At 31.9% G+C, this 72,089-nt stretch overlaps 2 protein-coding genes and 1 long non-coding RNA gene across 8 annotated transcripts; 1 reads left to right on the top strand and 2 right to left on the bottom strand.

Annotated features, from left to right (window-relative positions):
- Positions 1-687: 687 nt before the first annotated feature.
- On the bottom strand, positions 688-9,371 carry LOC143244410 (uncharacterized). Of its 3 annotated transcripts, none has more exons than XR_013025067.1 (5): positions 8,946-9,371; positions 6,182-6,318; positions 4,010-4,684; positions 2,643-2,791; positions 688-2,128 (listed from the first exon to the last, which is right to left on the bottom strand). XR_013025067.1 is itself a non-coding variant. In XM_076489006.1 (5 exons), the coding sequence occupies exons 4-5, from the start codon at positions 2,716-2,718 to the stop codon at positions 1,818-1,820; spliced, it is 387 nt and encodes a 128-aa protein (XP_076345121.1). In that variant the 5' UTR covers positions 2,719-2,791; positions 4,010-4,107; positions 6,182-6,318; positions 8,946-9,289; the 3' UTR covers positions 688-1,817. The 3 variants fall into 3 exon arrangements, 2 of the variants coding, with proteins under 2 accessions (XP_076345121.1, XP_076345120.1); XM_076489006.1 differs by having other exon boundaries at positions 4,010-4,107; positions 8,946-9,289; XM_076489005.1 differs by lacking the exons at positions 6,182-6,318; positions 8,946-9,371 and having other exon boundaries at positions 4,010-4,347.
- Positions 9,372-16,961: 7,590 nt separating this feature from the next.
- Positions 16,962-31,386, bottom strand: LOC143236126 (uncharacterized). The gene is made up of 3 exons (XR_013019498.1): positions 31,301-31,386; positions 19,222-19,290; positions 16,962-17,040 (listed from the first exon to the last, which is right to left on the bottom strand). It is a non-coding gene; the product is annotated as an uncharacterized LOC143236126 (long non-coding RNA).
- Positions 31,387-33,027: 1,641 nt separating this feature from the next.
- LOC143244409 (uncharacterized) lies at positions 33,028-58,501 on the top strand. 4 transcript variants are annotated; one of them, XR_013025065.1, is made up of 5 exons: positions 33,084-34,190; positions 36,526-36,623; positions 37,842-37,990; positions 38,506-39,180; positions 58,204-58,501. XR_013025065.1 is itself a non-coding variant. In XM_076489003.1 (4 exons), the coding sequence occupies exons 3-4, from the start codon at positions 37,915-37,917 to the stop codon at positions 38,814-38,816; spliced, it is 387 nt and encodes a 128-aa protein (XP_076345118.1). In that variant the 5' UTR covers positions 33,084-34,190; positions 36,526-36,623; positions 37,842-37,914; the 3' UTR covers positions 38,817-40,280. The 4 variants fall into 4 exon arrangements, 2 of the variants coding, with proteins under 2 accessions (XP_076345119.1, XP_076345118.1); XR_013025064.1 differs by lacking the exon at positions 58,204-58,501 and adding an exon at positions 54,316-54,627; XM_076489003.1 differs by lacking the exon at positions 58,204-58,501 and having other exon boundaries at positions 38,506-40,280.
- Positions 58,502-72,089: the final 13,588 nt, after the last annotated feature.

The raw sequence follows: 72,089 nt of genomic DNA, 5'->3' as shown, positions 1-72,089 counted from the left end.
TTCTTATTAACTTATATGTATTTGTTCAAGTTTTTTACACCTTTGCTGCTAAGTTAAAACTTCTTAAACGCTACCTGTCATATCATCTTTGCCGTCAACATCTTGTAGAGTCGTTTTCACTTATAATTTATTTTAGGCGCCTAATTGTTGTATTCCTTATTCAAGTAGACAAATTTGTTAACATATGTTTTATGTGACCCTGAAATAACTATAATTCGTTATCTATTCCACCATATAAATATTCAAACTCGTTTAATAATCATTTTTCAAACCTCAACTACTGTATTTCTCTATACACAATTCCAACCATTTTCATTCGAAGTAACATTATTGTTGGTATGATAATAACTTCTGAATGAAAGTAGAGAAGAATATATGAACTACATTACACCTGCTATATCCAGTGTTTGCGATGCCTTTCGTATAATACAAAAACTCCAGAGTTTCACTGGTATATGACATATTTAGTAGTTGTTGAAACATTATCTACAATGTCATACCGTCTGAACAATAACTGTGTGAATCGTAATATTTACAAATTTTGTCTACGTTGTTAACCATTAACACTATAGTACTGATTTATCAATATAATACTTTTCATTTAAGTAAATATTGATCTTCTCTCACACAATTCAATTTTGTGTAAATATGCTATGACATATTCATTACATATAAGTATTGCTTCTATTCAAGTGATTTTGCCGTGCTCAATAAGCCACTTAAGAAGCGTATTCAGAAAAAATTCAAAAATTTATTTACTCGTAAGTCTGAATTAAAGCCATTCAAACAGCAGAGTATGAGAGGAATAAAAAAAACATTTTCTTGATGAGACTGTGCCCGGGTGTTCTAACTCGTAAGTTCAAGGTTTTTTATGATTTGAATAGGATACCGTATTTTCATAGTAAACGTTACGTATCGCTTCAGAGATACAGTAGCACATGTGCGTAATAAGTTCAATATGGTTACATTTTATACGAAAAAGAAAAGTTTTGGAATGCTTTGAACAAGCTATACCATTGCGAGCTATTATGCAACTCTTGCAAAATATTCAAACTACGCTAAAAATAAAAATAATTCACCAACTATAAAGTTCAAAGTTTTAGAAATATCATCAGAAACATATGTAAATAACAGATATATTACAACTTCTAATACGCAGTTGGAAACACTGTACACCGTATAAAATACGTATAGCTCTTGAACTCTTAGGAGAAGAAAAAAAATCAACAAGCAGTGAAAAGTTTTTCTTAGCTATATATTTTATTACTACTTCTACCATAAGCCTATTTCGTCTTTTCTAATCCTATTTACCATGTTACTGCAATAGGTTTACTAATTATTTAAATAAATGTAAGTATTACTATTCTTAGACTTAACTAGTCTCTTCTATAAACTTTAAATTTTATATAATTTGTGTTAGTCAAAATAGATAAGAGATGGCCTTAAAACTGACCAGAATTAAAGAGCTGAAGTCTTTAGAGTTCCAATATCCATTCATGGTGTACTTTTTCTCTTCTGTCTTGAGCTTCGTTGTCTGTGAACTCCAGAAGTCTGGAACCTTCATCTAAACAAACGTTCAGTGAAGGTGTCGTACTCTTTGGGCAAAAGGCATCCTATCTTACGGAATAATGGTGATGACCTGTCACTGGATGTGATTCTTTATCTTCACGTTCATCAGTGTTTAGGTGAGGCACGTTCAAATTGAGATTATTCTGTTGTTTTGATGTCTAATCTTCATTCTCTGTGTCCTTTTCTTGTACCCTGATCATCAAGAGCTTCGGTGACACTAGAATTATCGTTTTTGTCCCTTTCTTGTATTAATGACTTGTTTGAATGGGATCGTTTCGAAGTACCATTAACAGAATCAGGTTGCTGAGGATATTGAATCTTTTTGTAGTAGGTGTAAAATGTGCGGATTCAGTAGATGTTCTACCAGAATAGTTACAGTTTTTACGAGTTGACACCCTGTTTGGAGGACTTCCCCAAGCAGTGACCTGTCTGTGACTGCCAGAACCTCTTCCTCCCTGTGTTTGACTAGTATCAAGTTCATCCAGAAACACAGACATTCGAACTGGACATTTTAACAGTGACTCATCATGTGAAAGTTTATCCAGGATTTCCGATGATGCTAGATAAAGATTTCAAAGTGCTCATAAAAATCAAATATTTATTATGTTCTATATACTAAAAAATCATATATGAATCTTAAATGGTTTTTTAATGTTCTAAATGTTCATTCAAATTTTCTCTCAATAACCACCCTTTCTCTACAAACAGTGAAAGAATGTAAAGATGCAGGATGTTTTAAACTAGACCACATGTAACTGTTCCTTTTCTCTTTTATACTAAGCATATGAGGTTAAACTTGGTAGCAGATATTCCCTCCCTGTCAAAGACAATTTGTTTTACTTCTGCTAGTATTTAAAAACAAAAAAATGCCCTAGCATTCTACATAATGACCCACCACATTCGTGTCCTGGAATTGGGTATTTGTTTTGGAGCTACAATTTTTTTCATTTATGTACTTATCTTATTAACAAAATGTACAATCAGACATTGTTCACAACAAAGCAATTATCCCCACATACAATCAGTCATTGTTGATAACAAAGTAATTGTAAGTACAATAAAACAATACATACAATCAGACATTGTTGACAGCAAAGCATTTACTTCCTTTGCTTGCTTCAGTCTCCACTGAAGTTCTTCTTTCTCCATAGATAATCGAGACTTTGATTTAACCTCTTTCTCAAACTCTTACTTCAGGTGTAGACTTTCACTTTTTAACTGTCTGCAAGTTCAAATATGAAAGTCAAACTTAGTCAGACAACAGTTACTATCTAACGTTTTTTTTTAACAAAGTGAAACAGATCTAGTTTGTTCTTTGTACAAGTTAATCTTATTTTATTCTTATTTTCATGACATAAATTGTCAGAAACAATATCTGACAACTGATGGATTATAAACCAGATACAAATTATTTTAGTATAGAACTATTTGTGGTATGTTAGACAGCTGAAAATACCCAGTTTTGAGCCAATGCTTAAACTAAGAGATTTTCAGTGATGGAACAAATATCATATCTTAATGTATAATATACAGTTTCAGAGAAAAACCTGTTTTATATTGGTGGTTGTGTTAAAATCGTTTCATATTTCTGTAGATATAGTTTTATTAAAACAAGTAACCTCCACATGCATGCATTACATTATTTGATCCTTAAAAATGTGATGTTTACATAGTCTGTAACAACATAACAAGTCTAGGTAGTTGTTTGATTCTAATAATGAGCTGTCATGTTTACATAGTTCATAGTAACAAGTTTATAATCAAAGTCATTGGTGGAATAAGTTTCCTATTTCTATACACACTTTTACAAAACACGTTTTGAACTGTGTTATGCTCGATTAAATTATGATTAGTTCTTTTATCAGATTAGACAGTCTTTGACTAGATTAGATAAAATATAGTAATTTGAGGATAAAATAAATCATATTAAAGAAGTTAACACTACTGTTTCCCCTGATTATGTTAAACAATTAGATTCAAAAAAGTAACTTAATCAAAGTTGGATATATTCTTGATGGATTATAATTGAAACAAATACACATAGTTATGGTTTGTAAAGTAATTCACTTGGTGAAGGAAAATGTAGTTCACTACACAGTTACACTAAATGAATAGCAACAACTGGCACCAGGTTTTTGTGTCAAGAAGAAAGCAATAAAACATAATATCAAATTAAAATCTTAGAAGGTTCTTACAAATAATTGTTGTTTTAATTTAATTTTTAACAATAACTGTACAAACAATAACGATATCAATGCAAATAAACTTGGAATTAAATCAGGAGAATAAGAAGACACTCCTTAATCATGATTGTGTTGTTTGCTGTTTGGCCATACTTTTACTGTTAAACTGTTAACTGGTAATCGTATTTGATCACAACTTTAAATGATTTAGTTCATTTTGGACTTAGCAGTCGTCTATTTGCTGGAACTCCTACTACCTCTCAATTTGAACTTTCTCATCCATCATAGCTTGTAAATCTTCATTTCTTGCCTTCAGCTTCTGAATCTCTTGTCTTGCGGATGGTTACTTCTCCAACTAGTGATTTAATAAAAAAAAAAAAACTTTAATTTGAAATATAAACAAATAAATTTGTTTACATATTCTATAATAATGTAACAATTCTAAAAGATGGCTCTTTGAACCAAACAATGTGATAGTGTGTTTAACAACATATATATAGTCTCGAATAATGTAACAAGCCTATACGGCTCACTGATCCTAACAATATGTTGTTTCTATTTGACTATACTTACATAGGTAATAAATCTACATAGCCATTTGATTGTAATAACTATCTTGCTTAGCTATGTTTACAAAGTTTATAATATTATTATAATAACTCTAGATCACTATTTGATCCTAACAATGTGAAACTGTGTTACTTAACACAATACAATAGTGTAGCATAGCTGTCTATATTTCTTTTTTTTTGAGATACTTAAACCCTAAATAAATATTGCAACAAAAAACAATAAAAAAAAGTAAAAATAATCTCTTCCTGCATTTCCAGGTTTTCTTTACGAAGGCGAAGTATGTCTGCAACCTTGAACTCGAGAACAGTATTAAGGCTTTCTACTTCTTTCTCAAGATAACATTTCTGATCAAGAATCCTCTGCAAAGAAAGTGCATTCCTTTTATTTCAACAGGTATAACCAATAGTATAGTTGATGATGTAGTTTTTCTCTCACAGATGTGTTTTTATTTTGGACAAGTTAGTAGAGAGTGGCAAAATGGTTCATTATTGTGAATTCAAAAGTCTATAGTTTGCAGCCAGTTGCTGCAAGATCTCGTTTTTAGTGCCATTGGTGTATTATAAGTTTGATAATGATATGCTTATATTTTATTAGAGTAGCCGAGTAGTTGACTGTAGATTGTTGTTGAGTGTCTTCTATACTTCTAGTTTATCAGTTCAAAGTTAGGGACCACTAGAGCAATTAGCCCTTTTGTAGCTTAGTGCAAATATTCATAAAAAACAGACAAACAAACAAACATTGTAGCCTCTTTTCTTATACCTTTACATGTAAGTAATAATATGATCATCCATGATTTAGTATGTTATTTATGTTACCCTTCATATTAGTGTGTTTTTAATTTTTGTTTAAAACACAATAAAACTCACTAATGATATTAACATGTCACACCATATTTAAGTGTTTTCTGTAAATAAATCCACTTACTTTCTTTGAGTGTGTGTTGTTTGTTTGTTTGTTGTTGTTTTGCTGGTTTTCTTGGGTTTTGTTGGTTATAAAATCATTAATATACATGGGTATTAAAAATATTCCATTATTTAGTGTAGAAATAAAATGAATATTTTAGCAAACATTAGCTTGTCACATCAGCAAATGTCTGGAAATGTATCTCTTTCATAAAATTACTCCACTAGAGGACATTAAAATGATGAAATAAAAAAATAATATCATTACTGGGTTGGTGCTTGACCAAGTTAAGCGACAATGAGTCTCATCTAACAGGCTCTGTTGTTAAAACTCAATAGTGATGAAGTTTACCTATTTCTAAAGTCCTGGTTTTGGGTATAAACAATTTCAGTTTATAAAGACAAATACTACATACTGGAGAATGAAATGGAAGTCATTCTTAAATAACAAAATAAAAAACACTTACCAGTAATATACAAGTTGATTTTCGAAAATTATATATTTTATTTATTCCATGTTGCTTATAAGACACTTTTAAGAAAACAAGTTTAAAATAGAAAAATTAATAATATGGAATATCTTTTATTTCAAGAAAACAGAAAATTAAGCCATAGAAATATTTTTTGACATACTTACTTCAAAGTAGGAAAGCTGAAATAATTTTAATATTGTTTCCACAAAATTGGTAATCAGTTGCAAAAAACAAATCCAGACAAAATGTTGTAAATGAATTTTCTAATTTTATGAAATAAAGTTGTATATTATCATTATGATTACCGAATTAAAACTGTAGTTATTTAAAGATGTTATTCTAAGTGCTTATCTCATTTCTCAACCTATATGAGCTAGTTGCGATCTGCCCACCACAATTTTTAGTGTTATAAGCCTGCAACATTATCACTGAACCACTGAGGGCCCTATTCTAGTAGTCAGATACCAGTAAGAGATCATACCTGTAGTTTGGTGTCGGTGTCTCCCTGCAGAGTGCTTTCCATCTGCTTCTGTAGGTCTTGTAGCTGCTGCTTTAAGATCTCTACAGCTTTCTCATGGCTCTCTGAAGCCTGTTGCATCTGCTTTGCAAAGCCTTTCTCTAATTTTATTAAAAAGGAAAACAAAGATACTGCAGAACCACTCAACAAACACAGCCATGACAAAAGCCATCTTGATATCAATTTTTGTCTTTTTGCATTTGCCTTTAAACCTCATACCTGAGCATTAACATTGTTTGATGATAGCTAATTTTTAATTGATGTTTCATAAATCTAACAAAGCTGTAACAGACAAACAAAACCATTTCCTCTCCGGTGATATAATAAGGATTCTATGCTATACAAATGTAAAACTCAGTGCTACTAAGACTTTCATACAAAAGTATGTATTTCAGCTGACACACCTAAGATAAATTAATCATTATTCAGGCCTAACTTCAGATTTTCTGTGGATCTGGAAAGAATGAGTTACGATGTGACTGGTGCTAACTAAACGAACAGTTACTGACAATAAATATGACTAACATTAACTGAAGGAATGGTTACTGACAACAAGTATGACTGATGTTAACTGAAGGAATGGTTACTGACAACACATATGACTGATATTCACTGAAGGAATGGTTACTGACAACAAGCATAACTGATTTCAACTGAAGAAATGGTTACTGACAACAAATATGACCGATGTTAACTGAAAATAAGGTTACTGACAACAAATATGACTGATGTTAACTGAAAGAACGGCTACTTACAACAAATATGACTGTTTTCAACTGAAGGAATGGTTATTGACAACATATATGACTGATATTCACTGAAGGAATGGTTACTGACAACAAGCATAACTGATTTCAATTAAAGGAATGGTTACTGACAACAAAAATATGGCTACTGACAGCACATATGACTGATGTTAACTGAAGGAACATTTACTGACAACAAATGTGATTGATATCAGCTGAAGGAATGGTTACTAACAACTGGTAGCTCATTTTTTTTAAATACTCCTCATAATTTTGAAATTTAAAAATAGACTTTCAACATTTATACCAACAGTCAAAAGTGTCATTAACAATACAAATAATTAATCCTAATATTCAAATTGCCATTATGAGTCATAAATAAAAATTTCTGTGAGCTGTGACTGAAACATTAGGAAAAGAAAGCAAGAAGAAAATGAAAACCCTTAAAAGTCCACTGAGAAAAATTTGTAATTATATCTACAAGTGTTAATGAGGTACAATTAATGTACAAATGAAGACAAAAAATACAAAACTTTTAAACAGATGCTGAAGTAAATAATAATAAGTTATGTAAATAATATAAATAATATTAAATAATAGCAAATAACGTAAATAATGATCCTTTGAAAAGCCATTAGAAAAATTTGCACACACCACGAAAATTAACCAAGAAAAACAAGAAATAAAAACTAAAACTTAATCAGCCTAAGTGGATATTTGGAAATAAAGGATAATTATTTAGTTTTGGATACAAATGTTATATTTCATAGTGTAACTAATTTTTGTACATATGTTTGTCTTATTTTGAAGAGATTATTATTTTAAAAAAGCTGGTAGTTGTTCAGAAACAGGAGTCTACCAAAGGTTACAATGAGAAAGTTTCCCTTAAGAAAATAAAGTTAAATGCACTATATTATGGGGGAGACCTAGAGACAACAAGTATAAAACACCTATATTTGACCAAATTATTTGAAACATACCAGCTAGTAGAATCTCAGATACCAGACCGAAAGAAGATTGATGAACCATTGGTGGTCACCACTAGTGGTCAAGAAAAGAAGAACAAGCAAGAGATCAAGACTTTACAAATGTCAAAAAGAAACATCCCGAATGTAGGTTTGTAGGAACTGAAGGAAACATAAAAGAAAGACCCTCCACTGCAGAAACTTTGGGACAATGCCTGGGAGAAAATTTAACAGAAGACAAAGAAAACGGTACCAACAGAATAGAGAAACAAAAGGGAGTGCTATATCAGACCTATCAAAGACTATATGTATGAAAAACATATGTATATAAACGAAGAAGCATTGGCAGTCACCAATAGAACTGAAGAAAATAAGAGCAAACATAACACGAAGATCTTACAAAGGTCAAAAGGTGATATCACGAATGTTGGTTTGCAGGAATTGAAGGAAGCGTAAAAGAAACACTCTTCACTGCACAATCTTTGTGACAATATATGGGAGAAAATCGAGCAGCAGACAAAGGGGTAAAGCACTTATAGAGCAGAGTATTAGAAGGAATTGCTGTACCAAATCAAACAGAGAAATTATACTGGGGAAGTGTAGCAAATCATAACAACAGAATACAGGACTCAACTGATGAAACAAATTCACGAGTTGACTCTACAAGGACACCTAAGAGCAAAGAAAAAGACAGATCCACCAGTAATCTCCATTGGCCAGGAATCATAAGAGATGTGAGCAGATTTTGCTGGCCACGTACTATCTGCCAAAGGACAATACCAGGAGGGAGGGTGTTTGAGGTGTTACTGGGGGAGATTTATTAATTAAAGATTAATTAATAATGTGATTAATATATGGTAAAGTGCAAATTCTTAATCAATACCTAAGTAATACTTTATTTAATTAAATATTAATAAATTAATTAGGTGATGAACATATACGTGATATACAAAATAAATTAATTAATATGTAAATTTAAATAATAACTAAATTTAATATGAAAATTTTCTCAAATACTTAATATGAAAACCCATGTTTTTCCAAAAACGAGGATGTTATCAGGCAGCATAATATGATCATGTCACTAATGTCAGAGGGCGTGCTGCTAGAAGTGATGCCATCACTACAAGACGAGGTGTCAACATTGGTATTTTCATATTATAACACTAGATTTATAGTTTTCGCTTTTAGAGTCACTTTAAAAATATCTTCTGATTGAAAACAACAACACACTGTGATTTTAGTAAATGTAGTTTTACTCTATTGTAAAATAAGACTTCAGATATATGGCATATTTTACATTTTTAAACACGTTATTTTTTTACTTATATAAAACTCCACTATGTTTTATGCAGGAATGTGTTAATATGTGTTACTTAAACAATGACTCAATGGTTTTCACTTCTATATATCTGTAGACTTATAATGCTAGAAAATAAGTTTATGTAAGCGTGAGGGACAGCCACAGATAGCCCATTGTGTATTTGTGTAGCTAACTTTAAACAAAAATAAACAAACAGTTCTACATTTAATTTGCATGGCATAGTTTTGCATTTATAACGTTTCATAGGTATAACACTTATCGATAACAAAATGGCTGACTAGTATGCCACGTAGATTTTGTGCTCAATGTAAAGTTTATATTAAAGTTGGTGATAAAGCCCTTCATTGCTCTGGTGAGTGTCAAAAATGGTATCATTTAAGATGTAAGAACTTAACTGAACAGGATTTGGAATATTTAAATGAAATTGGGAAAAGTTATGAATGTGATTTTTGTATGAGAAAAAGAAAGTTAAGCCTAAATAGTGAAACTCCATTAAGAAGGACTGTGTCCATTTCGTTAGAGGGGAGACAGTTAATCTTGTTGAGAATAGTGAGCTTGATTTAAATATGGGGAGGCAGATATGAGTGGCTTAAGACAAAAGTTACTGAAATTTTGTCAAGACTTGATGACTTTCACTTAATTAAAGTAAAGGTCGAGAAGAATTAGTGACTTCCTTTCAATATTATTCAGAGAAGGTAGAAACTATGAGTGAGGATATCACAACTTTGAGAGCTGAAGTTAAGGAGTGTAAACAGGATAATAAAACATTAAAGCATGAAAATGAAGAATTGTGGAAGGAGATGGCAAGTTTTGAGGAGGAAGATGTGTGAAGCGGAACAATATTCTTATAACTATAATGTTTTGATTGGAGGTATTCCAGAGAAGCCTGATGAGAATTTGCAAGAAGTTGTTGAGAAGATTACAACTACTTTTGGGGTTGACTGTGCTCCTACAGATATTGACACTGTTCATCATTATAGGAAAGAAAACAACTGAAAATAAGAGTCGAGACAGATTGTTGTTAAGTTTTGTCGTAAGCAAATTAAATTTGATCTGCTTAAACTTAAGAAAACTAAATTTCGCTCTCTTAATACTAATGATATTAAGGTCTGTAATGAATCTTATCCAGTTTATGTTAACGAACATCTCTCCCATATTATCATTGATATTTTCATGCAAGCAAAACGAAAACAGAAAGATCTTGGCTATAAATTTCTTTGGGTATCGAATGGTAATATTCTTATTAGAAATCAGAAACTACTCAGCCCATTGTTTTACGTTGCTTGATTGATCTTAATAATTTATAAATACTGCAATGGCTGATGATTTTGATGATATTGTTGGTGTTACACCAACTTTGTCTTCTCTTTCTGATTTACCAAATGTTTTTCTGTTGGTCATTTAAATTTAATACATGTTAATATTCGAAGTCTTACTCAAAATTTTGACCAATTTCTTTTTTTACAATCAAGCATTGTTAAATTTCATATAATAGCTTTTTTCTGAAACTTGGTTTGTTGAGGATGGATTTGTTTCCTTTTCGATTCAGGTTACTCCTTTTATTCTTCATCTTCTGGTCTAAATAAGGCTAGTGGAGTGGCAGTTTTTGTTAAATTTGAGATACTGACTATGATAAAAGAAGTGCAGTACATTAAGTCTGATGCTTTAATTTTATTTTGTATGATTCAAAATAAGAAATTTAATCTCTTTGTTGTTTATCGATCTCCTAGATTGCCTGTATTGAAATTTATTGATGAGCTTTCATTAGAATTGAATTTATACAAATATGATATTAATATACTTGTTGGTGATTTTAATATAGATGTTTTGGCATTTGATGATGTTTGTTATAAAATGCATATTTTAAGTTTTTTGTCTGAGAACAATCTTCGTATTATTATTTCTTCTCCTACACGGATAACCAATGTTACTAATTCTTGTATTGATCATTTTTAATTAGTGGAAATACTATTAAAATTGTTATTCTTATATTGTTGAGAGTTTTTTGACCGATCATTTTCCAATTGTTTTATGTATAGACATTTTATCGGATCTAGAACATGTCTCAAATGTTCAAAAGATTGTTTAATGAATTGAGTTCTTGTTTGAATTTTTCAGATTGGTCCTGTGTTATGAATTGTTCTGATGTTAATGTTGCTTATGATAATTTTGCTGAAGTGTTAACTGATTGTATTCAAAGTTGTACTACTACTGTTTCTGTGTCACGAAAGTTTAGAAAAATTAAGCCATGGATTACCAGTGAATTGGTTTTGTTAATGATTAAAAGAGATAAGTTAAAAAGAAAGTACATCAATTTCCTGATGATATTTATCTAAAGATTAGATTTAAGTGTTTAAGGAATTATGTTGTTAGCTTGACCCGTAAGACTAAATGGACTTATTATCATAACCTGTTTAAGAATGCTAAAACTATTAAACAGAATTGGAATATTGTTAACTCTATTATTGATGTTAAAAAAAAAAATAAGAAATTTTGTAATTTTGGTACTACTGATTTATCTGGTTTGAATTATTTTTTGTTAATGTTGCTAAATCTACTTGCTCAATCCTAAATTTTGTTCTCAGGGCATGCCTCCTGCTCCTTCTTCTTCTTGTTACCTATATCCTGTTACTGTATCTGAAACTATGAATAATATTTTCTCCTTATCAAATTCAGCTTCTAATGGTGTAGATGGTGTTTCGGTTAAGATTTTGAAAGCTAATGCTAATCTTTTGCACCAATTTTGACTTTTTTTAATTAATTTATCTTTTACTCAAGGAAGTTTCCTAATGCTTTAAAGTTATCATTGGTCATTCCTATTTATAAATCTGGTAATATTTCTGATTTTACTAATTATAGACCTATTTCCTTATTAATACATTTCTCTAAACTATTTGAAAAATCTATGAAGATTAGAATTTTATCATTTCTTGATAGACATTCAGTTTTGTCTCCTTCTCAATTTGGCTTTCGCCTGGGCTTGGAACGGAGGTTGTTGCTAAACTTGTGGAAGTATTACAGAAGCTTTAGATTCTGATCTTCATCCAATTGCTGTTTTTCTTGACTTAGCCAAAGCTTTTGATTCTGTTAATCATAAAATATTGTTAAATAAATTATCTTATTATGGTTTTAGAGGCATTGTTTTGATTGGTTTTTCTTACTTTCACAATAGAAAGCAATCAGTTTGTATCCATAATAATTATAGTGATTGGCTTACAATTAATGTTGGAGTACCACAAGGTTCTGTTCTGGGTCCTTATTATTTCTCATTTATATAAATGTTTTTAACAGTTGTCATTTTTAGTTAAACAATTTATTTATCTTCATTATTTAAACAAAATAAACATACTAGAACATTAGTTAATAAATATTTGCAACATCACAATATTTTGCAATTTTCTACCATATTCACTAAATAATAACCTTGTACAATTTGATGAGTTTTTTATTTGGTGAACATATTAAAAAATATGTTTACAAACACTGCAACTTAATAAAATCATAATGTGTTTATTAAAAAGTAAAAATAGTAATTATAAACAGAGCATTAACAAAATAACTTTATTATGCTTTAAGCAATCTCAAGTTATGCAACCTCTTTGCTTCATACAACATACATTTCAGTGTATAGGTATATTATTAAACCTGATGATGATAAAACCTTTTCCAAACACTATACATTCATTATCATGTTAAACTTTTAATAAGATTTGTTATCCATTCAACCCATCTTTAAACTGTATAAGCTTACTTACCTTATGTAAAGTTATCATATATTTTCTCTTTGAAGAAAATTTATATAGCTTTAAAATATATATAATTTTATACACAAATACATTCAGAATTCACAACAAAGGGAACAGAAAAGAAACTTTACAAAGCTATAAAAAACAACCTGTATTTTAACTTTATCAACACATGATAGTCTAACTATGTGCTATATCCAAGCATATTTAAACTTTCTTAACAATTGTTCTCATAGCAAGAATAGTTTCTCTTTCTTTCTTTTATGAAGACGGGGTCTAATTAGACTTCTAGTAGTTTAATTAATAAGTGTACATAACATTCAATGTTTTTTTATTTATAAAACCTATGTGTTACAAGTAATTAGTGATAAAATTAATTAGAAAGTCTATTATTAGTTCATATAGGTTGTAATGAACAATTTAAAATCTATATCTTTATTTCTACTAATGTGATCAGTTAGGAAATAAAAACAGTTAGACAAACATTTGAAACCTTTAACTGAAATAAATTATTATATTTTGAAAGGAAAACCATGTCTACACCTCTATTCACATTTTAGTGTTTCCAAACATCTGTTTTCAATTCTTTTTTGTCACTTGCATTTTTACTTATTTTGGATATCAACAGCACTAAAACATTTTTGTCAAAAGCATTATAATTTTCAAACAAAAACAGATTTTAAAGTAGGCACATGTTACAAGAGCTACAGGTGTCATAAATATAAGGGCTACAAATGGTGTAAGAAATAACAAGCATAAATAGTTATTTCAAAATTTGGGTTAAAATAAAGTTTTTTATTATCATTTAGAGAAAAAAGGTAATTTTTTTTATAACTTCATTACCAAAATGTCTGGTGCATATAGCTTAGTTGCTTTGCACCATAAAATGCCAAGCTCACCAACCAACAATGAAAATGTCTAAACCCCTCCATTGTGCATTATAAATTCCCAAAAATAACACTTACTTTAAGGAAAACAATTCTCCATATTGTCTAGAATGCATGCATACTGTTAATTTCTGGAAAAAAGCCAAAGCCTGATAATTTACCAGGGAAACATTCAGTTGATGTTCATATTATTGTATTCATAAGTTAATGGCTGAAGCTACACCTAACTGCTATAGATTCAAAATAAACTAAATACAAATAAATAATAATAAAGGTAATTAATAGATCAATCAAATAGATATTGAAACCTAATATTTATTTTCAATACTATTGACTGTTTTCCTTATCAAATTAAGGGGGGAAATGGAGGGAGGAGTTGAGACCTCACAGAAAAAAAAACATTAAATGATACAGGTATTACTTTTCAAAAAAGAAAAAAAGAATAGCTAGAAGGGATGGGATTTCAACTCCCTTATCTCTACCTTACATTAATGCCTATTCAAATATAATATTAAACAACATAATTATTAATCTCTGAAAAATGTGTATGAAGTAAAGCCCTATGGATCTCTTCACTTCACCAGCATTCTCTCATACAGAACTGAAGAATACAGTTATTACCACTAAAAATATGAATGACTGGACCACTTGGGCTCCTGTCCTAGATCTGCTCATGCTTACACAACTTTAAATAATAGTGATACAATTGTAAAGCAAAAATATCACACAGTGTGAAAAAAAAAATCAAAATACAAGAAATTTACACCTAATTATTTAAATAGCCAGAGTTGACAGTCAATGGTTCAAAATCGGTGCAGTGGTAGATAGCTTCTGTAGCTTTGCAATAACAATGACAGGAATAGTAAATTTAATGGCGATGGAAGTCATAAAGCATCCCCACACCTGCCTCTTATATAGGTTTGTACCTAACAAATATTTTGATCATCTGGACATTTGAAATAGCGAGAAACATTAATTTCAATTAGGTTATTATTTTCATGACAACTGATTTAATCATAATTTTGATTGATTGCTAAAATAATTATCACAAACACTTATTTTGATTGGTTAAATGACTCAGTTCTTCTGTAAGCAGATGCACGTTAACATCACATAAGCAAAGAAATCACAAGTTTTACTAATGAAGAAAATTCAACTTAAAATGAAAAACATTTTATAACATACAATACGCAAGGCAAGACATGAGGTAGTAAATGTTGTTACTATTATATGGATGCAGGCAGTGTGTATGGGTGAGAAGTTTTACTGATCTCACAGTTCCTACTAATGTGAATGCATACAAGTTTGATCCATAGTTCACATCCCCACAAAGATAGAATACATTTAACTGCAAGAAATGTGAGGTGAAGAACATGTGAACTGCTTGCTCCAAACCTGAAAAGGAGAAGGCTAGGCCTAAATGAGGTTGAAAAGAAGAAAACTACCCCAAATGAATGGGTTATTGAGAAAGAAAGAATGAATTTCCCATACTGTCATTAGGAATCCTCCCTCTGTTGTATCTTGTAGAATCAGTGAAGTGTGATCTATGGACTGTGAATGAGTAGAAGCAAACATTATCTAGTTATTCATAGAGAGAAGAGCACAAATTCTCATAGAGTAAAAAAAAACAAAACTGAGGTTTGTCCAAACAAACAGAAAAGTCCTGAAATGGAAAACATGATTTAGAGCAAAAAGTATCAATGAAGTGGACACTGTGAGGAAGAATTTTAAATTGTGGATTATGAAGAGAAAATGGTTAAGCACATAATTAACAATTTTGAAAAATAAAAGAATTATATGTTACTAGTAGTAATAATATGTAACTTACAAACAATCTAGGTCTAAACATACCTAGTTAAATTACTAATAATGAACTAACAAAGCCATGAAATTTTTCGAGACCACAAAGCATGTAACATTAATGTACTTGCAAAATGATTAAATTTATCTAGTAATAACACAAGTAATAATCAACATCTCATTTATAATTCATTTAAAATAACTTAGATGATAAAGGACATATAAACATCTAATTTACCAAAATCCATACATTAATGACATGAAATACTCAATTCTCCCATGTGTAAATAAGAGTTAAGCCACACAAATGAAATCTGAGTCACAACTACCACAGGTATATCAACCATATTTGAAGTATGGTAAAGTTTATCAACATGTACCGGTCCCCTGGTAGAACTGGTATCAACAGAAACAAAAGTATGAGAAGAACAATTCTCTCCCAAAGCAAACAACTTGGAAGCACGAAAAGTAGTGGAAAACTAAAACTCCTAAAATGGTGTGGAATATGACAGACTAAAATAAAAAGTGTTAAAAAAAAAAGAAAAACAGAGAGTCCAAATGTCTTCTCATTGATTACATTCTTACTTGGAAACATTGTTTTACTGAAAAGAAGAAGAAATCAGTGGCCAAATCCATGAATCTAATTTCCTGAGAATTAAAGTCTGTATATAACGTTGAACTAAATTCCTGGGAAATCTTACCAGTAGCATGTTCAGCTATAATGTGAATTTCTATAGTCAATACACTGATCATATATTACTGCAGCAGTAATTTGGTTTGTCAACATATTAGATACCCAGAGCTCTCATGATTGTGAACAAATGATCTTAATGTAAGTCTCAGGGAAAAGAGGAAAAATACTGAAGACAGGAATTTTTATTCTTTCTTTTGTTTTGGTTTTATTTCTGAAAATATTTCTGACTATTTGAAAGCTGCAGAAATATTCTTCTATGACATCATATGTTTATTCTGGTTTATCAGGTGCAGTATGTAATAATTAACTGATTGAAATCCAAATTATTTATTAAATAAAAATTTATCTTGACCAAAAAATACAGAATTTAAACTTTGTATATTTGAAAAGAAAGATATAAACCCTTAACAGAATTAGATTTATCTACATTAATTTTCTAAAAGGTACAACTGAAGATTGCCATTTAAACTCTTAAAACACTTCAGTAGTTTATCACTAATAATGCAAACACAGAAAACCATACAGTTGATTTAAAAGACCTTTATACTTTACGTTTTTAGTAGATAACAAGATAAACTACATTACCTTCATCTCTCAAGACTACATAAATACTCTTCTTTTCACTTATAAAAAACACACAGTGCAGATTTAGGATCAGTTCCTGAAATTAAAATAGTTATATCACCTTTTTGCAAGAGATGAATGTAACTGAACTGTAGCCATGTTGAGAGTAACAAAAAAACTTCAATGCCGTAGTGTGTGATTTACATTAAGCAGACTTTTATCACTTGTTTTTATTCACCCTAAGAATATCAGTGACCTAACTATTGAAAAACACACAAAAATTATGAAAACTAATTTAATATTAAAGATAGCTATGTTCAGTATAAGAATTCATGCTTTCAGTTAATATGTACACAATACTTGCACCACACACTTGTTACATAAGTTGTTTTAATTTTTTTAAAGTTATAAGAACAGATAAAATGTACCAACATACATTTTTAAAATCTATAAAAATAACATTCAATAAAGTTACAGTAATATAATAGCTTATGCTTTTTGTTTTGAATGAGTTTTAGCTATGTAAATAATTTCATTGTACTTATTAAGCCAATTATTGTTGGTTAGTCACAATTCTCTACCTGATTTAGTTCTCTGCTAAGTGTTATAACTGCAAAACTCATATGCAATAAAACTATTTCTTTCCAACCACTCAAAAAGAAAATATTTAACTCTCACTGATAAAGAATAAATATTTATAATTACAAGTTGTACATTAGTACAATTTTAGTGCCAGACCTTAAAACAAATACTGAAAAATAAATATTTAGAACCTTAAATGGGTGAAATTGTGAACCAGATGTTCCAAACTTTAGAAATTCTTTTATATATGACTAATGCTAAAAAATTCCTTACTTATGTCAGGATTTCAATGTCAGGGAAATGTATCTCTAAAAGTAGAAAGCAAAGAGGTTCCATATTTGAACACATTTAAGACTACGTATCAAGAGCAATATTAATATGGTATAATACATCATGATGTATTTCAGTTTCTATAGAATACATAAGGTATAAAAACCATAATAATTCTGGAAAGTATTTTAACTTTTTGAATAACTCAGTTTGAAAGACTCAACTTATGTTATTTGCTATTTCTAAGAAATAAAATCTTAAAAACCTTTATGACCTACTTAGACAGCCAGATCATTGACATATCCAAAGATAATCTGTATTAATAACACTTATGTAGTAATTCTTAAAAGTCTTCAGTTAACTATAAAATCCTATGTTTTTTAGTACTATGAAACCTCACATTGACATATTCTCATGCTCACATTACACCACTTCAAAACAAGCAAAAGCAATAATGGGAAAAAAAAAAAAAAATCAATATTTTTATATTTATATGTTTACAAAAACATGCCATATCAACATGTAGGGGGAGGTTAAGTGATTAATAATATATCACGCATTTCGTGATGACGAGAAACCAACTTGAAGTAAAAATGTATCTCAGGACAACTGTTGCAAACTCCTTCTTTGTTAATCTGAAGATGACCTAAGAAGGTCAAAAGATTGTTCTCAGCTTTATTTTGGTATAACCAGCTGTCCTGAGATACATATCACGTACTTGTTATGTTGAAAGTCAAACAAGAATGGGAATATACAAATTTCAGAATTTCTTGCTCACACTCTCTATTGAATTACATAGAAATAACTTACAGGAAAGCTAGTCTAATCTAACATTTGTATTAGGTAAAATTAAAATAATAAACCTTTTTACTCCATACACAAATTACACTGCACAACAATTTTTTTTAAATGTTTTGCTTCCTGAAAAGGTTTAGCTCATTGTGACAGGTATCTGGTGGGTATGCACAAATATAGTTTTGATTTTCCTCCATCACATAGAAACTTTGAGAAATAGACAGTTAATTGTTTACTGGCAATAACTTATTTAATTGTGTTTATGTTTGTAATACGCTATTAAGTTCAACATAATTAAAAGTATTTTACTCCTGATTTTTGTTTGTATTCAATGTCCGATGCATCACGTTGCAGTGTCCAACAATAGTCAGCAAGCATTGACAAATTCCAGTTGCCCTGATATTGTTTTCCCATTGTAGAAAAACTGAAAATTTCAATGAAACTGTACGTAATGAGCAAATTTGGATGTGATTTTCGTGATCAGCAGCCAAAAATCTATAAGGAACACCCAACAGTGTTCAAGAAGCAAAAACTTTGTTGTGCAGGGTTATCTAACATTAACTTCATTCTCCACAAGCAAGGAAAGGTGACAGAAAAAACCTATTTCATAATATAAAGAGTAGTATTTTACCTTTCTGTGTTGGTACAGATTTGAATATCAAGTTCAGGTCCTCAATTTTCTTCCTACTTGTTGATCTACCTAAGGTAATGTGAGTAGAGTGTGATTACTCTTCTACTACCAACAATTTGTTTGAACCTTTGTATCAATAACTTCAATAAACATGGCATACTATTTCATTGATTAAGTAAACAAATTATGCGTTACAAAGATAATTAGAGTTTTAAAATATTCAAAACATATTATATAATATATGTTCATTAAAAATAAAGAAAATGTGACAGCCGTTAAGATGAAAACTACACTTTATGAATTTGACTTTAATGTGGTACTTATAAGATTACTACATGGAAGTATGATTTTACAAAGCCTTTCATACTGTTTTTCTTTCTACTTTCCTGCAGACAATGTTGATGATAATTATGAAATTACAAAGTGTTAAAGACATGTTAAAAGGTCAACAGAAAATTTTGCAGTTTCAAACACTGGTAAAAGTTAAGGTAGCCTTGGATACCTTGTTGGACTATAATGTTTTGAATGCTAATGCACTGCCTTCTTATGAAGTTTATAAGAACTGACCACACCTTTTCAGCATGATATTAAAGCAGTAAAATGAGATAAATAACATCCAGAATTTGCCTTTATCAGACCCAACTTAAATACATCTGATCTATTCAGGATGTGTGTGTGTGTGTTGGTGTGCATCACCACTGAATATACCCCAAATCAGTCATTTTCTGACCTCAACAAAGTATTTGGTTATTTCAAAAACAGATTTGATACACTAGCCAAAGAATACTAAGAAAAAAAACAGAAACAAGAAACAGTCTCACCTTTGCCTTACACACCATCTCATGTGCACCAGACAAAACAATATCACCAAACAAGAAGCATCACAATGTAATTTGAAAAACAATTAGTCAACATGACTATAATCCATCATTACTACACGACCTGTGTGAGGAAATTAGTCACTCACACAATCAGCAGAACTTCACAAGTAGCATGGAAATTTCTAAGGCAGACATAAAGAAGACAGCTTTCTGTGCAAGATGTGAACTGCCTCTAAAAAGATTAATTTTTGATTACTGAATATTGAAGATAGTAATAATTGGACACACAAGTTATTTATTTTCATAAAATTAATTGATTAATTTGCATGAAACTTACTGATATAATCAATTCTCATAGGTATATAATTGTATTTCATTCTGATTAAGAAATTTTGAAATTTAACCATGAATCTTGCAACAATAAGTTATTTTTTGATCTGGCCTAAAGCTAAGCAATGTAAATCTAATTCAGATAGCCAAAGTGAGAGAAAAATAGTGCCACCATCAATACAGATACCCATTTATTTTACTTTCTGTTCAAAGACATTAAAATTACAATTGGTTGATATAAATAAATCAACTTTTTTTAGACTGTTTGCAAATTTTTAACACTGCTTCCACAAGCCAGATACCCAGGAATTGTGCTGAATGGCTGCCTTTAATAAATAACATCCTTCTAGAATAAGCTAAAACTCACTTTTAGAGTTTTCAGGTTGAACAAAAATCTCCCACAAAGTTTTATGAAAAAAATATGCAGATTTAGTAATGCTATTGCAAGTTTTTGACTCCCATAGTACACAGTGGTAAACTTGGAAGATGTGTATGTTGTGTTATTAACTATTTGCTTTCATTTTTGCTTTTTGTTTTCAGAGTAGATACAAAATCCATGACCATATCAGTGTGATAGTTCTCATCTATTTCAAAAGTTTGTTCTTCAATCTATCTTTCATTTCTTTAAACATCATTGACTAGCATATCAATGCAAGTATAACTTTCTCTGGCAAAACTTGTTGCATATTATTGGCATATGAGAATAGTTTTGTATCATCAGATTTAATTGTATTTGCAGTCATGTTCATAAGATCATCTGGATCTCCTGGAAGTAACGTAGTACAAAGAATCCTTAATCCTGCCATGCAGAATGCAAGCAATCAACTGCTCTTTTCAAGAGCACTGAAACTTGATGCTTTTCATCAAGCTTCTTGATTTGGAAAGTTTAATGTTGTTGTGGAATCAATACCAAATTTAATCGGCATTGTTCCTGTGCCATGTTGAAATACCACAACAATGTCTTGCTTTTACACTTTAATTCTTGGATTATCTGCATCATTCATTCAGTGTCACAAACTCCATGGGATCCTCAGAAGTACTGCTAGGCATTTCATCTTCATCACTCTCCAGTGGAATAGATGAATCAGTCCTTCCTTTTCTCTTTCTTCATACTTTTAATTTACCTTGCAGCTCTTTCACACCTGCTTTTTATGCCGTTTTGACCTCTAAGTCTGAACCATTGCATCTACACTGTCACTTTGAACTTACAAGCCACTTTTTTCTTTTCCTGAATGAATGTTACTTTATCAATAGAGGATCAGCACACTTAATCACTGAATGTTGTAGCATGTTGATATCTGTTTTGTGGCCAGCTATAGATGCAGTTTTCACAAAAAAAGGTGCAACAGTTGTCTGTTTTTTGGCTATTGAGGTTTTAGTTAAGGCATCAGCCAATAAACAAAATATCCAGATTGACAGCAAAGTACAATTATCTACCCATGTTGTTTCTGGTCTTGTATCTGAATTTGTTTCAATGAAAAACTATTTAATATTATAAAAAATAGTTTTTTCATAGTTTAAAACTTTCACATAAAGAGTCACTAAAGCAATTAAGTTAAAAGGAAAAGTACTTGTCCTATTAAGTACTCTTGATGATTTACTAGCTGCTTCACATGGACAAGTGACAGTAAGAATAAAGCCATAATAATTTGTAGGACTCACTCAACAACTGGAAAATACTTTTACGATAGAGCAATAATTCAAAGTGATAGGACATGCACTTATTTCACCACTGCCTTTAAAGTTTAAAAATCGTACATTTACAACTTATATTGTCCCTACTTATGAGTTATATACCAATAATTTCATTTTAAAATGTTGTCCAAATCTACTTACATTGAACATTTGTAATAATATTGCAGATACTACTTATAATTAGCATGAACAATTATTATGTGGCTAACTAACTCATTTTTGTATTAACACTCACAAATTAGTATAGGCTCAGCCGCTACGGTAAATTCAAGTTACAGTATATTACTTAAAGTACAAATATTGCACTGGTTACAATTTACATAATTCAGAATTTCAATGCCTATGTATACAACAATAAAATTTAAAATTGTTTTACTTTGATATATTTCATTCTTCTGATCAACTTTCTTTCCTGGTTCGTTTGGTTTTTTTCTTTAGAGACATCACTTAACTAAAATAAAACTATAAAAATTGTCAGTTTTCTGCATTGTAAGCTATCTATATGTGTTATCAAACGACCTCTACAGTTTCGAAGAAAGAGTACATCGGAATCTGCAAGAAAGTTCTCGTCATATTAAGAAAATAAAAAGAGCATACGTATGTTTATATTCTTATCATTGAGTAGAACAGAACATTTTGTAATATTAGTAGTATTATTAGGTTAAAAGATGAGAAATAGGACGTGACTGATATCATAATAGTTGTCTCCAGATCCTAAGATAAGTAATTAATATGATTTTAATCTGTAATTTTGGATATATTGCATTAGTTCTGGAACTAGCGCTCATACCCACGAAATGTGTAAAGCTAAAATTCTATGTCGGATGCTAATCAAACTCAAAGCTGGTAGTAGAGGTAGTTGTAAGTTAATTATAGCAAGTACAAATTATAAATTAAAGTTTTTCAAAGTGTGTATGAGATTGGGATAAATGGCTCATTTATTATCTGAGTTCACAATATTTTGTGACACAATAACTTGTAAGTTACTCAAAATTTCGAATAGAAAGACTTGCATTTTCAAAGCAGTATATTTTAATTTTAGATTATAACATAGTTTAGTAATAAACTTTTCAAATATTTGTTGGACATCAGTTTGTTTGTTTAGAATTAAGCACAAAGCTGCACAATGGGCTGTCTTTGCTCTGTCCACCATGGGCATCAAAACCCAGATTTTAGTGGTGTGAGTCTGCAGACATACCGCTGTGCCATTAGGGGCTTCTTAAGAGTATTAATAATAGACATAATACATTTAGCAGATTAAGTAAAAAATATTCATTCTTAAAGCTTTTGTCTTTGATTGATAATGTAGTACCAAAGAAACTGCTGTTGTGGCATATACCACAACTCATAAAGGATATTCATTTGAAGCATTCTTAGAAATTTCATACACACACATTTATATTCTTGTGGGATCACTGGCCATTAATAGGAAGCCAAAGGGTCTAATATTACTGAAGATGAAAACATTTTTTAAATTGTTCAGTTACTTATTTTGCTTATACTTGTGATTTTTTTGGATAAAATACAAATAATGTTCACAATAAGATGTTATTACCTAAATTTCAAATATTTGCACATTTTATAGAAATGTAATATAAAAACATTTTCACCATTTCAGAGTTAATTTGATAAAAAATACGTATATACTGAATATACTTTATATATGTATATATACAGTCATAAACTATAGCAGTTTATAAAATAATTTAAAAAATATTTTTATCATTTGAGTTATCTATGATTATACAAGATAACATGTACACTCTCACATAATTTTGAAAGGTAATTTTTTAAAACATTTAATTATTTTCCTATTGTAAATAATATGATATGATGATGGATTTTTAATGAATCTTTGTATGCATTGGAGCCTTTTTAACAATAAAATATTGTTTTCACTGCATAATACTCCTGTTTTACAGGTAAATATCAGTTATTCTCTTTGAAATGAAACATCTGTTTTCAATTGCCTAACTTTAAACTTTATACAACTTTTGAACCACTTACTTAATCAAATGAGATTCTGGTTCTTATTCCATAGTATCAACTATTATTTGTATCTTGATAAAATTATTGCAAACGTTAACAACAAAGGCACCATATATAAATATGTTTGGAATCCCATTAGAAAATAATGGTGGTGTGAAGGTTTAACATTATTTAAGTATGATTATTTACACACATTGAAAAACCTTCAGTAGTCTAATGTATTTGACTGAGGTGAAACAAGCTAAAAGAAGTAGGAATCTTTTTTTTTTTAGAGAAATTTATAATTTGAAAAGAAGAAGGCTATTTTAACCTTGATATAAGATCTTGATGTGGGCTACCATTGCATTTAATAGCTTATAAGGCTCACTGGCATACAACAACTACAGTAGTGGTTGGAATACTATTGATGTAAGTAGTTTGTTATAACAACAGTTTTTATAATATGAAGTTTATGAATGCTGACTTAGAAAAGGCATTCACTCCATAACAGCTGTTATACAAGTGTTCATTGTCTGTTCCCTAGTAGGACAGAGGTAAGTGTTTGAATTTACAATGCTAAAATCAGGGTTTTGATTCCCCTTGGTGGACACAGCAGATAGCCCGATGTTGCTTGCTATAACAAAACACACACATTCTGTCTAATATGTCTAGAATATTATCCACCATCCACTCACCATATTGTCTGACTGAAATTATATATGAATGAAATCATTAGATCATTAATGCATGTAATAAACCTTTGAAGTCCAAAGTACATGTAGTTTTTATATTAATTAATGCATTCAGAGGGAGATTTTAAGTTTCTAGCTTGTTATATTATATTCTAAAAGTTTATTTGCAATTTTTCTCTATTTTGTTTCACACAACTATTTAAAAGTTATCATATTTTATCAGAATATCTCTCCTTTATGATTGAACCTTTTTATATTTATTACTCGTGTAAAATAATAACATTTGGTCAATCTAGAATCTCTTAAAGCTGAAAAAAAATTATATCTAAGACAGCTCATATCCTTATGTTTTCATTATCAACTTTGAGGGTTCTTTTTAGAAGTCACATATAAACAATTTGCTAATGTGTCCATAGGCTATGTAGCAGTGGTAGTGGATTTATCAAGTGGAATCTGACGTATGGTCTCCATAGAGAGCCATTGTGTGGGTTTTCTGTACATTAAAACACAGCTGGCTACAGTACAATGTTTTATCTCATTAGACAGGACTTAGTATACAAACAGTACTGGTATGTATTTTTTTTTCTGGTCATAATCAGCTATGTTTTTTGAATAGTTGTGAAACATGCTTCATTAAATAGTGGGGTTTAACTACATTGCTTTAGTGATTATATTGTGAATTTCATTTCCTGAAGAAAGGTAATTATAGCCTTTAGGTATTAATGATCTTCCTTATCTGGTAAAACATAACAGAAGTGATCATGTTGTATATTTTGTTTTTTAGTGAGGTATGAGTTTAGTGCATTATGTAATCATAGTATTTGATTTTTGTCCTGTTGAGATGTTAATCCAGTGTTTTGGTATCATGAAAATTCTAGTCAAAAATAATAATATCTAGATATTTTCAAACATTTGTTAACTTTTCATAAGTCTATACAATCGCTGTCTTCAGCAATCTTTACTCATGAAAAAATTTAAAGGAACTCAGCATTAACAGTTTTTATGCTCCTGTAAAAGTGTTTCTTGTGCATAACATCAGGGTCATAAAAGCAAGAACTTGTTTACCCTTTTTAATACTACTAAAATATCAGGGTATAAACATTTGATCATATTTTAGGTTTTGTAATGTCATTAAAACTTTTAATTACTTTTCCATTATATACAATTTGTTACCCTCTTATAAGTTACAAAAAAACAATGTGCTCATTACCTTTGAAGGAGTTTCAAAATGACAGGGTTTATAATTTTGTTGTTTTCTGACAATTATTATATTTGCTCAGGCTGCAAGCTAAGAAGTGATGCATTAAATTAATTTTGATTCTGCTTTATTATGTTTATAAAGAATACTTGATTATGAGTTCCAATAAAAATTCCTAGGTTTATCAGCAGCTTTACTTAAAACCTCTAGATACCTACCTTGTAGCTTAATATTGGAAAATGTCACTACCACAGCAGCTTCTTGGATATAAAATATGGCAATTGTCAGTCAGATCTTCAAAGAAATCTATGGAGTCTTGATGAGATTCCATTAAGCCCTGACATAATGTGATTGGGATTAACCTGTTGCCACTTGCTCGTAATATCAGCAGCAGGTTATCACAGAGACTTATTGTTCTTACCATACATATACAGTAAATGCCATTGAAATAATGGGCTTTATGTAATTTCAGATTACTGTACCTATTTGAGCAGCTGTTTTATACAGGGTGAAATTCTAATGCAGGGTTAAGAACCTAAAAGAACAAACCAACATTTACTATTATGGAGTATATATAGTTGCAAATCTACAGTATGACTTAAATGAGTCTTACAAATCATAAATGATCAAGTCTGATTGTAAGCACTTGTCTGTAATGGCAGATTCATTGCTCTTAACTTTAACTCTCTGTTCCAAGAAACATTTCTTGAGACGTCTCTGAATCAAGTAGTTTAGAAATAGTAGATATTTTATTTTTACGTAAAAACATTGAATAAATTTTTATTTCTTAAAAAGTTATAGAAGTTGCTATTTAAGAGATGTTTTCTTGTAGGAAAGACAAATAGAAAGTTCACTAACATAAGTTTCAGTATTAAATGATAAAGATAAAAAACAAACAAACATGCAAATCAGGTACATATTGTAATGATATAAGGAAAACACTAGGTTAAAAAAAAATAATTAAAGAAAAAACAAAATATAGGAGTTTGAGAGTGTTTACAAGAGGATAACTTATTGTTTAATTTTAAAAGTATAATAAAGAGAACAGACTACTGATATTAATCATTGGTACAACTCAATTACCATTTCAAACAATACAATAGTCTTCTTCCACTAGATGGTTCGTGTTTAACCTTCCAGTCCTCTTTACCTCAAAATTAATATCTGTAATGCTAAACAACTTTTTTCTTGATCATTTAATGGGAGAGTGTACAAAGAAAGCATACTCATATCAAGAATTTCAACTTACATTCTTAGTTCAGTGAATAATGTCACTCCATGACCTTTGTTCACTGACAGCATTGGTCATGAAACATTTTCAATCATTATCATACTTGGTCAACCAGGAATATTTTAGTTATAACCCATTTAACCTGGACTCTATATACAGTACTATAAAACATACCTAGGAGTGGATCCACTAAGATCTTACTATACCAGTTAAGTGTCTCCTTTATTTTAATTAATTCTATAGCTACCCCAATGCACCAATTCTTTAATGATTTTTATTTTACGATTTTCCAATCTTAATTCAGTCCAACCCTTTTTAAAAACAAATAGATTTACTTTAGTTTCTCAGATTCGATTATTTTATTACTGTAATTTTATCTGAATCTTTTTCAGTCTTTGAATTCTGCCATATTCTCTGTTTCTGTTTCCAAAACTTAGTTTACTTCAAATGTTTAGAGTTCCCAAGTTTATGTTGAAAATAGTGTACTGAGTAAGAGAGAGAAAAATGATACTTTTCTATAGACCTTTACAAAGCAGAATAATTAGGATAAAGAACATTTTTGAGTCAAATCTAACACATAGTACCTCAGTACACACCCACACTATCCCCTTACTATGTGTGCAAAGTTTTAGGTTCTCTTCTCTTGGATGTATTGCAGTCACACATACAACTCGTCATAATGTTAATGGCTAACTCTATGTAACCAAGTTATCCAGCTCAGACAGTTCTTCTTTTAGTTTGGCTCTTAAAACGTGTAAACAGATAAACTGTTGTTTCATGAACCGAAACCAGAAGTGTGTTAGTCATTCGTTTGGTGCCAAATCTTCTCACTACCTCCATATGATCATTCCAACGTACTTGTCATTCTGAAAGTCCAATTGACCAATGAAACTAAAGTGGTGACCTGAAAATGAACATGTCCAGTAAGGTAAGAAACTGTACATTTTCACTAATGACAGCAACAGAAACAAACTCCTACGGTCAAGATTCTAAAGGTTGTCTTGTGGTCTTTCTACAAAACACGGTAATGTTTCCTTCTTCACCATTCAATAACTTTATTGGTGCTGTCTTCCTCATAGTTCCCGGGACCTAGTGAAAGCTACATCTTGTAATGTTCTTTGGAGAAACACAGTAAGCCAAAAATTAAAGAAAAAAACCAGGTAAAGAACTAACTATACCTTAGTAACGAATGACACCATGTGAACTAGATGTACTTCCAAACTGAAATTAAAAGTAACAAGTATTTTCATTTCTTGCTTTTATAGTTCATATGTCATGCTGTGTTCCAGCCAAGAGAGTGCATAATTCTACTCATGATTCATGGCATGCGCACGTTTTACTGATTTCTAGTACTCGTCTGGATAAATAGTAACCTATGTTCATATCTCTAGTATTTGCTTTGATAAACAATCATCTATGTTCTGATCGCTAGTATTTTCCTGGATATATACCGTTGTGTGTTACGATCCTTTGCACTTGCCTGATTAAAAATATGCTCAAATTACGTTTTCTTACAATAAATAGTTACAGGTGTTCGTATATCACTCTATAGTCTTAAATACATTGTTCCCAAACTTCTAATCTGTAACAGTTGGGGACTGTGAGTAATAAAATACATCCAGATATTAGTATCATGATCACATTAAAATTTAACATTAATCCTTCTCTCTAAATATTCCACTTCTATAAATACACTATAAAAATGAATACGCACGTTTCGAACCCAAGAACTTTCATTTTGAGATCAGGTACAAGGTTAGAGGTCGTGAATCGCTGCACTACACTTTTCTGATAACTTATATACAGCTGTTGTATACTTGGTATGATCTTGTGTTTAAGGCGCTCGACTCTGAATTTAAGGGTCATGGGTTCGAATCTCCGTCACCAAAAATACTTGCCCTTTCATCCATGGGGCATTATATGTGACGGTCAGTCCCATTGTTTGGGAGTGAAAGCATAGTCCAAGAGTTGGTGGTGGATGGTGTTTAGTTATCTTTCCTCCAGTTTATGGTTGCTAAATTATGAAAGGTAAGTAGAGATAGCTCTTGTCCTGATTTTCGCAAAATTCAAACCAAAACGATATGTCTGTGGATTTAGAAGGCTAGACACCAGGTTTCGATACCTGTGGTGGGCAGAGTACGGATAGCTCATTGTGCAGTTTTGTGCTTAACTTCAACCATTTCAAACCACAAGTTATGTGTGTCCTATTCTCCGCTTGGGGTGATTTGTTTTTTGAATTTCGCGAAAAGCTACTTGAGCGCTATCTGCGCTAGCCGTCCCTAATTTAGAAGTGTAAGATTAGAGAAAAGGCAGCTAAGCATCACCACCCACGGCCAACTCTTGGGCTTCTCTTTTTATCAGCAAATAGTGGGATTGACCTTTACATAATAACGCCCCTAGGGCTAAAAGGGCGAGCATGTTTGTTGCGACGGGGTTTCGAACCCGCGACCCTCAGATTACGAGTCGAACGCCTCAACCCACTTGGCCATGTCAGGCCACGCATAGATGAAGAAACAATAAACTTATGCTATAAGAAGGCTTATTTCTTTTCGAAACATGTACACCCTAGAGTAAAAGACAAAAGAAAAGATATAACATTATTTCATAGACTGTTTAGACAGAGTTTTAGTGCTGAATCTAAGTTGAATGGACGACAACTATTGTAGAAACAAAAGTGTAGAGGAAGACGTTTCGATATAAGATTTCACCGTCCATTCAACTTAGTTTCAAAAAATATAATAGTTTGTGGGTTAAGCTTGACCGAGTGATTTACATTCGGGCAATGCATCTAAAGATCCATAAAAGCGCGCCAATAGTTTTAATAGTGGTAGTGAGATTGAAGAATTCGAATGGAGAAATTCCAGAGTTGATAGTAAATGCTGCTTGTATCTATCTATCAGTCCAAAATTAGGGAAAGCTATCACAGAGACCTCTTGCGTACTTATGTTCAAATATCCAAGTAAAACAAAATTTCGTTTTGTCGCGTCAATAATAGTTCAGCGGGCTTATGACACTAAAGTCAGGAATTCGATTTCTCGCTGTAGACAGAAAGCACATTGTAAAATATGTAGCTTTGTGCTAACCTAGGAAACAAACAAACAATCGTTTTGTTACATTTCACTGTCGACACCACACTGTTAAAAATAATTATAAACCATATTCCCAGCTATAAAATTCAAACCCAAAACAGTGTTATTAGTTACTTTCTTAAAAATAATGACAGAAATCTTCAGTAGTTGGTTCTGTTCACATACAGCAACAAATGAAATCATAGTAAACAAGACCCTAACCGTCACAAACTCACTTCGATTTAGATTTATTACTAAATCATTGTTGCATCTGATAGATACCGCACCCTGCGATTTTTTTATCTGATATAGATGTGGGACGTTATGGGCTCGAACACCCACATCTCGCTCTCCTAATTTCAATTGATTTTGATTATTTTATTGCTCTTGAATTTCTTCATGTGAGACCGGCGAGTGAAGGTTAAAACTGACAGTCAGTGTTTCCAACCACAATTTGGTTTCTACGTCATCAGTCACCTTCAAAATCTAGAGTACAGTTTATATATCACATTATAGCCTGTATCCTGGGGATCCTTTTAATTGGTGCAGCGTCTTTGATTTTTGTTTGGATTTATTTTTGTTTATTACAAATATATGTTATACAATATATTATATAGAAATGCAAACTAATTTGTTATCGATAAGTGTTATACCTATGAAACGTTATAAATGCAAAACTATGCCATGCAAATTAAATGTAGAACTGTTTGTTTATTTTTGTTTAAAGTTAGCTACACAAATACACAATGGGCTATCTGTGGCTGTCCCTCACGCTTACATAAACTTATTTTCTAGCATTATAAGTCTACAGATATATAGAAGTGAAAACCATTGAGTCATTGTTTAAGTAACACATATTAACACATTCCTGCATAAAACATAGTGGAGTTTTATATAAGTAAAAAAATAACGTGTTTAAAAATGTAAAATATGCCATATATCTGAAGTCTTATTTTACAATAGAGTAAAACTACATTTACTAAAATCACAGTGTGTTGTTGTTTTCAATCAGAAGATATTTTTAAAGTGACTCTAAAAGCGAAAACTATAAATCTAGTGTTATAATATGAAAATACCAATGTTGACACCTCGTCTTGTAGTGATGGCATCACTTCTAGCAGCACGCCCTCTGACATTAGTGACATGATCATATTATGCTGCCTGATAACATCCTCGTTTTGGAAAACATGGGTTTTCATATTAAGTATTTGAGAAAATTTTCATATTAAATTTAGTTATTATTTAAATTTACATATTAATTAATTTATTTTGTATATCACGTATATGTTCATCACCTAATTAATTTATTAATATTTAATTAAATAAAGTATTACTTAGGTATTGATTAAGAATTTGCACTTTACCATATATTAATCACATTATTAATTAATCTTTAATTAATAAATCTCCCCCAGTAACACCTCAAACACCCTCCCTCCTGGTATTGTCCTTTGGCAGATAGTACGTGGCCAGCAAAATCTGCTCACATCTCTTATGATTCCTGGCCAATGGAGATTACTGGTGGATCTGTCTTTTTCTTTGCTCTTAGGTGTCCTTGTAGAGTCAACTCGTGAATTTGTTTCATCAGTTGAGTCCTGTATTCTGTTGTTATGATTTGCTACACTTCCCCAGTATAATTTCTCTGTTTGATTTGGTACAGCAATTCCTTCTAATACTCTGCTCTATAAGTGCTTTACCCCTTTGTCTGCTGCTCGATTTTCTCCCATATATTGTCACAAAGATTGTGCAGTGAAGAGTGTTTCTTTTACGCTTCCTTCAATTCCTGCAAACCAACATTCGTGATATCACCTTTTGACCTTTGTAAGATCTTCGTGTTATGTTTGCTCTTATTTTCTTCAGTTCTATTGGTGACTGCCAATGCTTCTTCGTTTATATACATATGTTTTTCATACATATAGTCTTTGATAGGTCTGATATAGCACTCCCTTTTGTTTCTCTATTCTGTTGGTACCGTTTTCTTTGTCTTCTGTTAAATTTTCTCCCAGGCATTGTCCCAAAGTTTCTGCAGTGGAGGGTCTTTCTTTTATGTTTCCTTCAGTTCCTACAAACCTACATTCAGGATGTTTCTTTTGACATTTGTAAAGTCTTGATCTCTTGCTTGTTCTTCTTTTCTTGACCACTAGTGGTGACCACCAATGGTTCATCAATCTTCTTTCGGTCTGGTATCTGAGATTCTACTAGCTGGTATGTTTCAAATAATTTGGTCAAATATAGGTGTTTTATACTTGTTGTCTCTAGGTCTCCCCCATAATATAGTGCATTTAACTTTATTTTCTTAAGGAAACTTTCTCATTGTAACCTTTGGTAGACTCCTGTTTCTGAACAACTACCAGCTTTTTTAAAATAATAATCTCTTCAAAATAAGACAAACATATGTACAAAAATTAGTTACACTATGAAATATAACATTTGTATCCAAAACTAAATAATTATCCTTTATTTCCAAATATCCACTTAGGCTGATTAAGTTTTAGTTTTTATTTCTTGTTTTTCTTGGTTAATTTTCGTGGTGTGTGCAAATTTTTCTAATGGCTTTTCAAAGGATCATTATTTACGTTATTTGCTATTATTTAATATTATTTATATTATTTACATAACTTATTATTATTTACTTCAGCATCTGTTTAAAAGTTTTGTATTTTTTGTCTTCATTTGTACATTAATTGTACCTCATTAACACTTGTAGATATAATTACAAATTTTTCTCAGTGGACTTTTAAGGGTTTTCATTTTCTTCTTGCTTTCTTTTCCTAATGTTTCAGTCACAGCTCACAGAAATTTTTATTTATGACTCATAATGGCAATTTGAATATTAGGATTAATTATTTGTATTGTTAATGACACTTTTGACTGTTGGTATAAATGTTGAAAGTCTATTTTTAAATTTCAAAATTATGAGGAGTATTTTAAAAAAATGAGCTACCAGTTGTTAGTAACCATTCCTTCAGCTGATATCAATCACATTTGTTGTCAGTAAATGTTCCTTCAGTTAACATCAGTCATATGTGCTGTCAGTAGCCATATTTTTGTTGTCAGTAACCATTCCTTTAATTGAAATCAGTTATGCTTGTTGTCAGTAACCATTCCTTCAGTGAATATCAGTCATATATGTTGTCAATAACCATTCCTTCAGTTGAAAACAGTCATATTTGTTGTAAGTAGCCGTTCTTTCAGTTAACATCAGTCATATTTGTTGTCAGTAACCTTATTTTCAGTTAACATCGGTCATATTTGTTGTCAGTAACCATTTCTTCAGTTGAAATCAGTTATGCTTGTTGTCAGTAACCATTCCTTCAGTGAATATCAGTCATATGTGTTGTCAGTAACCATTCCTTCAGTTAACATCAGTCATACTTGTTGTCAGTAACCATTCCTTCAGTTAATGTTAGTCATATTTATTGTCAGTAACTGTTCGTTTAGTTAGCACCAGTCACATCGTAACTCATTCTTTCCAGATCCACAGAAAATCTGAAGTTAGGCCTGAATAATGATTAATTTATCTTAGGTGTGTCAGCTGAAATACATACTTTTGTATGAAAGTCTTAGTAGCACTGAGTTTTACATTTGTATAGCATAGAATCCTTATTATATCACCGGAGAGGAAATGGTTTTGTTTGTCTGTTACAGCTTTGTTAGATTTATGAAACATCAATTAAAAATTAGCTATCATCAAACAATGTTAATGCTCAGGTATGAGGTTTAAAGGCAAATGCAAAAAGACAAAAATTGATATCAAGATGGCTTTTGTCATGGCTGTGTTTGTTGAGTGGTTCTGCAGTATCTTTGTTTTTCTTTTTAATAAAATTAGAGAAAGGCTTTGCAAAGCAGATGCAACAGGCTTCAGAGAGCCATGAGAAAGCTGTAGAGATCTTAAAGCAGCAGCTACAAGACCTACAGAAGCAGATGGAAAGCACTCTGCAGGGAGACACCGACACCAAACTACAGGTATGATCTCTTACTGGTATCTGACTACTAGAATAGGGCCCTCATTGGTTCAGTGATAATGTTGCAGGCTTATAACACTAAAAATTGTGGTGGGCAGATCGCAACTAGCTCATATAGGTTGAGAAATGAGATAGGCACTTAGAATAACATCTTTAAATAACTACAGTTTTAATTCGGTAATCATAATGATAATATACAACTTTATTTCATAAAATTAGAAAATTCATTTACAACATTTTGTCTGGATTTGTTTTTTTCAACTGATTACCAATTTTGTGGAAACAATACTAAAATTATTTCAGCTTTCCTACTTTGAAGTAAGTATGTCAAAAAATATTTCTATGGCTTAATTTTCTGTTTTCTTGAAATAAAAGATATTCCATATTATTAATTTTTCTATTTTAAACTTGTTTTCTTAAAAGTGTCTTATAAGCAACATGGAATAAATAAAATATATAATTTTCGAAAATCAACTTGTATATTACTGGTAAGTGTTTTTTATTTTGTTATTTAAGAATGACTTCCATTTCATTCTCCAGTATGTAGTATTTGTCTTTATAAACTGAAATTGTTTATACCCAAAACCAGGACTTTAGAAATAGGTAAACTTCATCACTATTGAGTTTTAACAACAGAGCCTGTTAGATGAGACTCATTGTCGCTTAACTTGGTCAAGCACCAACCCAGTAATGATATTATTTTTTTATTTCATCATTTTAATGTCCTCTAGTGGAGTAATTTTATGAAAGAGATACATTTCCAGACATTTGCTGATGTGACAAGCTAATGTTTGCCAAAATATTCATTTTATTTCTACACTAAATAATGGAATATTTTTAATACCCATGTATATTAATGATTTTATAACCAACAAAACCCAATAAAACCAGCAAAACAACAACAAACAAACAAACAACACACACTCAAACTTGGTCAAGCACCAACCCAGTAATGATATTATTTTTTTATTTCATCATTTTAATGTCCTCTAGTGGAGTAATTTTATGAAAGAGATACATTTCCAGACATTTGCTGATGTGACAAGCTAATGTTTGCTAAAATATTCATTTTATTTCTACACTAAATAATGGAATATTTTTAATACCCATGTATATTAATGATTTTATAACCAACAAAACCCAAGAAAACCAGCAAAACAACAACAAACAAACAAACAACACACACTCAAAGAAAGTAAGTGGATTTATTTACAGAAAACACTTAAATATGGTGTGACATGTTAATATCATTAGTGAGTTTTATTGTGTTTTAAACAAAAATTAAAAACACACTAATATGAAGGGTAACATAAATAACATACTAAATCATGGATGATCATATTATTACTTACATGTAAAGGTATAAGAAAAGAGGCTACAATGTTTGTTTGTTTGTCTGTTTTTTATGAATATTTGCACTAAGCTACAAAAGGGCTAATTGCTCTAGTGGTCCCTAACTTTGAACTGATAAACTAGAAGTATAGAAGACACTCAACAACAATCTACAGTCAACTACTCGGCTACTCTAATAAAATATAAGCATATCATTATCAAACTTATAATACACCAATGGCACTAAAAACGAGATCTTGCAACAACTGGCTGCAAACTATAGACTTTTGAATTCACAATAATGAACCATTTTGCCACTCTCTACTAACTTGTCCAAAATAAAAACACATCTGTGAGAGAAAAACTACATCATCAACTATACTATTGGTTATACCTGTTGAAATAAAAGGAATGCACTTTCTTTGCAGAGGATTCTTGATCAGAAATGTTATCTTGAGAAAGAAGTAGAAAGCCTTAATACTGTTCTCGAGTTCAAGGTTGCAGACATACTTCGCCTTCGTAAAGAAAACCTGGAAATGCAGGAAGAGATTATTTTTACTTTTTTTATTGTTTTTTGTTGCAATATTTATTTAGGGTTTAAGTATCTCAAAAAAAAAGAAATATAGACAGCTATGCTACACTATTGTATTGTGTTAAGTAACACAGTTTCACATTGTTAGGATCAAATAGTGATCTAGAGTTATATTAATAATATTATAAACTTTGTAAACATAGATAAGCAAGATAGTTATTACAATCAAATGGCTATGTAGATTTATTACCTATGTAAGTATAGTCAAATAGAAACAACATATTGTTAGGATCAGTGAGCCGTATAGGCTTGTTACATTATTCGAGACTATATATATGTTGTTAAACACACTATCACATTGTTTGGTTCAAAGAGCCATCTTTTAGAATTGTTACATTATTATAGAATATGTAAACAAATTTATTTGTTTATATTTCAAATTAAAGTTTATTTTTTTTTATTAAATCACTAGTTGGAGAAGTAACCATCCGCAAGACAAGAGATTCAGAAGCTGAAGGCAAGAAATGAAGATTTACAAGCTATGATGGATGAGAAAGTTCAAATTGAGAGGTAGTAGGAGTTCCAGCAAATAGACGACTGCTAAGTCCAAAATGAACTAAATCATTTAAAGTTGTGATCAAATACGATTACCAGTTAACAGTTTAACAGTAAAAGTATGGCCAAACAGCAAACAACACAATCATGATTAAGGAGTGTCTTCTTATTCTCCTGATTTAATTCCAAGTTTATTTGCATTGATATCGTTATTGTTTGTACAGTTATTGTTAAAAATTAAATTAAAACAACAATTATTTGTAAGAACCTTTTAAGATTTTAATTTGATATTATGTTTTATTGCTTTCTTCTTGACACAAAAACCTGGTGCCAGTTGTTGTTATTCATTTAGTGTAACTGTGTAGTGAACTACATTTTCCTTCACCAAGTGAATTACTTTACAAACCATAACTATGTGTATTTGTTTCAATTATAATCCATCAAGAATATATCCAACTTTGATTAAGTTACTTTTTTGAATCTAATTGTTTAACATAATCAGGGGAAACAGTAGTGTTAACTTCTTTAATATGATTTATTTTATCCTCAAATTACTATATTTTATCTAATCTAGTCAAAGACTGTCTAATCTGATAAAAGAACTAATCATAATTTAATCGAGCATAACACAGTTCAAAACGTGTTTTGTAAAAGTGTGTATAGAAATAGGAAACTTATTCCACCAATGACTTTGATTATAAACTTGTTACTATGAACTATGTAAACATGACAGCTCATTATTAGAATCAAACAACTACCTAGACTTGTTATGTTGTTACAGACTATGTAAACATCACATTTTTAAGGATCAAATAATGTAATGCATGCATGTGGAGGTTACTTGTTTTAATAAAACTATATCTACAGAAATATGAAACGATTTTAACACAACCACCAATATAAAACAGGTTTTTCTCTGAAACTGTATATTATACATTAAGATATGATATTTGTTCCATCACTGAAAATCTCTTAGTTTAAGCATTGGCTCAAAACTGGGTATTTTCAGCTGTCTAACATACCACAAATAGTTCTATACTAAAATAATTTGTATCTGGTTTATAATCCATCAGTTGTCAGATATTGTTTCTGACAATTTATGTCATGAAAATAAGAATAAAATAAGATTAACTTGTACAAAGAACAAACTAGATCTGTTTCACTTTGTTAAAAAAAAACGTTAGATAGTAACTGTTGTCTGACTAAGTTTGACTTTCATATTTGAACTTGCAGACAGTTAAAAAGTGAAAGTCTACACCTGAAGTAAGAGTTTGAGAAAGAGGTTAAATCAAAGTCTCGATTATCTATGGAGAAAGAAGAACTTCAGTGGAGACTGAAGCAAGCAAAGGAAGTAAATGCTTTGCTGTCAACAATGTCTGATTGTATGTATTGTTTTATTGTACTTACAATTACTTTGTTATCAACAATGACTGATTGTATGTGGGGATAATTGCTTTGTTGTGAACAATGTCTGATTGTACATTTTGTTAATAAGATAAGTACATAAATGAAAAAAATTGTAGCTCCAAAACAAATACCCAATTCCAGGACACGAATGTGGTGGGTCATTATGTAGAATGCTAGGGCATTTTTTTGTTTTTTAAATACTAGCAGAAGTAAAACAAATTGTCTTTGACAGGGAGGGAATATCTGCTACCTAGTTTAACCTCATATGCTTAGTATAAAAGAGAAAAGGAACAGTTACATGTGGTCTAGTTTAAAACATCCTGCATCTTTACATTCTTTCACTGTTTGTAGAGAAAGGGTGGTTATTGAGAGAAAATTTGAATGAACATTTAGAACATTAAAAAACCATTTAAGATTCATATATGATTTTTTAGTATATAGAACATAATAAATATTTGATTTTTATGAGCACTTTGAAATCTTTATCTAGCATCATCGGAAATCCTGGATAAACTTTCACATGATGAGTCACTGTTAAAATGTCCAGTTCGAATGTCTGTGTTTCTGGATGAACTTGATACTAGTCAAACACAGGGAGGAAGAGGTTCTGGCAGTCACAGACAGGTCACTGCTTGGGGAAGTCCTCCAAACAGGGTGTCAACTCGTAAAAACTGTAACTATTCTGGTAGAACATCTACTGAATCCGCACATTTTACACCTACTACAAAAAGATTCAATATCCTCAGCAACCTGATTCTGTTAATGGTACTTCGAAACGATCCCATTCAAACAAGTCATTAATACAAGAAAGGGACAAAAACGATAATTCTAGTGTCACCGAAGCTCTTGATGATCAGGGTACAAGAAAAGGACACAGAGAATGAAGATTAGACATCAAAACAACAGAATAATCTCAATTTGAACGTGCCTCACCTAAACACTGATGAACGTGAAGATAAAGAATCACATCCAGTGACAGGTCATCACCATTATTCCGTAAGATAGGATGCCTTTTGCCCAAAGAGTACGACACCTTCACTGAACGTTTGTTTAGATGAAGGTTCCAGACTTCTGGAGTTCACAGACAACGAAGCTCAAGACAGAAGAGAAAAAGTACACCATGAATGGATATTGGAACTCTAAAGACTTCAGCTCTTTAATTCTGGTCAGTTTTAAGGCCATCTCTTATCTATTTTGACTAACACAAATTATATAAAATTTAAAGTTTATAGAAGAGACTAGTTAAGTCTAAGAATAGTAATACTTACATTTATTTAAATAATTAGTAAACCTATTGCAGTAACATGGTAAATAGGATTAGAAAAGACGAAATAGGCTTATGGTAGAAGTAGTAATAAAATATATAGCTAAGAAAAACTTTTCACTGCTTGTTGATTTTTTTTCTTCTCCTAAGAGTTCAAGAGCTATACGTATTTTATACGGTGTACAGTGTTTCCAACTGCGTATTAGAAGTTGTAATATATCTGTTATTTACATATGTTTCTGATGATATTTCTAAAACTTTGAACTTTATAGTTGGTGAATTATTTTTATTTTTAGCGTAGTTTGAATATTTTGCAAGAGTTGCATAATAGCTCGCAATGGTATAGCTTGTTCAAAGCATTCCAAAACTTTTCTTTTTCGTATAAAATGTAACCATATTGAACTTATTACGCACATGTGCTACTGTATCTCTGAAGCGATACGTAACGTTTACTATGAAAATACGGTATCCTATTCAAATCATAAAAAACCTTGAACTTACGAGTTAGAACACCCGGGCACAGTCTCATCAAGAAAATGTTTTTTTTATTCCTCTCATACTCTGCTGTTTGAATGGCTTTAATTCAGACTTACGAGTAAATAAATTTTTGAATTTTTTCTGAATACGCTTCTTAAGTGGCTTATTGAGCACGGCAAAATCACTTGAATAGAAGCAATACTTATATGTAATGAATATGTCATACCATATTTACACAAAATTGAATTGTGTGAGAGAAGATCAATATTTACTTAAATGAAAAGTATTATATTGATAAATAAGTACTATAGTGTTAATGGTTAACAACGTAGACAAAATTTGTAAATATTACGATTCACACAGTTATTGTTCAGACGGTATGACATTATAAATAATGTTTCAACAACTACTCAATATGTCATATACCAGTGAAACTCTGTAGTTTTTGTATTATACGAAAGGCATCGCAAACACTGGATATAGCAGATGTAATGTAGTTCATATATTCTTCTCTACTTTCATTCAGAAGTTATTATCATACCAACAATAATGTTACTTCGAATGAAAATGGTTGGAATTGTGTATAGAGAAATACAGTAGTTGAGGTTTGAAAAATGATTATTAAACGAGTTTGAATATTTATATGGTGGAATAGATAACGAATTATGGTTATTTCAGGGTCACATAAAACATATGTTACCAAATTTGTCTACTTGAATAAGGAATACAACAATTAGGCGCCTAAAATAAATTATAAGTGAAAACGACTCTACAAGATGTTGACGGCAAAGATGATATGACAGGTAGCGTTTAAGAAGTTTTAACTTAGCAGCAAAGGTGTAAAAAACTTGAACAAATACATATAAGTTAATAAGACACCTTATTATATAATTGGATTACATACTTTTCATTGAATTATAAACTAAAAGTTTTTCTTTATTATAACAGATTACAAACATCAAGAGTACACGTTTTTATCTAAACATAAGTTCACCATGGTGAGATAGACAAGAAGAACAACAGTATATAATATACACGAACTCTTACGTATTTATCTTAAACTGCTTGTGTCTTAATTAATGTTATGTCACGCGGATGATCGTGAGAAACGAAAACACCACGACATGGTTGTTAAAAGAATTCCAACGAAGATGTATGATATGTAACTGAATACAATATAAAGTGTACTATAAAATGGATATTAAATTAGAAATCGTGGATTACCCCATAGTCATGTTAAAACTGTTGCATTTTTCACATCTAAAAATCACTCTTTCTTCAAACAGATCCTTCTAGAGATTAAAACTAACATTATTTTATACTTATTATTTTCTACTTGGACGGGCTAGCAGTGGCCGATATCCAGAGTGCAGGATTACGTCTCTCAACGTGTGAAATTCGAGCCACAATGCAACTAAATACCGTCACTAATGTCGGTTGTACTCGCGTTATAGCAATGACAGTCAGTCCCATTATTCGGCTCTTAGAGATTGATAATGTTTCTTATGGCAATAAGTGCTGCCGAGTGGTTGATCAGTTGTATATAATTAGGAATTTTAAGTGATTCTGAATAGTCAATTAGCCCTTGTGAGCATAGAATACCCATCAATTGAGACTTTCCAGATCAGTTGGAAAATTAAGAACACTCAATGTTTAACCAGAAAAATTCGTGTTTAAATGTACAAGAGTGTGATACAAAAATAAAAAGAAAACGCCTACAAAATATTCATTGAATGTTCAAGTTTTTCACCCTCTAGACATATTGTCTCATTAATTGTTCATTTGGATAATTACTGCCTCGAAAACAATGCTGTGGACAAGATAATAATTATTATATTAAGAATCCTTTTCAGTACTAGCTTGACTTCTTGTGAATTATTGTCATTTCACCAGGTATAATACAGATAAATAGTTACTATAACATTCACTAGTATGAGAAAAAATATACAAAAGGCTCGCAATGTTCTCTACAAAAACCACTTATTGCAAAAGATTTAGTGCTTATTCATCGACTTAAATCTACACTGTGAAAAGTGATTATATAGATATGTGTAGTAAGAAATGTATGTTTCTGAGAGGGCCTTAGAAACGATAAATCCAGTCAGACCATGGCTTGTCCACTTTTACACGCTGACAATTTATGTATTAAGACTTGCTTTTCGTATGAAAATACGGTATCCTATTCAAATCATAAAAACCTTGAACTTACGAGTTGGAACACCCGGACACTGTCTCATCAAGAAAATGTTTTTTTATTCCTCTCATACTCTGCTGTTTGAATGGCTTTAATTCAGACTTACGAGTAAATAAATGTTTGAAATTTTTTTGAATACGCTTCTTAAGTGGCTTATTGAGCACGGCAAAATCACTGGAATAGAAGCAATACTTATATGTAATGAATATGTCATAGCATATTTACACAAAATTGAATTGTGTGAGAGAAGATCAATATTTACTTAAATGAAAAGTATTATATTGATAAATCAGTACTATAGTGTTAATGGTTAACAACGTAGACAAAATTTGTAAATATTACGATTCACACAGTTATTGTTCAGACGGTATGACATTATAAATAATGTTTCAACAACTACTCAATATGTCATATACCAGTGAAACTCTGTAGTTTTTGTATTATACGAAAGGCATCGCAAACACTGGATATAGCAGATGTAATGTAGTTCATATATTCTTCTCTACTTTCATTCAGAAGTTATTATCATACCAACAATAATGTTACTTCGAATGAAAATGGTTGGAATTGTGTATAGAGAAATACAGTAGTTGAGGTTTGAAAAATGATTATTAAACGAGTTTGAATATTTATATGGTGGAATAGATAACGAATTATGGTTATTTCAGGGTCACATAAAACATATGTTACCAAATTTGTCTACTTGAATAAGGAATACAACAATTAGGCGCCTAAAATAAATTATAAGTGAAAACGACTCTACAAGATGTTGACGGCAAAGATGATATGACAGGTAGCGTTTAAGAAGTTTTAACTCAGCAGCAAAGGTGTAAAAAACTTGAACAAATACATATAAGTTAATAAGAAACCTTATTATATAATTGGATTACATACTTTTCATTGAATTATAAACTAAAAGTTTTTCTTTATTATAACAGATTACAAACATCAAGAGTACACGTTTTTATCTAAACATAAGTTCACCATGGTGAGACAGACAACTAAGAACAACAGTATATAATATACACGAACTCTTACGTATTTATCTTAAACTGCTTGTGTCTTAATTAATGTTATGTCACGCGGATGATCGTGAGAAACGAAAACACAACGACATGGTTGTTAAAAGAATTCCAACGAAGATGTATGATATGTAACTGAATACAATATAAAGTGTGCTATAAGATGGATATTAAATTAGAAATCGTGGATTACCCCATAGTCATGTTAAAACTGTTGCATTTTTCACATCTAAAAATCACTCTTTCTTCAAACAGATCCTTCTAGAGATTAAAACTAACATTATTTTATACTTATTATTTTCTACTTGGACGGGCTAGCAGTGGCCGATATTCAGAGTGCAGGATTACGTCTCTCAACGTGTGAAATTCGAGCCACAATGCAACTAAATACCGTCACTAATGTCGGTTGTACTCGCGTTATAGCAATGACAGTCAGTCCCATTATTCGGCTCTTAGAGATTGATAATGTCTCTTTTGGCAATAAGTGCTGCCGAGTGGTTGATCAGTTGTATATAATTAGGAATTTTAAGTGATTCTGAATAGTCAATTAGCCCTTGTGAGCATAGAATACCCATCAATTGAGACTTTCCAGATCAGTTGGAAAATTAAGAACACTCAATGTTTAACCAGAAAAATTCGTGTTTAAATGTACAAGAGTGTGATACAAAAATAAAAAGAAAACGCCTACAAAATATTCATTGAATGTTCAAGTTTTTCACCCTCTAGACATATTGTCTCATTAATTGTTCATTTGGATAACTACTGCCTCGAAAACAATGCTGTGGACAAGATAATAATTATTATATTAAGAATCCTTTTCAGTACTAGCTTGACTTCTTGTGAATTATTGTCAGTTCACCAGGTATAATACAGATAAATAGTTACTATAACATTCACTAGTATGAGAAAAAATATACAAAAGGCTCGCAATGTTCTCTACAAAAACCACTTATTGCAAAAGATTTAGTGCTTATTCATCGACTTAAATCTACACTGTGAAAAGTGATTATATAGATATGTGTAGTAAGAAATGTATGTTTCTGAGAGGGCCTTAGAAACGATAAATCCAGTCAGACCATGGCTTGTCCACTTTTACACGCTGACAATTTATGTATTAAGACTTGCTTTTCGTAAAGCGATACATTACGTTTACTATGAAAATACGGTATCCTATTCAAATCATAAAAACCTTGAACTTTCGAGTTGGAACACCCGGACACTGTCTCATCAAGAAAATGTTTTTTTATTCCTCTCATACTCTGCTGTTTGAATGGCTTTAATTCAGACTTACGAGTAAATAAATGTTTGAAATTTTTCTGAATACGCTTCTTAAGTGACTTATTGAGCACGGCAAAATCACTGGAATAGAAGCAATACTTATATGTAATGAATATGTCATAGCATATTTACACAAAATTGAATTGTGTGAGAGAAGATCAATATTTACTTAAATGAAAAGTATTATATTGATAAATCAGTACTATAGTGTTAATGGTTAACAACGTAGACAAAATTTGTAAATATTACGATTCACACAGTTATTGTTCAGACGGTATGACATTGTAGATAATGTTTCAACAACTACTCAATATGTCATATACCAGTGAAACTCTGGAGTTTTTGTATTATACGAAAGGCATCGCAAACACTGGATATAGCAGATGTAATGTAGTTCATATATTCTTCTCTACTTTCATTCAGAAGTTATTATCATACCAACAATAATGTTACTTCGAATGAAAATGGTTGGAATTGTGTATAGAGAAATACAGTAGTTGAGGTTTGAAAAATGATTATTAAACGAGTTTGAATATTTATATGGTGGAATAGATAACGAATTATGGTTATTTCAGGGTCACATAAAACATATGTTACCAAATTTGTCTACTTGAATAAGGAATACAACAATTAGGCGCCTAAAATAAATTATAAGTGAAAACGACTCTACAAGATGTTGACGGCAAAGATGATATGACAGGCAGCGTTTAAGAAGTTTTAACTTAGCAGCAAAGGTGTAAAAAACTTGAACAAATACATATAAGTTAATAAGAAACCTTATTATATAATTGGATTACATACTTTTCATTGAATTATAAACTAAAAGTTTTTCTTTAATATAACAGATTACAAACATCAAGAGTACACGTTTTTATCTAAACATAAGTTCACCATGGTGAGATAGACAACTAAGAACAACAGTATATAATATACACGAACTCTTACGTATTTATCTTAAACTGCTTGTGTCTTAATTAATGTTATGCCACGCGGATGATCGTGAGAAACGAAAACACCACGACATGGTTGTTAAAAGAATTCCAACGAAGATGTATGATATGCAACTCAATACAATTTAAAGTGTACTATAAAATGGATATTAAATTAGAAATCGTGGATTACCCCAAAGTCATGTTAAAACTGTTGCATTTTTCACATCTAAAAATCACTCTTTCTTCAAACAGATACTTCTAGAGATTAAAACTAACATTATTTTATACTTATTATTTTCTACTTGGACGGGCTAGCAGTGGCCGATATTCAGAGTGCAGGATTACGTCTCTCCACGTGTGAAATTCGAGCCACAATGCAACTAAATACCGTCACTAATGTCGGTTGTACTCGCGTTATAGCAATGACAGTCAGTCCCGTTATTCGGCTCTTAGAGATTGATAATGTTTCTTATGGCAATAAGTGCTGCCGAGTGGTTGATCAGTTGTATATAATTAGGAATTTTAAGTGATTCTGAATAGTCAAATAGCCCTTGTGAGCATAGAATACCCATCAATTGAGACTTTCCAGATCAGTTGGAAAATTAAGAACACTCAATGTTTAACCAGAAAATATTCGTGTTTAAATGTACAAGAGTGTGATACAAAAATAAAAAGAAAACGCCTACAAAATATTCATTGAATGTTCAAGTTTTTCACCCTCTAGACATATAGTCTCATTAATTGTTCATTTGGATAACTACTGCCTCGAAAACAATGCTGTAAACAAGATAATAATTATTATATTAAGAATCCTTTTCAGTACTAGCTTGACTTCTTGTGATTTATTGTCATACCTTATGTCATACCTTACCTTGTGGTCATAATTTGATGTATTTGGTAAGCTCTTGCGTAACCTTTCCGTTACTAAACTTCATACACTAAAGATACTGCCATGGGGACGTTATTATAGGTCAATCAATCCCACTCTTCTTCGGTAAAAGTGGAATGGGTGGTGATAACTAGCTGGCTTTTTCTCTAGTCTTTCACTGCTAAACTGGGAAAGACTAGCGCAAATAGCCCTTGTGTAGCCTTGCGCAAAATTCAAAACAAACCAAAACTAGAATTAAAGATATTCTGAAAACATTATACGGTTTTTCAGTAGAGTATTCTGGACGCTTCTTGTACGGTACATTCTACACGACTTTTAGGTTACATATTTTTCTTTTTTGTTTAAAATATAAAAATAACGTTTAACAGTTTGTTTGTTTGTTTTGGAATTTCGCACAAAGCTACTCGAGGGCTATCTGTGCTAGCCGTCCCTAATTTAGCAGTGTAAGACTAGAGGGAAGGCAGCTAGTCATCACCACCCACCGCCAACTCTTGGGCTACTCTTTTACCAACGAATAGTGGGATTGACCGTCACATTATACACCCCCACGGCTGGGAGGGCGAGCATGTTTAGCGCGACGCGGGCGCGAACCCGCGGATTACGAGTCGCACGCCTTACGCGCTCGGCCATGCCGGGCCAAATAACGTTTAAACAAATCCTAATTAAAATTTTATAACAAATATAAAGAAACCACAGTGAAATGAATGTAAAGTGTCATACTTGAACATGATACAAATATGTTGGAGATCTCCACTTAAACACAAAGCGAAAACATTAGAGCAAAGGAAACAACAATGCTGTAATTTCTGGAAACGCCGTTGTTTCGAGGCAAGGAAAAAGGTTTTGGGTTTCGCTAATCAAAACACGGAGTAAGTCCGGAAGCTTATCAAATCGACATGAAAGAAACAGGTATGAGAGGAAACTAGAGCCTTTCTGATGAATTGTCTCTTCCTTCAACCATTGATCATTCGTTTGCAGTGTCGACAACTTCTTCAGCGTGTATTAAGAATAACATACACGAAATAAACTTGCAAAAAAATAAAGTTTAATGTCACTGGTCCAAGTTCATTAAATGTATGTAAGTTTCAATATGTTCGAATTTTTTTTATTAGCACAGCATTAATTACAACCAAATAACTATAAATAATCATTACCAATATATAACGGACGTAAAATAACAACTTTTTTACTGCTTAATTAAATTAAAATTTATAATAAAACCGTTAATCATTCCTATTTTACTTGAACGATTTGTATATTTAATGGTGTGATATGTTACTGCAAGCCATGGCGCCACGTGCGAAGTTACTAGCCTATGTAAATAGACAGATATTTGGCTCAAGACGACATACCGATTAGCCCCAATGCAATGTGACTAGAACTATTTATGGTTGAAGGATTATAAGTTCCTATCCAAAGAGAAATATTCATATGTCGAGGTTATTAAGCTATGTGAAGCCAAGGAACAAAAAAATCTTGTAGAAGTAAACCTTCAATGTTTTGCTGTTTTAAATTTTTCACGATAAACAGAGGGCAGGTAGCCTATTCTATAGCTTTGTGCTGGAAAAAGAAAATTAATGTTCTCTATAACAGTAAAGCAGAATTGCGCAGTTTATCATATACATAGGAGAGAAGAAAGTTTCGAAACCAAATCGCAACCTAATATGGTATTAATTTATAAAGTGGAGATTATGGTTACGAAAGAGAATCTTACGACCAAAATGAGCATTGGGATGAAGCTGGGTATATCTTCTTGCGTAGTTTATGAGATAAAGATAATAAATGACTATTCGAAGCTGACGAACGATCGCAAGTCACAATTTTACAAGCTTCCAAAAACACTTCAAAATTAAAAATTGTCTTCGTAAAAGAAAAAAACAAAACAAGGCTGAAGAAACTACAATCACAGATATCTCCCTGGACCAGACGAATGAACTAACACTTGCGCCTTTGGTCTTTAACGTGATATTGGAAGCCAACGCACACTTATGATGAAAGGACTTTGAAAAACATTTTGTCTCTATGACGAATCTTCTTCTCCGTCATTGTTTATTTGCTTGTTTTTAATCTTCAAAGTTACACTAGAGATATCTGCGCTAGCCGTCCGTAATTTAGCAGTGTACACCAACCTTGTGGCTACTCTTTTATCAATGAATAGTGGGATTCACTGTCGTATTATAACGACTCCACGACTGAAAGGGTGGACATGTTTGGTGTGACTGGGATTCAAACCCGCAGTCCTCGGATTACTAATTGACTGCCCTAATCACCTGGCCATGCAGGACCTTGTTTCTTAAGGTACTAATTTAACTTGAAGAAACTAACAGATATATATTTATGTATGTCATTAATGTTTTTATGAAAGGTTCCCAAGGTACTGACTTGACTTGAGTAAACTAACAGATATATAACATCAAATAGGCCATATCGTAGAGGTATTCTATAAGGACCTGTTACGCTTAAGCTTGAATAATAATATCAGTTGAACATATATATATACTAAAATTAAAATGGAAGAAACCTATTAAGGTTTGATTTTAAGCAAACACGAATAAACCTAATTTAACGTCATTAAAAATACTCGATTTAAAAAAGAAAATAGGTTGTTATATTTAATGGTTATGAGTCTTTCATTGGTAAAGTCAAAACTTTAAAATTAATGTTACTATTTTCTTTAAGTTTTGTCCATTGTATTATTTATTATTATTTTTACACTCTACTTACATACAGTGATATGACTCTTTTGTAAACATTAAGACATAAATATCTTATATCATTGCATAACTGAATTTTAACTTTTGCATACGTATGTAAAGTTTCGATGGTAATAAAAGAAATAAATTTTGATTGAAAATGAATGTAATTAAAACAAGTGTGTAATATTTATACGGTTTTAAATACATTTTATATTCACTACCCCTAATCAAGTTAGGTAACTGTATGGTGCATTAAAACGGGTCCAGACACCCTGTATGTACATCATCATTATAAGAAGCCTTTTGGTGAAAATAAAAATATGTGACATAAATAGATATGGTAGTATGTATTGTAGGCACAGAACGGATTTCTAAACTAATGTCAAACACAATGTTAATTTAAATATCAACAGTTCGCTATATTGTGCTTTGTTTACTATAGTTACCTCAAATATTTGTTCTCCACAAATATGCTTTGATCCGTGGTTATAATTTCAGTTATATCCGTAATCATAAATGCATGGTAATTTTTAACCCATCATCTCCTACCTATCTAAGTTGTTATTATAGCAATATTCACGATAGACGGCACCTACATGTATATAATAATTTATGTAAACAAGACTTAAAGACGTTACAGTATGAAATCCGTTATGTAACAAGTTTATTAACAAAGGACAAACTTTTCGTTTATTAATTTTAAGTGGGAATTTTATATTACAATTGATAACTTACGATTGTAAACCTGTTTTCTTTGCCTAAAATATTTACGTTTGATTCCGGATTATTTGTTCTTTAAATGTGTGAGTGGAGTTAAAGTCTTGTATGCACTCCACGTGGCTAGTTTATCTTTTTTTTTTAATGAACGTGTTTTATAAATCTGTGTTCCAGCCAGGCCTAATGAGCTAGGAACAGAGTAAAATGCGTCATCGACAGTCGATGTTCTAAAGATAGTTTACATGGAAAGCTGTTATTATACACTCTTCTAATTTTTGAAAATCCTTAAGGAACTGGACAAATAATGCAGTGTTAAAAATACACTAGACCTGATACCCTAATATTGATGTCATATAACAATATAATTACAATCACGCTTCGCCGGCTTCGAAAAGACGTTCGTATCATAATAATTGTGGTGATATTGTTGAATATATGTGTACTTTCCACAGAACCTAATTAGAAATGTAAAGCGCAACAATAAAACTTTTATTAAAAATAAAGAATCTTCAAATACTAGAGTTTGTTGTTTGTTAAAAAACACTTAGGAAGACCGAAAAAAAATGTTTGTCGTGTTGAAATGAGACAGTTAGAAAGACCGAATAAAATAAAGGTTTGTCGTGTTTAAATGAGATAGTTAGGAAGACCGAAAGAAATAAAGGTTTGTCGTGTTTAAATGAGATAGTTAGGAAGACCAAAAAAATAGAGGTTTGTCTGTTTAAATGAAATAGTTAAAAAGACAGAAAATATAAAGGTTTGTCTGTTTAAATGAAATAGTTAAGAAGACTAACAAAATAAAGGTTTGTGTTTAAATGAAATAGTTAAGAAGATCGAAAAAATAAAGGTTTGTGTTTAAATGAAATAGTTAAGAAGACCGAAAAAATAAAGGTTTGTTTAAAGGAAACAGTTAAAAAGACCGAAAAATAAAGGTTTATCGTGCTTAAATGAGATAGTTAGGAAGACCAAAAAAATAGAGGTTTGTCGTGTTTAAATGAGATAGTTAGGAAGCCGAAAAATAAAGGTTTGTCTGTTTAAATGAAATAGTTAAAAAGACCGACAAAATAAAGGTTTGTCGTGTTTAAATGAGATAGTTAGGAAGACCGAAAAATAAAGGTTTGTCGTGTTTAAATGAGATAGTTAGGAATACTAAAAAATAAAGGTTTGTCGTGTGTAAATGAGATAGTTAGGAAGACCAAAAAAATAGAGGTTTGTCGTGTTTAAATGAGATAGTTAGGAAGCCGAAAAATAAAGGTTTGTCGTGTTTAAATGAGATAGTTAGGAATACTAAAAAATAAAGGTTTATCGTGCTTAAATGAGATAGTTAGGAAGACCAAAAAAATAGAGGTTTGTCGTGTTTAAATGAGATAGTTAGGAAGACCGAAAAATAAAGGTTTGTCTGTTTAAATGAAATATTTAAAAAGACCGACAAAATAAAGGTTTGTCGTGTTTAAATGAGATAGTTAGGAAGACCGAAAAATAAAGGTTTGTCGTGTTTAAATGAGATAGTTAGGAATACTAAAAAATAAAGGTTTGTCGTGTGTAAATGAGATAGTTAGGAAGACCTAAAAAAGTAAAGGTTTGTCGTGTTTAAAAAGAAAGCTGTAAACGTAATTTTAGCACGCAGTTGAGAAATAAGGATAGGTTTTCAAAAATTAACATAGATCATAAAAAAGAACGGAAGGCTTGTAAATGATTTAGAGGAAAATATTGACACTTCATCAAATATAATCAACAGTTTAAACCGATAAATAGCAGAGTTCCTGAATATATATAGCTCATCGTTTAGGTCTATACGACATGTAACATCCGGTTTCGTTACTGAAATGATACCATGGTTGTATTTGCTTGATGTTGGTTCCTGCACGCAAACTCATTCTTTTGCACAGCAACGTGAAGGCACTGTACTGACTAAAAATATTCCTATTATTTTTATGGATGTATCGATCTATCCTCAACTACAGAATGTTTAATTCGTCCCTTTTAAATCAATCAATTAATATTAACCCTGAATGGTTATTTACAATAATGGGTTCGCATGGTTCAATGCCAGTGAAGTTTTGGAAAAGTATAAAGGTGTAACAATGGATAAGAAGGAGTGACATGTGTATTAACATTTATAATGGCGTTAGAAAAAGAATAAAACAGTTCTATAGTTTAATTATGCAGTGATATAGAAGCTAAGCCTAAATGTGTACAAAACATACTGTTTACCATAAGTTCATACGAAATAAAAGTGTCAAATTTGATAAGACACTAAGTATAATTTAGTAGTTAGTTACATGGCACCTACAAATATTTATCACCACGACTCTAGGAAAAGTATTATCATAATCAGACCTACCAAACAAACTAGACGTAATCAACAATATCACCACAGTACTGAGTAAAGAATTAATACAGTCAGACCTACTAAACAAATTAGTCCTAAACAGTGAGCATAGGTTCAGTCTTTAATTACTAACTCCACTAATAAAGAAACAAAGTTCCTGAAATATAAGCACAGAATTACAAAATGCAACATCGTATGTTGTTACTAAATAAACAAATATTTATACATATATCAAAATATTTGTAAAGTATCCTTATAGGAGAGACCAGCCGATCATACATAACCATACAACAGATCACTTGAGATATATATAAATAATAACACAACTAATACAATTACAGAAAATTCTACTGTAAGACATGATCTACTACAAATATATAATTTAGACTCAATCTTAAATGTTTTACCAGAAGTACATAGTTTTAAATCGCAAAATTAAAAAAAGAACACTTTTAATACAAAAATCACCTAACATTAATAAGTTAAAAGATTGACCTTTATGAATAAAGCTATTATATAAGGGATTTCATACAATAAAAGCTTGACTTTTATTTACGTATACTACAATATACGTATACGTAATATAAATTAATGATCGTGAATATTTTTATAATAATTTAATTTTAACAATAGAAAGTGATTGATATTTGTTCATAAATGTGTTCTATGTGGACAGCAAGTCCTATCGCAGATACGTGCAATGTAATGCATAATTTACCTGTTTTCTGTTATATTACTTGTAGCTACGTTTACGTATTTTGAGCTGAAAATTGGACTGGTCTCTCATTTTGACTAAGTACTAATACCCTACCACACCTACAGGTCAAAACGTTCAAATCATGCATATATTTATATTCCACCATTGATGTTCCCCGCTGGTACAGCGGCATGTCTATTGATTCACAACGCAAAATTTGAGGTTCCGTTTCCTTTGATAAACACAGCAGATAGCCCGATGTAGTATTGCTATGAGAAAGAAGCACACACCTACACTCCATCATTGACAAATTATTACTGTTATTAATAACGTCAGATTCATTGGTCATTTTAAATTTATGATATGAACTGATCTGCTGTCCTCTAGAGGCAAAAAAAATACCTAAAATGCGCATATTTGTTGATTAAATTGTTGGAATATGTAGAATAAATGTGAAGAAAAATACACTGCGGTTACAACATTTTAAAACTGAGCTCGGCGCTAGGTCTTAACGCCCCCTAGAGGCTGCAACAATCTAAAATTCGTTTATTTCCTTTCTTTCTCGTCTTTTTCAATATGTTTCAAGCTGATAATGTCGCAATATGCAAACAAAACATGTGAATATATTCGGCAGATTAAAATTATTCTGAAAATGAGCTCCAGGTGGATATTACTATTCCATCAACTGCATCCATTTAGATTGAAGAATCTGAAATATCGGCCTTTGAATTTGAAAAAAAAAGATAGCCCTACAGGGACACCGCTCTCCTTATTTTTCCATTTCTATCTTACCCTTTGTCGTTTGTTGTTGTTGTTTTTTGCCATTTACCTAGCTTGCGATTTCTCCATCTTTTCCGCCTACACTTTAGAATCACAAATGGTCCTCCTTATTTCTTGGACATCATCTTAAAGATGGAGATGGCCCTTCCCGAGGATAATGATATTCTGAGGTCTTCTATAACTGCAACTCTTTCTTATCCTTCCAGTAAGTCAATAGTTCATTGAAGCCATTTTAGTAGTCTTTTCCTTTTTTTTATTTGAGACTGGTTATTACTTGAAATAAATTGATTCATTAATATTTCTTTGAACATCTCTTTCAAACAACAACATCAGCCTTAGATGTTGAATGTAGACTGTTGTTTGAATTTCCATGAACTCTGTAGCAGTCTTGCATATTGTCTTTTTGAGTGTCTGATCCTTTCCTAGAGCGAACCTTTGAAAACGCATCATTGTGTTGATGAATGTTCTTATCCACTCTATACTTATCATAATGAACGATATTTTCTAGTACATTGCACTTACTTGGCAACTTATTCCCCAAAAAGATTTTGAAGAATACATCTTTAATTCAGTCCTCAAAGTGTGCGCTTGCTCCTGGTACTTCATTTTCATTCAGTTTTCAAAGTGTCCGCATACTCATGGTATCTGACTTTCATTGAGTTTCCAAAGTGTTTGCTTGCTCCTGGTACTTGACTTTCAAACTTGTACCACTGAATCTTATTGACTTTTGGTAGAATGCTGAGTGAACAAAAATTATAAAGAGTATTAAACAATTAAATATAGGATTTTATATCTAGTGAAACACATCCGCACATCCGTTTTTATATAAACTATGATGTATAAGAAAAGACTACGTACTTTGATAAACCTTCTTTGTCGAATTAGGATAAAAAGGATGATTCTATACAAAACAGATAAAACTTTATGTATTAAACACTCCGTACAGTTGGTGTTAATTACTCTATAAAGCATATGTCAATATTGGGATAAAAATATATGTAAGCAAGATTTTGTTTTCCTTTTAGGAGGTGGTATGACATTTGTAATGAGCCAAAATAAAGTATGTGATATCGCCATTATGTACAGTTGTGCCTAAAACTAAACAAACTGTTGAAGAGAAATCTTAAGGTTCCCCCCTGGGACAGCGGTAAGTCTACGAATTTACAATACCACAATCAGGGGCTCGATTTCCATCGGTGGACACAGCAAATAGCCCAGTGTAGTTTTGCTGTACAAATATATACACAAACAAGAAAATCTTAAGAATAATAATATTTTTAGCTGTTTAACGATCAACTATACAATCACTCCACGTGGTCGTTCTTGTCAATAAATATTTCTGATTTATTAAACAGTTGTTGGTATTTATAACTTTTAAATATTATTATTATTATTAATGTTTTCTTATCCAAAACTAATTTGCGTGAAGTTTCTTACAGTTAAACTGTTATGCTTCTCTGATTGGTTAAACATATTTGCAAAGATTTTTTTACATTTTTTAATTAAATGTACGATCATATTATATTTTATTATTAAAGTTATAAAAGTCATAGATTTACAATATATTTACAGTTATATTATGTTATCAATAAAGCTTGCAGCAAATTATCCAAAAATATTATTCGTGTAACAAAAAAAAGTTTGTATTTTTTTTCTTGGTGTATGAGCAAACAACTGGCGAGCCAACTCTTCTGAATATCTGATATACAGAAAAGCAGCCATTCAGTCGCACCAGAAAATTTCATGTAATCGAATAATGTTTGGTGAAACTTTCAAGACTTCTAACTTCCTAATTTTATAGCTTTATCTTACATAATGTATTTCTACGTCAGTCCACAACTTGGCTGAAAATAAACTCCATTTAAGTTGTTTTTTTCTGCTGGTTTGCTTTTTTTTTTCTGGGTGTTTGTTTATATTAGAGCAAAATCACATTGAGCTATCTACAATGTCCACTACGGATAATCGAACGCTGGATTTTCCATGGAAAGTCTACACACTTCCCACCCTACCACCGGCATAACTTTGTTTGTTTGTTTGTTGTTTATTTTTTGGCGGTGGTGGTAGTTTTTTTTTATGTATACCGTTAGCTCTTTCATTCATCACGGAAATGAGAAAAAATATGACTAACCAGTTCTTCGACACTTGTCCACAAAGTAAGGACTCTTAAAAACAAACCCATCTTGTTAATACAAATCATCACATTGAGTGGTGAACCTAATTCATTACAAACATTGGTTTATTCCCTCATCCACACAGTTAACTTATTTCCATCTCCAATGAACCACAATCTTGAAACACTTTCAGTATTACCTAATTCCTCTCCAGAAATTATCTGGAACTAAAATTAGTATAATTAGTAAAGGTTTCAACTGTTGGTCTACCCCTAACAACCTAGACAGTTTCGAGAGTATTTACGATTTATAATCCTTTTCTTGAAGAATAACGCTTATGAATAACACAATGAATCGAGTAATACTCACGGTTCAAAGTTCAAAGCAAACTTCACCTGGTTACCCCAGGTCAACCTAAAACCATTCTTAAAAATATTTGTTGCTATCATTGAAAATGAAGTAATTCGAGTCATCAAGGCCCATAATAATCTCTTTTTGAATTCACAAAGACATGACAGAACCTTTGTTATTAAAATAATTGGCAAAGATGGCGCTACTATCATTCTCAAAAAACTGACTATGTGAACGAAACTTGCCGAAAACGTAATGATACTAAGTACTGTGGAAAGTAGATGTGTACCCTACACCACAGTTCATTAAAACTATAGAGAAAGAATCAAACGACTTGTAGAAAAACCAACAGGTTAGCCTAGAAGCTACACAATTACATTTATCTAATCACCCCAATACTAAGATACATAGCCAGATAGTTAAGGCACTAGACTCGTAATCTAAGGGTCAAGGATCGAACCCCCCCCTCGCGCTAGTCATCACCACCCACCGCTAACTCTTGGGATAATTTTTACCAACGAACAGTAGGATTGACCGTCACATTATAACACCCTCACAGCTCAAAGGGCTAGCATGTTTGGTGTGACGAGGACTCGAACCAGCTTTCCTCGGTTACGAGTGGAGCGTCCTAACTACCTGATCATGCTGGACCCTGGGAATGTGTACTCGTCACTAGTTATTTTTTTTATCTCGGTACACTTTGCGTTGAGTGGTGTCAAAAAAAACACTAGACCACATGTATCTTTGTGGAAATAATTCAAGTGCAGCTTTCTTATTCGATTCATCAATAACCCTGAACAAGGACAAATCGATAAAACAAGAATAGACTTCTTATAGCGATAAATGTTATACTGCTACTAACAACTAGATGAATAGGAAAACGAGTTATGTGTGTTGTTTCTTTTTCTCTCAATATTTGTTTATTATCTGTAATTAAGATCCAAAGTTCAGTACTCGTTTAGGGCCAGTGCTTAATTGTTGTTTTTTTAAAACAAAACGATTTTTCTATTTCCCGACGGACCTAAATATACGAAGTGGATGTTCTGGAAACATCATTCTATTTATATAAAATTTTTACATTGGAAAAATAATGTTCTTACCAATGTTTTTATTCTTCTTTCTGCCTGAATGATAGAGAAGATTAAATTCAATCTGTATATTGACAGTTAATAGTTTATTTTCCTGTTATAACGAAGAGCATTTGTAATTTCATAAAAGATATCTTTAGAAAACCATCAGAGCCCAAACTGGGAGATTGGGTTTTTATTACACAACTTACCAGTCTCTATTGCGAGATATATTGGGCTTACGAAATTTGTTGAAGCGAATGCTCCACTCGAGTTTGGACTTTGTAATAAAATTCTCTCAATAACATTTTCATATGTAATGTCAGTATCGTATTACGACAAAAAAAAAAAAACAACACACGAAAGCAATATTTCTTTAAACTTCAAGCTTATAGTATCGAACGATATGGAGTCCGTCCGAAATTGTAATTTACGATTCAATGTACTCAAGTACTCAAATTAAACACTTACCTGTTTTGGAATTGCAACACTTGGAACTCATTGTTACTAAGGAGATTTGCTGAAAAGAAATTCCATAAAAGTATTTTAATATCTAAGCGACTTGGGCTTAACCTAGTGATTGGCGTTCTCGAACCTTGAACCAGAGAATTTATGTTCGAGAGCTAGTTGTCATAGAAAAAAAAAATTGTTCGTAATTTTGGGCCTTGGTTGCTCTGTGAGTGTATTGATCAAATACCACCACGCTACCATAAGAGTAGCTCAAGAGTTGGCGGTATGTGCTTTTGAATAGCTATCTTCCTTCTCAATCAAGTGGCACTCAGCAGCACAGCGATGTCTGCGGACTTCTAATGCTACAAACCGGGTTTCGATACTCCTAGTGAGCAGAGCACACAGAACCCCATTGTTTAGCTTTGTTCTTAATTATAAACAAACAGCGGCTCGTAATCTGAGGGTCGCGGGTTCAAATCCCTGTCACACCAAACATGCTCACCCTTTCAGTCGTGGAGGCATTATAATGTGACGGTTAATCTCACTATTCGTTAGTAAGAGAGTATCTCAAGAGTTGGTGGTGGGTGATAATAACTAGTTGCCTTCCTTCTAGTCTTACGCTACTAAATTAGGGACGGCTAGCGCATATAGCCCTCGTGTAGCTTTGAGCGAAATTCATAACAAACAAACAAAATAACTGAATCAGGTTATGTAACCGACAAGAGCGCTTCCTGACGGTAAGGCTTGGAAGAATATTTTAGTAGATCTAGATTATTTATTAATGCACACAAATAGTATTTGACAACTCTCTTTCTCGGAGAGAAGCTAAAATAATTATGCCTAAAAATAGTAGAAAAAATATTTAGATATTTAAATCAACATAGTTAGTAGCATAATAATACGTGGATAATTATTTTACTTCATTTATTTACAGTTTACATTGATATTGTAAACTCCCAGAAACCACTGAAAATCTAAACTTCAAGCACCTGTAAGCAACAAGTGTTTCAAACGTACTTATGACCGCCCTTCCTTCTGCCCCCCGGAGAGCCGGAGAGACAGCGATAAGTCATCTGGTTTACAGTCTAAAATCAGGGGTTCGATTTCCTTTCCGTGGATACAGTAGATATACCGAAGTAGCTTTCCTATAAAAATCACACAATCTATAAGTGGCAATTACTTCACACTATTTTTGTGACTTTCCCTTCTTGAGCAAATTTCAATTAGCTTCATGTACTTGTTTTAATGCACGTGACTAGGATAGTGCGTAATAACGTTCATATCCTTCAACATGAACACCCTATGTAAATAAAAGTGTTTGTGGAAATGCGTAGTGTGTATAGCATTAATAAGCTCAAACCCGGTACATTATAACATTCACCACTAACGTATACAATACCATTCATACCATCTAGTGTTTATACTATTAACATGTACATACCATGAATACCACCGTGTTTATACCAGCCACCACTGAAGTGTACACATCATGAATACAACCCACTATTTATACCAATTACCTCTTCTGTCCACCATGAATACCACACAGTATTTATACCAATCACCATTAAAGTGTACATATCACGTAAACCACCCGTTAGATTATAATATTCACCTTTAACGTGTTACTACCAGCTTGATTATCATATTTCAGCACGTAAAGTCTATGTTTATGTATGGGAATATAGTAGCTACGTAATGTAGAGGATGTTCACTACAAACAACTGACAGTAGGTACATTATCGGTCAGTGTTAGTACAGAATTTACCGTATCTAGATATAGAGCACACTATCTGTATATAAACTGTATCTATGAAACATTGTATCTAATCTACATGTACAACAGACCGTCTGTCTATAATCTACATGCACAACGCATTATCTGTCTGTGTGTAATCTATGGGATAACATGGATAATAGTTTCTTTATTATGTACACAACTCGTTACGTGTTTTCACAACAAACTGTTGCACTGTTTTCTCTTTCTTCCAGTAACGTTTGTTGGCTTTAGTCCTTTAGTCCTTTTCTTCTTGACTTCAAAAAGTCCCATGTTTTCACTGAACGCTTTATGAAATAAAACACGTAAGGAGCGAATGTCCATCTCAATAGTATTTTTATTATCAGAACGGTATATATTTACAGGGAATATTAGCTTTTATCGCAGAATGTTTGAACTGCTTTCATAGCAAGCTGTGAAACCCAAGTTTCTACCACCTCCGTACATAAATTTTAACGGTCGCTCCTTTTTCACGACATCATGAATGAACACGACGTTCTATCGGGACAAATAGTTGTATTTTGCCATAATAAAACTGTTTTTATATTGGAAGTCCGTGTCAGTTTTGAGTAATGTTTTCTATATAACTTACAATTTTTTATAACTATTGCTTTACCGTAAGCAATGTAAAAGTCCCTATTGAAGACTATGAAAATGTCACGTAGTTTCAGATATGGTGACGACAGCCACAGTAATGAAAATAGAAAAAGCAAGTCCTATTTCAATCTATTTTGTTTACCATCTTCCCTGAAAATGGTTCATCTATTGTTTGTAATATTACGGTATAAAATAGCTTCAAGATGTTGATAGAGTTCAGCAACAAAAACTGAGGATCGCGATTTCAAATCCCGTCACACCAAATATGCTTGGCCTTTCAATCGTGGGACCGTTATAATGTGACGATCAATCCCACTATTCTTTGGTAAAAGAATAGCCCAACAGTTGACGGTGGGTGGTGATGACTAGCTGCCTTCCCTCTCGTCTTACACCGCTAAATTAGAGACGATTAGCACGGATAGCCCTCGTGTAGCTCTGCGCGAAATTCAAAAACAAACAAACAGGCAACAAAGCCCTTCTTCGTCGCTGTGATGCATTAACATCAACCAAACCAGTACGTGATCGATCGAACTATGTCTGCCAAAGGGTGGTTCGTATCCAATATCTTTACACTTGTTTACACCACCAATCAAGAGACATGCGCTCAAATACATGTTGACGGTGTTTAAATGTTGAAAGCAGTGAGTATTTGACAAGTTACGAAAGGATGTGTGACTTTACGTGTGTCTATGAACATCTGTTTCTTACACGTGACATTCTTTGAAATCAGAATTTCGTGTGTCCAATAACGGGTGTTCTATAGGTATCAAATTTAATTTAAACTGATTACGAAACAAACGTATTAAAAACAAAAACATGTGAAAAGGATAAACTCTCATGAATATATTACAGTATTGTTAAGTTTAGGCCTAAATATCCTTGAAACGTAGATAATTTCTACGAATTGTAGAGTCAATGAACATTCAAGTTAAACTATTTCATTAGAAACATACGCCCTATAAACAGTGAAAAGAACATAATTTTGCAAAGAAAAATGAATAAATCCGATTCAAGAGATGTATAATTTTATCAAATCATATAAGCCCTCCTAACCTTCAAAAATCCATACTTTAACAAAAAATATATAAATAAATGTGCCATCCTAAAGTCCATATTTTTACCTAAAATATAAACAAATCTAATTGCCATAAAGCTTATATTTTTAACTAAAATATAAACTAACTTAGCCTTCAAAAAGTCCGTACTTTTACCAGAATGTATAAATTCGAAAGTGTTAAAGATATTTTTGAGTTGTTTAAATTTATACTTCAACTGTTGTTTTTATCATAATGTATACTCTCACATAATAACTTGGGTTAGCTATGTAAAGAGAAGTTACAGTTTCTATGTTTGAGGTTTCCAAATTAAATTATTTTTACTAAAACCCAAGGGAGGGAAAAATATTACAATAATAAGGTTAGAATATTCCTCATCGTTCAAGTAGAAACAATAAAATAGTTCCTTTACATGTATACTAGTATATTAAACAATATGCTTTACCTGCTAGTTTTAAGTTAAATGTTATGTAAAACCACTTCATTTAGACTTTATATATACTTATGGCAGGTGACGCTTTTATCGCAGGCTATAACACTGTCTATTGAGGTAAACATAAAGACTAAACCGTGGTGAACGTGGTTTTGAAAGTTTTATTTATTAACCACAAGTATTCAAACAAAATTCCAGACAGTGAAGGAACGTAACATCGAGAAGAATGTAAGCCTCACGTGCCCAAACTACAAACAGGTCGTTTGTGTTGTGCAACCTTTCATTATAATATTTTTATATATATTTTAATAAAAATGACAATAAGTATACTGCCGTCTTGTTAAGAGGTAGGCACTTAATTATCAAACATGGATGAAGTTTGAAAGCAACATTTCTCATTGTAGAAATAGATCCATTTCAGAACAACGTCCCGTTTCTGTCGGTGAGATACGATCGCGTACATTGTAAAAACTGTTATTCTGCAAATAGGTTCTTCAAAACCTTTCGAGTTTTACAAAATAGTGTTTTGCTTTACTCGGAAGTTAGAACAATCTACTGAACAATCAGAAATAATAAAAATATACATTTTCAGGCGTTTTTCTAAAACCTTCAACGTACAAAACATTTAACGATAAAACAGAAGGAAATTCATGGCAACAATATAGACTTTATTCTAATACTTAATGATACAGATTTCATATTGTACACGTATAGCCCTCCTCCCGAGTGTCACAGCGATATATCTGCGGATGTACAACGCTCAAGATTGGGTTTCAATACCTGTGGTGGACAGAGCATAGATTGCTCATTGAAGAGCTTTATGCTTAACTTCAAATGGCAAAAAACATACGTGTAGTTTCCCCGAGGTACTAAACAGTACTAAACCGATTAGGTAAGCCTAAAAGTGATGCAAACAAAGGCTAAAAAAAAAGACACTGCACGTCACACAGTAAATATTTTAGAGAGGGCTTTAATTGACGTTCGTCACTGTACTGAGTACTGTGAGCTCCGTACTGATGGGTTACATCAAGTATATCGTTCATCAGAGCCACAAAAACAAGTACTTTGATTTGGTTTGATCGTTTGTTTTAAATTTCGCGCAAAGCTATACGAGGGCTATCCGTGCTAGTCGTCTCTAATTTAGCAGTGTAAGACGAAAGGGAAGGTAGCTAGCCATCCACCGCCAACTCTTGGGCTACTCTTTTACCAAGTGTAGCTCAAGAGTTGGCGGTGGGTGGTGATGACTAGTTGCCTTCCCTTTCGTCTTACACTGGTAAATTAGAGACGACTGGCACGGATAGCCCTCGTGTAGCTTTGCGCGAAATTCAAAAAACAAACAAACAGTTACGAAAGTTAGTGTTGATTGTCTGAATTGAGCATAAAATTACATAATGGGTCATCTGTAATTATGTACAAAAAAAAAATTCTACAAATTTCAAAATTTTCTAAATACTCAACTTTTTCCGGCTAAATTCCAATTATATTATTTATCTTCACTTACAATGTAGTACATAACTACTACATATATCACATTCTCATATTGTATGTTTCTTATAAAAAAATAAACTGCTCTTTCATCTTTCTACGTTCTACTTTTGAAACATTCTAAATATTGCTGGGTAAAATCACGTGCTATATTCAACTTTAGGTATTACTTTTGAACTTATATAAGAGGAAATCCTCAATAGCTGTAGCACATGAAATCCTTTTAGACAGGATTAGAGCAAATTAATATATGAGAACTTTTTATTTGTTTTTGTGAATTATATTTGTGCGCGCCAGCAATACTGACCGTGGGGCGCAGGTTTTCGCGATTCGATTTTATTACTCATCAGAGCCTCTACTAGCCTACCCTCAAATTAAAATTCTTTTAAGCAAGACTAGAGTATATTAATCTATGAGACTTTGGACGTGGTCAAATATATCATTATAAAGGAATTTACCTGCTGAGCTCAAAGCTATAATTAGATCTCAAATCGGTCAAGAGATGACAGAGATATGACATAAAAATTAGTACTTGGAAAACAAAAAAACTCGGAGCCGTCTATGATCCCCTTTGGCGCGGCTGAAAATGATCAGCTATTTCAGGGAACAGCTATATACCGTAAAAATACATCCAATAACTGTTAATTTTCAGTCTTAAAAGCTTTATTTTGGTGTCTTTTTAAAATCATTAGAATAGCGTGAAAACAATTATAAATATATTCTTAAATTTTACTAAAATTATACGCAATTTGTTTAAATATATGGAATTTGTTTTAGGAATACCGCTAGTAGTGTAAGACTAGAGGGGAAGGCAGCTAGTCATCACCACCCACCGCCAACTCTTTACCAACGAATAGTGGGATTGACTGTTACATTATAACGCCCCCACGTCTGAAAGGGCGAGTATATTTGGTGCGACAGGGATTCGAACCCACAACCCTCGGATTACGAGTCGAGCGCCTTAACCCGGCTAGCCAAATATCTGTGAATTAAGATGCTTAAAACCTTAGGTTTTTACATACATTGCCTTTTTTTCTACTTAGGGTTAACGCTGTGAACTTGATCACGAGGGTGACCTGGCCGAAATTTATTCATATATGAATAAATAAAACTGTTTTATGTGGATAAATCATTTAAAGTATTTCTGTGTGCAGTTGTTTAAAACATATATATATATGTTTGTAATCAAATCATTGCTCTATCCGAATGACCAGTACTTTTAAAATATTTCTGTATGGATTGACAGTGAAAGAAACACTTCAAATACATAGTAAAACATTTATTTTCAATAAAATAGCTGTTTATTTTGAGTATTTCCTTGTAAAAAAGAAAAACTCTTAAAGTACCTAAACTTAAACAGTTATTTTAGGATAAATTCTACTTACATTTAACGGTAAATTGCTCAGGTTTTAAGAGAAGACACGGTAAAATAGTTAATGGTTCTGAAATCAAGACACATGCGACTGAAAACAACCTTCGAAACCCACAGTGTGTTATTAACAGAGGTGATAGTTTAGCGATTTAACACTTTTAGTTTGTTTGTTTGTTTTGGAATTTCGCACAAAGCTACTCGAGGGCTATCTGTGCTAGCCGTCCCTAATTTAGCAGTGTAAGACTAGAGGGAATGCAGCTAGTCATCACCACCCACCGCCAACTCCTGGATTACTCTTTTACCAACGAATAGTAGGATTGACCGTAACATTATACGCCCCCAAGGCTGGGAGGGCGAGCATGTTTAGCGCGACGCGGGCGCGAACCCGCGACCCTCGGATTACGAGTAGCACGCCTTACGCGCTTGGCCATGCCGGGCCCAACATTTTTAGTAGCTCGTACTGTGATAATCCAAATTGTCATCTATTTTTCAGAATATTGGACTCTACTGAACTCTTACTTCACATACTAAATTTCAAGGCAATTCATTAAGAAATACACTCGAAATAACTTTCCAATTCTGACTAAATTTCTTCTTGTTTTTTATTTGAATAAAAACACGATAACTTTAGTTGATAAAAAAAGATACTTCACATTTTGTAGAATTTTCTTCAAATATTTTGCACGGACAGATCTTTACAACTAGAAATTAGGAGTGTCATTTGGTGTAAATCAGAAGTACAAAGTTATTCAACAAACCCGCTTTAGTGTAACTAAAATGTTTGGGCATGTGTGTGCAAAAAATCACGTGAGTAATTGGTGTAACATTTTTACTACAGCGTCACATAGGCGTAAGAATGAACCATTTTTAGGCTTTTGTTATTCGGGTTAAAGAGGGCAAATTTAAAGCGGCAAAAATATAAGGACGTGCAGTTACCTAAATATTGGTTAGGTCAAGCAAAGTAGATTAGCAGTTTCTAGCTGAAATTTTCAAAGGAATTATATGAGTAGACGGTTATTATTGATCATTCATTAACAACTGTTCACCATAAGTTTAATAAATCTTGCGAGATTAGCCTAATAATAGAGCGTTTAGCATCACGTGGCATTAGCTTAAGCAATTAGCATAAATAATGGTTCTTGGTATGGCTGTACTGATTGCACTGGGGCAATGACAAGAAACTGTTCATCTGAATTCCATGGCGTAAGTATAATGGAAGCTGCTAGCACTGGTTTAGAGAGAAAAAGCTAACATTATATATTTTAAATAATCTGGTTGGTTTTGTAAAAAAAAAAAATATATGTTCCAAATAAAGAAATTACGATCTTAAAGCTAATGCTGGTTACTGTTGATTCAGAGCACATCTTAAAGACATCAAGTCAAAATTAGCAGCCAAGTTGGTAGCTACACTTATAGCATTCATAAGAATTTCACAATAAATATTCATACATTAGGTAGCTAGGCCGCATTTTTGTTCAACTTGAGGCATGATCGTGGGTAAAACATTTGTTCTAAAATTATTATCAATGCTATAAGTGTAACTACTTATCAATGATCTAAGTGTAACACGTCACACGTTTTGGCCGCACTTTTTTACTCCTAAAGTGTTTTTGATGGGATTATTTTTTAAAAGGTCTAGCAGTTCGACACTGATTTATTTTTTAGAGTGCACCTGCACCGTTTAACTGGGGTTTGTGGGATACCTTACGACTGTCATATAGAGCAGAGATACTTTTGAATTTTGGTGACATTTTTTTCTGATTGGTTAGCTGCTGAGAGAGAACGTGTACCGCGTGTGTAATTTTCGTGCTCTTACATTTAGATTTGCGTTGACCCTAGAGACGTTCTATACGACTTTCCTACAGTATCCAAGGGGCCTTTGTATCAACTTGATTCTGCCTGCTGATCTTATAATAGCTTGCAACCACTTTTATTTTTTTGTTGTTGTTTTGCAAGCCAGTGCCATAGCGGTATGTCTGCGGACGTACAACGCTAGAAACCAGTTTTCGATACCCGTGGTGGGCAGAAAACAGACAGCTCATAGTATAGCTTTGTGTTTAATTACGAACAAACAATCAAATCAATTTTTTTAGATAGTTATGTACATTATCACTTCAGATAATCTTACCACTAGACGATCAGCTGTAATTTTCAGATTCTATTCAGTAAATTAAAATTTTCACTTTATTTTGGTTTCATTCTTATCTTATCATTACAACAGTATATTTACATATTAAATTTACAAAATTCTATGAGCTAGATGCATTCTTGAGTTATGGCAAAGGGAAGAAACCAGATTCGTGTGTCACCAAAAGGAATCTAAAATCTTAAACCGTCACTGAAGAAGAAAACTGAAACCGAATCTTAAGCAGAACCATGCTGTTTTGTTGAAATTTTATTTCAATATAAAACATCCAACGAAAAAACATCCAACTGTTATGTCTAAAAATGAATATATATATAGAATATGGAGGGCATTTGTAGCATTTCCAGTTTAAATTAAAGACTGTTGTGATGTAGTTTCAATCACTTAGTTATTTTCGCTATCATTGGATAATTAATATAACGATAAAAAGTCTGGAAGGTACTTTGCTCATAAAGAAAAGACTGCCCTTAAAGACGTGCTGTTCCTGTTGATCACCCGAACTGTCTTATTCGAAGAGATTTAATCTCCATACAGGTAATCATAGTTGTGATACCTAATATAAAGTTCAGAAAGTTCTTGTTCAGAAACCAGTATATTCTCTTATGAATTGGTTGGAAACTCTACAGTATGAATGTGCTCATAGTTCCCTGACTTCGTTGAGAGCCCTGCAATGACTTACAACGCTAAAATTCGAGGTTCAGTTCTCGCGATGTGCTCACTGTCGAAAAGAAATTATACAACTTAAGGAGTAACAAGAAAATATATAGAGAGTAACATTTAATACAGCTCTAGTTCCCACATAATTACAACTGTAAAAACTAATGTTTTTCAATGGTCAAAGCAGCTCAATAATGTCACCTGATTCAATACTTTACGCTCATTTGAATATAACAAAAATTATAAATAGAACTTATGATACGTGTAGAGCTTTAGAAGCTGTTTTTGTTTGTTTTGTAAAACTTCTAATTTTCTTTAAAATTATTCAAGTTAAAAGCTTTACAAAATAAGATATCTCTCCCCACATATCCATTGACGCTGTTTACATATTTTGCAATCCTTTAATTTTCACCTACTTCATTAAAACTTGACAAAGAACATAATCGGGTCGGATCGTTAAAATTAATAAGTGACTTAAGACAGAACCATTTCTATGCTACGAACAGAAGTTGAAGGACGCACCGCTAAGCACTTCAGAGAAACGTGCTGCAGACTCGAATGCGTTAAGATAACAGGTTTTCTACTCCATCTAAACCTTTCCAAATCAATATCTAAGCCTGCACGAGCTACAGTTCGAGCCAACCATCTGTCTTTTCTCGACTGGACTAAATCCAAACTCTCTAACGACCTTCCTCTTCGCCATCACTTTTACAAACATCTGGTACCCTCCTGGGGGAAACTTTAATGACGCTGCAACCAGAGGCACCCATCCCGTTTGCCTCAAATGAAAGATGACCCACGTTTACAGTGATCCTCGCTCGGACCGCGGCGCTCTCACTAACGATGTGCTGAGAAACACGAAAAACATAAGACGCGTGTGATTTACTGTTTACTTTAGATATGTCTGACGGTTTCCACTACAATGTATTTCGTTACACCGTGCCATTAACTTTATTGATGTTCCACAAGGCAATAAGATTATGGCTAAGACGGATTACGTTTAACCGCGTATTTAAAAGTTAATTTTTATTTTACCCCTCCGCCACCAACAACAAAAATATATTACTTATTGTTGATTCATGATCAACATTTATTGATAGATTATAATTTACTGACACTTTTTATGCACTGTTGTGTAACATCCAACGCAAGTCACAAATCAGCAAGTTTACTACGTGTAATTTGTGCCTACGGCTTCTTATTTTTATATCTTTACTTTATAAAGTAACCTTTGGAAATCCTCGAAGCGGTTAATTCCAAGAACGTACCAAAGTGAAAATGTCAAGTCGATTGCATTATCTAGATCTTGATGTGGATAATGGCATTCTGGAGTAAAGTACCTCTTCTATCAGTTAAATGATTTTCACGTTTTTCAAGGCCCAACCTAAGCTGCAACTTCGCATACATAAACTTGTTTCACGTCCTCACGGGCTGCTGGTAATGTATCACCGTTTCACCACGGAACGTTAATGCCATTTTTATTTTTATCTTTTACCCGAACTAGCAAGACGGGAGGAGGGGGGAGATATCTCAGTAATGTTGTGATTCGGTGATCAGAACGTCAACAATTTCTCGGCTACGAGAAGGTTTCTGTCAAACAAAAACTTGAAAAATTCATGACGTGAGCTGTCGCCCGGCTACAAGCTGTTAGGAAAGTCGCATCAACAAGACCGTATCGATTCCTCACCCACCTATCGAAATATTTCCTCCCCTTCAACTTCTTTCGTTACCTAGATATACAAGCGGACTGTCGAGAAACGGTTTCATTCCCAGTTTCCATGGTTTTTACTCTCTCCTGCCAAACTAACTCAAACTCAAAGAGAAATGACCAAGAAACTTTAAATATAGAATAAATGAAAAATTCAAACGAAACAGAGATAATAGATCGCTTTCAAAATGTTTTACAACATAGTAAAACGAACACTCTCTAGCCACCCAGATATCATTTCACGAGCTAAAACCATATATAAGTTATGTTATTAGAACTTTCAAAGGTTTAGTATAAGCATACAATTTATGCCTAAAATCTCTATAAATATACTGACTTTTAACAACAGTTATGAACGTGATGTCTAATATTAGAACTGTTCTGTGCTTATCTCGTGCATAATAACTTTTAGATATTCAACGTTTCATATCGTTGTCTTTCTAATGGTAATTGTTGAAATCGCTTACATTGTTCATGAAATATTTCATAATCATTAAGCTTCTTCTAATAACATGTGACACCAATGGCAGATTTAAATAGCTATAAACTATGGCTGTAACTGCCCAACCATAGTAGCAAAGATTGTGGTGATTATAGCGGTTAACACTATTGTAATTAAAGTAAAGATTTAACAGTAAAGATTATGGTAACTGTAGTAATGATTGTAGTTGTAAAGATTGTGAGAATCGTAGTAATGATTGTACTGGTCAAGATTGTGATAATTATATTAATGATTGTAATTGTAAAGATTGTAGTAACTGCAGTAATGATTCTAGTAATGAAGAATTTGATAACTGTAGCAACAATTGTAGTTGTAAAGATTGTGGTAACTGTAGTAATGATTATAGTGGTGAAGATTGTGATAACTGTAGTAACAATTGCAGTTGTAAAGATTGTGGTAACTCTACTAATGATTGTAGTTGTAAAGATTGTGGTAACTGTAGTAACGATTGCAGTGATGAAGACTAAGGTAATTGTAGAAATGATTGTAGTTATAAAGATTCTGGTAACTGTAGTAATGATTGTAGTTGTAAAGATTGTGGTAACTGTAGTAACGATTGCAGTAATGAAGACTAAGGTAATTGTAGAAACGATTGCAGTGATGAAGACTAAGGTAACTGTAATAACGATTGTAGTTATAAAGATTGTGGTAACTGTAGTAATGATTGTAGTGGTGACGATTGTGGTTACTCTAGTAATTACTGTAGTTGCAAAGATTGTGGTCACTGTTATTGGGGTGAAGATTATGGTCCTTATATTGTTGGTTACTAGGGTGAAGATTGTGGTGCTTATATTGTTGGTTACTGGGATAAAGATTGTGGTGCTTATATTATTAATTATTGAGGTGAAGATTGTGGTGCTAAAATTGTTGATTATTGAGATGAAGATTATGGTACTTATATTGTTGATTATTGAGATGAAGATTATGGTACTTATATTGTTGGTTATTAAGGTGAAGATTGTGGTGCTTATATTGTTAGTTATTGAGGTGAAGATTGTGGTGCTTATATTGTGATTATTGAGGTGAAGATTGTGATACTTATATTGTTGATTATTGAAGTGAATATTATGGTGCTTATCTTGTTGGTTATTGAAGTGAATATTATGGTTTCTGTGTTGTTGATTATAGGGTGAACATTGTGGTAACTGTATTGTTGATTTTAGTTAAAAAGGGATTATGCAATTCATCCATACGGTTTCTTAGAAACGACTTCTGTCTATTCATGATAATTCCTGTTGTTTCTCACACTCAAAGTCAATTTTTTGTTTAAAATGTGTTTCCATACTCAAACTGTTAAAGAAATTGCCAGTACTTCTATATAATCACACAAAATACAAAATCTAAAATTCACAATTTTTTTTTTTTCGGAGAGAAGTTCGATTTTATTTGTTTTAGACAAACCAACAAACATAAATTAGTGCGAAGAAGATGTGGACAAGAAGAATGCACTTTTCAACAGCCAAACAAGAAATGTATATCAGCAAGCAAAAGAAGGGGTTAAAAGACATCACTTCTTAATTTTCTGCCAGTCACTCCGGCAAATTTTAGCAATCTAACCAAGATCTCTATCAAAGCAGAAATTCGGGTATTGTATAATAAATCCAATTACATACATTTATTTTAAAACCATCCCTTTTCTTGAAATATTATCCACACACATACTATTTAGGAAGACGGAAAAAAAAAGTTTGAATTATCAGTCAAAACTATATGCAACATAGAGGAAGACTGTAGATTGACTTTCTCAGTTGTAGTGGTTAAATGAAGAGCATTTATGACCTACCATTGCCACTTTTCATGCAAACAACGTTCTGTTATGTTGGGCTGATGACTTTGAAGGTATCTTCAACCGAATGAGTACTGGCATTTTGATAACAAAGCTAAATTATCTGGGAGTCTCAGACATTATCATACGATCAAAATTGGCCACGAAGAATTTCATACGTTGTTAACTAAAATGAATATCTCAACTCAACTCTGGCTTACCACAAGAATCCCAATTGAGTCTTGTCCTTTTTCATTTGTACACAGGTGATCTGGTCAATGTACTGGAAAGACTTTGAGTCACTCCATATGCACAGGTTGACGATAATTTTTAAAAACGTCTCACACATACCACGCCAACGTAGAATATGCAAGAAGCCATCAAAAGCCCCTGTTAGGGGACTATAGATAGTAAAATTTCCATCCAACCATAGTTCTCACTTTGATTCTCATATACCAACCATCAACTGTACATCAATGTACAGAAGATATAGGCAACAAAACATCACTCTTCTACATTGTACTAGTTGTATGAGCTGTCTGTAGCGAATTACCAGTTATATATAAATAACAAAATATCCAACTAATCAGATAACACCTGTTAGTTGTCAGGTAGCATATCCCACACAGACAGACACCTGTCCCTTCATACTGAAATATGCAGAAACGAAGTTATGCATAAGAAGTCTATCACTTTCTGGGTATTGTGATGGACTAGAAAATAACAGTTTTTATAAAATATTTTATTATGTTATTTTACATCATTCATATAAAAATAAAATTAATTTTAAATTACCTCTCACTTGAGAGCTTAATCCCTGTAATGTGGGAAGTCTCAGTACAATTACATATGAACGTAGGTATTTCATCTATTTAAAATACAAAGACAAACGAAACAAAATTATAAACCTGATTTAGTCAGGCTTGCCTTTTAAATAAATACTGTTTAAAGTTAATTGTTAATTACTTAATTATTTATAAATATAAAGATGCTTCTATTACTAAATTATTATAAAAGTTCAGATTACGCTCTTTACTATTTCTATAATTTATTTAATTTAGGCTTAGTAATTTTTGCTATTGGTTATTATTTAACATAATTATTTATGCAATTATCTCCAATTATTTATCCACCTGTTGTTTTTATTTAAAATCAATAAAATACTTTCTGGACTATTTTTATTTAAATTGTTTTGGTTTATTAACTGTACGTATTTGTTCCGGCAGATTATTAAAAAGTTTCGCACCAACAAAATGCCCTACTGTTTCTTCTCCTAACTAACTCATAAAGACAGTGTGTTACAAGAATGATCTAGGTACTTTA

This window comes from Tachypleus tridentatus, chromosome 2 (genome assembly GCF_004210375.1).
Source record: "Tachypleus tridentatus isolate NWPU-2018 chromosome 2, ASM421037v1, whole genome shotgun sequence".
Lineage (NCBI taxonomy): Eukaryota > Metazoa > Arthropoda > Merostomata > Xiphosura > Limulidae > Tachypleus > Tachypleus tridentatus.
Note: the sequence above shows the minus strand (reverse complement) of the source record. Positions and strands in the feature narration are given on the sequence as shown.

Coding starts and splice junctions, on each gene's coding strand:
- LOC143244410 (XM_076489006.1), bottom strand. CDS start 2,718: ATGGAGAAAGAAGAACTTCAGTGGAGACTGAAGCAAGCAAAGGAAGTA. Junction 2,129..2,642: donor GCTGTCAACAATGTCTGATT/GTATGTATTGTT, acceptor ATCTTTATCTAG/CATCATCGGAAATCCTGGAT.
- LOC143244409 (XM_076489003.1), top strand. CDS start 37,915: ATGGAGAAAGAAGAACTTCAGTGGAGACTGAAGCAAGCAAAGGAAGTA. Junction 37,991..38,505: donor GCTGTCAACAATGTCTGATT/GTATGTATTGTT, acceptor ATCTTTATCTAG/CATCATCGGAAATCCTGGAT.